This window comes from Triticum aestivum, chromosome 3D, assembly GCF_018294505.1.
Source record: "Triticum aestivum cultivar Chinese Spring chromosome 3D, IWGSC CS RefSeq v2.1, whole genome shotgun sequence".
NCBI classification, from domain to species: Eukaryota; Viridiplantae; Streptophyta; class Magnoliopsida; order Poales; family Poaceae; genus Triticum; species Triticum aestivum.
In genome coordinates, this window is record NC_057802.1 from 323,765,375 (window position 1) to 323,837,463 (window position 72,089).

Below are 72,089 nucleotides of genomic sequence, written 5' to 3' on the forward strand. Positions count from 1 at the left end.
ATGGCAGCTACTTCATCGCGAGCAGTCTTGAGATTCTTGTTGGCCAATTCCAGATCAAGGTTGAGGCTGATTTGCTGCTTGTTCATTGCTGAAAGCTAAGCCCCAAGATCACAAGATTTCTGAAGTATAAGCCATATCAGTTGACTGAGATAAAAAGTCATCACAGTGATAGCTACTCTAAGACTACCACCAAATCAAACATTTAACGGCAGTCTCGGGGACTACACCCAGTGGGTGCACTTAGCGTGCCCCCACTGGTTTGAATAAACACTCGACATGGCCTGCCCAGCGCGAGAGTAAAAAAAAGCAGTTCTCAGACCATAGTGAACTGCCCGCAGTCAACCACGGTCTCGGGGACTACACTCAGTGGGTGCACTTAGCGTGCCCCCACTGGTTCTGGTTTCATTCGACCTGGTCCATCCAGACCGAGTGACAAAATTTAGATTCTCAGACCATAGTTGACCGCATGCAGTCAACTATGGTCTCGGGGACTACACCCAGTGGGTGCACTAAGAGTGCCCCCACTAGTTCAAAGATTCAAATCAAGACGACTCAAATTGCCTCGTACAACTTCAAAACAGTCACCCAGTGGGTGGTCGGATGAGAAGTATGATCAATCAGGAATCAACTAACCTGGACATCGGCCTGCAGAGCTGCTCCGGTGTTGAAGGCCACCTGACTGCCTCATGCACCACTTTCATTTGCCCCATCACAAGGTTCAACTGAAGAAGAGCTTCTTTGGTGGCAGCCGGTGGGTCATCCGGAGTTTGATACGCAGTGAGAAGCGATGATGGCAGAGCAGTCGGTGTTGGCGCAACAGAAGTCTGAGCAGCTGATCCTGATGGGCACTCAGTCGACAGCGGGATAGCAAAAGTGACGTTGGTACGTGCCAGATCTGTCGATCGCTCGACTCCGTCTCAGGCATCTCAGTCGACTGAGGAACTTGGACCTCAGGCGCTTTCCCGACCAGTTCCTTGTCCCTCCTCCTCCTTCCCCTCAGCGGTACTTCTTCTTCATCGTCTGGGAGCACAACAACATCCTGTGGTGCTGCAACAAACAGATAAAGTCAAAGATATAGCTGACAAACAATCCAGTCATCCAAATAAATTTGAGTTGGGCGGACTTACTAGCTTTGGAGGTAGCTGCATCAGCGGTTTCCTCGTCGACTGGGGTCTTGTCGATATCCATATCAGTCGCAGCCGAAGTCGGGCTGTAAAGGTTCATCATCCACTCGGTCAGTACAAGAGAATCGCTCAGAACAAGAAAATACAGGGAGAACATTTACCCAGAAGCAACAGGAACGTCCATCTTGATTCTAGGCAAGGTCTTCCGAGCCTTCGAAGGATTGATCTTGGGCTGCTTGGTGACCTTCTCAGCCAATTCTGGAGTCAAAGACCGAGCGCGCTTTTGAGATGGAGCGCTCGAGGCCACGGCCTTGCCGCGCCTGCCCGCGGGATCATGGTGCTGCTTGGATCGACGTTCGGAACGAGGTGGTGAGTCGACTACCTCCTCGTCGTCCAACTCATCACTCTCATCTTCATCATTGTCAGTTGGTGACTCCCACTCGCCGCTCTCCTCCGCGCTGTCCTCGCCTTCATGGTCCTCCTCCAGAGCTTGCTCGCCATTGGGCATCGAGTACATCTCTGTATAAATCTACAAAACAAGGAGCAGAGTGGAAATCAGTCGGATCAACAAACAGTCAGAAAGCACATCCAAATTCAATCAAGTGTAGTAGCCAGACCTTGTCTGGCTGGTTGCTTTCGCTGAAAGGTTTGACTCTCCTGGCACCCCTGGGGTTGTCCTTGTTCCCGGTGATGCCCCTTAGCCACTCGGCCACTGTTTTTGCCTCCACCTCCTCCGGATGAACCCGAGCGGTATCACCAGCCTCGGAGTACATCCACATGGAGTGGTCGCGAGCTTGGAGTGGTTGAATGCGCCGACTGAGGAACACCCCCAGCAGATCCATACCGGTGACACCTTGGTTGATCAGTTGAACTACTCTCTCGACCAATATGCCTGTCTCCGGCTTCTCCGTGGCGGTCACTTTCAACGAATAGGGAGTTTGAACATGATCAAAAGAGAAAGGGGGAAGTCCAGTCGACTGGCCTGGGGTCGCGATATCCTGGCAATAGAACCAGGTCGACTGCCAGCCCCTGACCGACTCAGGAAGAGTCATCGAAGGGAAGGAACTCCTCTTCCTCTTCTGAATACCCAGACCCCCACACATCTGGATAACATGGGTTTTCTCGTCGTTCGAGTTCGCTTTCTTCACTGTTTGGGAGCGAATGGTGAAAATGTGTTTGAAAAGACCCTAGTGCGGTCGACAACCCAGAAAATTCTCGCACATGGACATGAATGCGGCAAGGTATGTGATGGTGTTGGGAGTGAAATGATGGAGTTGAGCCCTGAAGAAATTCAAGAAACCTCGAAAGAAGGGGTGTGGAGGAAGCGAGAAACCGCGGTCGACATGAGTGGCAAGCAGAACACACTCACCCGGTTGTGGCTGTGGCTCTGTTTCCCCCTCCGGCAGCCGCGCGGACCCATGGACGATCAGCCCTAACTCGGCCATATCATCCAAGTCTTCCTGCTGAAGCGAGGATCGGATCCAATCTCCCTGGATCCAACCCCGCGGCAGCCCCGAGCGCGATGAAGATCCCCGATTCGTCTTCTTGCCTTTCGCCGCCCCCGTGGCCTTCTTCGCCCGTTCCAGCGCCGCTGTTCTCTCCTTCCCCATGGCAGCAGAGCGGAGGCGTCGAGAGTGGAGAAGCCAGATGGGGTGAAGGAGCGAGAGGAAGAAGAAGGAGAATGGGCACCCACAGTGCGGACACCTCGGCCTCGCCACTTTTAAAGGCCCACTTCCGAGTGGCTGACGCGTGGGTCCGGGCGATCCTGTCAAATCCCGCAACAGTCGCACATGGGGTACGTGGCGAAAAAGGTGGCGCAGAAATCGAAATGTCCTATTTATCCACTCCGCTTACCACGGCACGCTCCGCCTGGCGCGCTTTCACCAAAATTTCGAATCCCGCGAAATCCGGGATCCTCTGCAACCGATCACACCAAAGATTTCGCGTCAAAGACAACACTCGGCGGGTGACATTATAAAAACCAATCGGCAATTCCTGAATCAATCAAGGCGACTGAAACGAAGCCGAAGTTCCAACACTAGCCTCCGTTCAGAGATAAATTCTTGAGAAAGACAAGAGTCAAAGCAAGATCAACTTCAACCTTCTTTTCACTCGGACCTCAATCCATTCGGGGGCTAATGATGAGGACATAGACCTGGGGTAGGGTAATAGGCCTCACCTATATGTCCTACCTAAGCTCCTTGTCCTAGAAGCAAAGAAGTTCAAGAGCAAATAGAGAGGGCTCAACAAAGGTGTCGAGTGCAATCCACTCGACCTACCATTCACTCGGAGATCCCTCCTTATTTAGGTCACTCAACCACTCAAGCACTCGACGTGCAGAAGACCTAAAGCCACTCAGTGCAGCAACGGTCAGGCGTTTACTCATAGACTTAATGATCATTTATAGCACTTTATTGTTGACGTTACCTGTAATGCTCTCACTTTATGTACATTGAATCCTGTGTAACGGAGGGGAGCTGAGGTCCTGGCGCACTCTATATAAGCCACCCCCTCCTCTGAGACAAGGGTTCGCACCCCCGGTAACACACACACGCATATAATCCAGTCGACCACCTCCGGGCTCCGAGACGTAGGGCTGTTACTTCCTCCAAGAAGGGCCTGAACTCGTAAAACTCTTGCGTACAGCTTCTCCATAGCTAGGACCTTGCCTCTACATCCTACCCCACATTCTACTGTCAGACTTAGAACCACGACACGAGCAGCAAGCATCCTCGCTGCACCCCTCGGTGCGGCGGGACGGCCGCACAGACACTCCATCGCTGACCCCGGCCGGTTCGTCATCCCACGCTCGTCGCGCTCCCGTGGATGCGCAGGCCGCGCTGTGCATGGCACGCGAGCTCCTGCGCTACCGCCCATCGACGACCTCTACGAGGACTGGCTCGACCGCATCGCCGAGCTTGTCAGCACCGCAGGGGGATCCCCTGCGCCGTCCCTCTCGCTGCCTCGCCCTCTGCCAGCCACGGACGGTGTGGCCCATGGAGCGCCTCCACCACCTCTGCCCCAAGACGGAGTCTTGGTGCCAAGGCGCGCGGCCCCACGGCGCGACCTGCCGCGTCCGGCGCCCGTGCAAGAAGAGAGAAGCTGTCAAGAAGTCCCTCGGCCACGAGAAAACGCCCCCGCGCTCCCTGCGCCACCACGGCAAGACCGTGTGCCGCCTGCGGTGGCGGTGCGCGGACCCCATCAAGGACAAGTTCCCCACCAGCGCAGAGTACCGGTGACCAGGGCAGGCGGACGTGCCTTCACCCCTGAGCTGCGTAGCGTCGCCTGGCCGGGCAAGTTCAAGCCGGATCTGCCCCCTCGCTACGACCGCACCCCCGACCCCGCGGAGTTCCTGCAGCTCTACGAGTTGAGCATCAAGGCAGCCAACGGCAACGAGAAAGTCATGGCGAACTGGTTCCCCATGGCTCTCAAGGATGGTGCCCGCTCCTGGCTCCTGAACCTGCCTCCAGGCTCGATCTCCTCCTGGAGCGAGATGCGCGACCGTTTCGTTGCCAACTTCCAGGGCACTCGCGACCGCCCATTGGCCGCGGGTGACTTACGCCGCATCAAGCAACAACCAGGAGAGACCCTCCAAAAGTACATCCAGCGCTTCAACAACGTTCGCCTCAAGATCCCCAAGGTGACAGACGAGGCCATCATCTCCGCGTTCTTTGATGGCGTCCGCGACGTCAAGATGAAGGAGGAGCTCGCCATCCACGAGGAGCTGTGCATGTCTCTAGAGCTATTCAACCTACCGACCAAGTGCGCAAGAGCTGAGGAGGGGCGCCTCTCCCTTCTCGAGCTCCCGACTGCAAACCTAGAGGAGAAGAAAGCCAAGGCCGAGAATGTGAAGCGCAAGGGAGCAGCTGTGCTCGCGGTGGAGCCAGACATCAAGCGCGGCAGAGACTAGCCCGAGTCATCCAAGAGCAGCCGACCGTTCTGCGCATTCCACAACCTGCATAGCCACAACACCAGCGACTGTCAAGAGCTTAGAGCCATTCGAGAAGGACGCTTCGGTCGACGACCCGAGCGCAACGACCGGGGCTACGGCCGAGGAGGAGGACATGGTGGCGGACGCTAGGATGACTGTGGCCCGCGCCAGGAGTGGCGCGACTGGGCTCGTGAGGACCGCTGGTAGGATCAGTCTCGCGAGGGCGCCTGGAGGGATCAGCCTCGTGAGGAGCGTCCTCAGGACAACACCGGTCTTCCTCCACTACCGCCACCACCGAGAAGGAATGACGACCACCATCAAGACGAGGGGGTTGGGGGCTTCCAGGAGCTGCGTGCTATCGCCTGCATCTTGGGCGGAGCTCAAGCCCCAGCCTCTCAGGGTATCTTCAAACAGTTTGCTCGTGAGGTGAATGCAATCCTCCCCAAGCTCGTGGCCACGCGCCCGCTTAGATGGTCCTAGTGCGCCATCACTTTCAGCTCGGCAGATCAGCTCAATTGTGCGGCTACCACTGGCGCCCTCCCGATGCTTTGTTCACCAGTCATCAGCAACGTGCAAGTCACCAAGACCCTCATCGATGGCGGCGTGGGGCTCAACGTCCTGTCCGTCGACACGTTCGACAACCTCCAAGTGCCGTATGACTAGCTTCAGCCCACCAAGCCTTTCTCAGGAGTGACCGACGGCTCCACTACCCCGATCGGGCAGGTCCGCCTTCCCGTCACCTTCGGAGAACGCAACAACTACCGCACCGAGCTCATCGACTTCGACGTTGCACACATCCGTCTGCCGTACAATGCCATCCTCGGGTATCCAGCCCTGGCCAAGTTCATGGCAGTGATCCATCACGGCTACAATGTCCTCAAGATGCTAGGAAGCGGCGGAACCATCACAGTCCCGTGCGAAGAAAGAGACGCGGTGTGCTCCCTCGAGTGTGCCTTCCAAGCTGCAGCAATTAACGACCCCGACAGCAAGGGCGAGTGCCCTCCTGAGGCCACCCCCAAGAAGAAGAAGCAGCTGCTCCGCGCAGGACCTCAGGAGGGTGCGGTCGCGAGTAGAACCTCGTCAGAATCAGCGCCCGCACCTGGGGTGCCTCCCTCCCTCGCATAGGAAGGCGTGCCCGGCGCCCTTCTCGGGCAGGGCTCGGGGGCTCTCTTCTGGAGGGCCTCAGACCTTGCCAACATCACGAGGGAGGCGCTCGGGCACCACTTGGAGGCGTGCTTCGCGGCACGTCTTCCTCAGGAGGACACAGGGCGAGGAGCACCCACCTCTCAGGAGTTCATCACCAGGACCACTCAGGAACTGCAAGACGCAAGGGCCATGCGTGGCGACCGCCGCTCACCAGGCGCAGCTCCCCATCCAGGCGAGGATGCCGAGCTGCGCGTCTGCATCGACGTCCCAGGGCTCAACAGGGCTGCATCTCAGGAGCTCTTCTGGCCTTCGCGCGTGGGACGCTGCGAGGGTCCACCACACAGCTACGTTCGCATGCCTTTTTGCCTGCCGAGCGTGGCGTCCGCCTATCAGCGCAACTTGCAGCGCGCCCTGGCGACTCAGGAGGCCAAGCACCACGCCGTCCTGAAGGAGATGGAGACGGTCCTCAAGGAACCGCCTGGTCCCCCAGAGCCTCCCGAGGCTCAAGGCCCCGGCGGCTCGTGAGGAACAACCCCTTCACTGCGTACTTCCTCGACGTACCTTCAGCTGCCCCAACATCCCTTCATCAACAGAACTAGGTGACATTTTCCAAGTTTATTTAGCTGGGAGCGCCCCCCGGGCTGCATCATTCCCAGGCCACGTGGGTCCGTCCCTGTGGCATGTATCCCTGTTTATGTCTTTAGGTTACCTTGCTAGGGGAGCCCCCTCGGGCTGCATCATCCCCAAGCTGCTCGGGCCTGACCCAGTGGCATGTATCCTTCCTGCATTTACTTAAGCCAGTTTGCTTTCCATGCTTAATCAACCTATGACTATCACCTGCTTGATTGGCACTTACCCCGGGAGTTTCTCACTCTGGCACAGCGCTTGTGCTTGGGTTCATCCCTGCAACGTCGACAAATCTGAGCGGCCGAGCTCTGGCCACACGCGCAACCTCACCGGGCCCTCAGTGCCCCCCTTCTCTGGCAAAGCGATCAGTGGCCGCCCGGCAACCATAATGGCAAACTGTGTCTCTCCTTGTGTTGGCTTGCAGGAATCCCCTGAGGACGACAGCAGACGGCACCGCGAGCTCCCTCTTCTCCCGTGCGATCCGCTTGCGCGTTAAAAGGGGGGCTCCTGAGCATCGCGACTCAGAAGCTCTTACTGACTCTCCAGCCCTCACCCTCTGGCCTTGACCACGGCACGCGACCTGGCATGCCAGTGGCGGCTAAGCTCGCTCGAGGGCCGGGACCTGAGGATGTAGAGCACAAAGGAGAGTGCAGAGAAGAGGGAGAGGCTCGTATGGGCCCGGCCTAGCTATGCTACGGACACGTATGCCCGAATCTAGTGCGTCGCGAGGAACCAACTCCGGACCGTCAAGATAAGTCTCGTGCCCGGGTTGGCTAAACCGCTAAGGACTAGGAGCCACACTAGCCGCAACCCTGCTGCAGCGATGTCACCGCCCTTTCCTACCTCTCGACGGCTGCTTGAGCGCTAAAGGGGACATCATGAGCATCGCACCTCAGGGGCTCTTACTGGACCTCGGGCCGCTCACCTCCTGGCCTTTACCACGGCACGCGACCTGGCATACCAGCAACGGCTGCAGCCTGCCTAGGGACCGGGACCTGTCAGCGTAGAGCACCCAGTCGTCGCGAGGTCGGAAAGGGGAGACCGAGCTGAAGCAGGACTCACGCTCGCACATGTTCATAACAAGGACAATATTGAAAAAAGATGTTACAAAACCTTTACACACCCCCACGGGGCACTTCTTGATTCCTCGCAGGGAACAAAAGACAAGAACTTCGGGAATCCTATCTACACGCGCCCTGTGGGTGACACCACCGTCAACAGTGGGCTGTCAGAGGCCGGAGCCAACCTCATCTAGATCAGCGGCGGCGGCGGCCCGACGCTGCAGCCCTGCTCCGGGCTCGGCGAGAGCTTGGGGGCACGTAGCTGTCGTCGCTCGTCTCCGGAGTGTCGTAGAGCTCGGGAGAATCGCAGGACTCCCAAGTGTCGCTGCGGCTTCCAGAGGAGCCGCCGTCGACACAAGCCGCAGGCCCTGCCCCTGCAGCAGCGTCAGTCTGATGACTCCACCTGGGACAACACTCCAGACGGCGGCCATCAGCGTCAAAGACCTTGAGGAACAGCGTGGAGGCACCGTCGTACGCGAAATGGATCGTGAGGGCGCCCTCCGCACGACACACTCGGGCGACCTCACCATAGCCTCAGGTCATGAAGATCTTCCCCGAGGAGACGGCCTCAACCTCTGCTCCAGTCGTCGGCGTGTCGCAGTCGGCGTACTGCAGCCAAAGCTCTAGGGGCCCCCTCGGCGGCATCTCAGCTGAGAAGAAGGAAGGGAAGCGGATCCAGGTGCTCAGGGGCATCGCCGCCCACAGCATGAGCTCGCGCGAGGAGTCCGTGGCGTGGACTCCAGGAGTGGCGATGCGCGCCACTGCTGCACCGAGACCATGGTCGCGGCGCGCGCCGACGCTCGTCGCCTCTCCCTCCTGAGCCCCTGGCTTGGGCGTACAAGGGTAACGGATACCCAGGAGGAGGCCGCTCGCACCAAGGCCTCGTCACCACCTGCATCGTCGCCGCGACGCGGCGGTGGACCGGCCTCTTCTTCGGCGGGAGCGGCACCGGCCCGTCGAGGGGGGTCTTTCCTTTCTCCGCAGCGGAAAACCTTCGGATGGGCGCCATTGGTGTCGGCGGTGGAACAAGGAGGAAGAAGCAAGCGGGATGGGAAGAGATGGGCGACGGGGGCTCCGGCCCCCCACCCATTTATAGCAGGAGAAGGCCAACCAGCGCCCCCCACGATCACAGGTAATGATGGTTTTTCCTTGCATGTCGCAGGGACTTGGCAAGTCGAGCAGTTGCCGAGGCAGCGTGGGGAAGCGGAGACGCCCATGTCCAATCAACTGCCACGCGTCGACCAAGGCCGCGGGCTATTGGAGCCCTCGGCGCTCCGCACTTGACCTTTGGCTTCGCCTCGAAGCCAAGTGATAACCCACAAGTATAGGGGATCGCAACAGTTTTCGAGGGTAGAGTATTCAACCCAAATTTATTGATTCGACACAAGGGGAGCCAAAGAATATTCTCAAGTATTAGCAGTTGAGTTGTCAATTTAACCACACCTGGATAACTTAATATCTGCAACAAAGTATTTAGTAGCAAAGTAGTATGGAAGTAACGGTAACGGTGGCAAAATAAAAAGTAGCAGTTTTGTAGTGATTGTAACAGTGGCAACGGAAAAGTAAATAAGCGAAGAGCAATATGTGAAAAGCTCGTAGGCATTGGATCGGTGATGGAGAATTATGTTGGATGCGATTATTCATGCAACAGTTATAACATAGGGTGACACAGAACTAGCTCCAATTCATCAATGTAATGTAGGCATGAATTCCGAATATAGTCATACGTGCTTATGGAAAAGAACTTGCATGACATCTTTTGTCCTACCCTCTCGTGGCAGCAGGGTCCTATCGGAAACTAAGGGATATTAAGGCCTCCTTTTAATAGAGTACCAGACCAAAGCATTAACACATAGTGAATACATGAACTCCTCAAACTACGGTCATCACCGGGAGTGGTCCCGATTATTGTCACTTCGGGGTTGCCGGATCATAACGCATAGCAGGTGACTATAGACTTGCAAGATAGGATAAAGAACTCACATATATTCATGAAAACATAATAGGTTCAGATCTGAAATCATGGCACTCGGGCCCTAGTGACAAGCATTAAGCATAGCAAAGTCATAGCAACATCAATCTCAGAACGTAGTGGATACTAGGGATCAAACCCTAACAAAACTAACTCGATTACATGATAAATCTCATCCAACCCATCACCGTCCAGCAAGCCTACGATGGAATTACTCACGCACGGCGGTGAGCATCATGAAATTGGTGATGGAGGAAGGTTGATGATGACGATGGCGACGGATTCCCCTCTCCGGAGCCCCGATCGGACTCCAGATCAGCCCTCTCGAGAGAGATTAGGGCTTGGCGGCGGCTCTGTATCGTAAAACGCGATGAATCCTTCTCTCTTATTTTTCTCCCCGAACGTGAATATATAGAGTTGGAGTTGAGGCCGGTGGAGCTCAAGGGGGCCCACGAGGCAGGGGAGCGCGCCCAGGGGGCAGACGCGCCCCCCACCCTCATGGACAGGCTGTGGGCCACATGACCTTGATTCTTTCACCAGTATTTTTTATTATTTCCAAAAATAATCTCCATGCAGTTTCAGGTCATTCCGAGAACTTTTGTTTCTGCACAAAAATAACACCATGGCAATTCTGCTGAAAAGAGCGTCAATCCGGGTTAGTTCCATTCAAATCATGCAAGTTAGAGTCCAAAACAAGGGCAAAAGTGTTTGGAAAAGTAGATACGACAGAGACGTATCAACTCCCCCAAGCTTAAACCTTTGCTTGTCCTCAAGCAATTCAGTTGATAAACTAAAAGTGATAAAGAAAAACTTTTACAAACTCTGTTTGCTCTTGTTGTTGTAAATATGTAAAGCCAGCATTCAAGTTTTCAGCAAAGATTATGACTAACCATATTCACAATAACACTTAGGTCTCATGTTTACTCATATCAATGGCATAATCAACTAGCGAGCAATAATAATAAATCTCGGATGACAACACTTTCTCAAAACAATCATAATATGATATAACAAGATGGTATCTCGCTAGCCCTTTCTGAGGCCGCAAAACATAAATGCGGAGCACCTTTAAAGATCAAGGACTAACTAAACATTGTAATTCATGGTAAAAGAGCTCCGGTCATAGTCATACCCAATATAAATTAATTGTAGTGGATGCAAATGACAGCGGTGCTCTCCAACTGGTGCTTTTTAATAAGAGGGTGATTACTCAACATAAAAGTAAATGGATAAGCCCTTCACAGACGAAGCAGGGATTTGTAGAGGTGCCAGAGCTCGATTTTGAAATAGAGATATATAATTTGAGCGGCATACTTTCATTGTCAACATAACAACCGAGAGATCTCGATATCTTCCATGCTACACACATTATAGGCGGTTCCCAAACAGAATGGTAAAGTTTATACTCCCCCTCCACCAACAAACATCAGTCCATGGCTTGTCCGAAACAACGAGTGCCTCAACTAACAACAATCCTGGGGGAGTTTTGTTTGCAATTATTATGAATTGATTTGCATAAAGCATGGGACTGGGCATCCCGGTGACCAGCCATTTTCTCGTGACTGAGGAGCGGAGTCCACTCCTCTTGAGAATAACCCGCCTGGCATGGAAGATACAAACAACCCTAGTTGATACATGAGCTATTCAAGCATACAAAACAGAATTTCATTTGAAGGTTTAGAGTTTGGCACATACAAATTTACTTGGAACGGCAGGTAGATACCGCATATAGGAAGGTATGGTGGACTCATATGGAATAACTTTGCGGTTTATGGAATTGGATGCACAAGCAGTATTCCCGCTTAGTACAAGTGAAGGCTAGGAAAAGACTGGGAAGCGACCAGCTAGAGAGCGACAACAGTCATGAACATGCATTAAAATTAATGAACATTGAGTACAAGCATGAGTAGGATATAATCCACCATGAACATAAATATCGTGGAGGCTATGTTGATTTTGTTTCAACTACATGTGTGAACATGTGCCAAGTCGAGTCACTCGAACCATTCAAAGGAGGATACCACCCTACTATACCACATCACAATCATTTTAACAGGATGTTGGCACGCAAGATAAACCATTATAAACTCCTAGCTAATTAAGCATGGCATAAGCAACTATAATCTCTAATTGTCATTGCAAATATGTTTATTCATAATAAGCTGAATCAGGACCGATGAACTAGTCATATTTACAAAAACAAGAGAGGTCGAGTTCATACCAGCTTCTCTCATCTCAATCAGTCCATCATATATCGTCATAATTGCCTTTCACTTGCACGACCGAACGATGGTAATAATAATAGTGCACGTGCATTGGACTAAGCTGGAATCTGCAGGCATTCAATACAAAGGAGAAGACAAGGCAATATGGGCTCTTGGTTAAATCAACAACAATGCATATAAGAGCCACTTCAACATTTCATTATGGTCTTCTCCTCTCGACCCCCAAAGAACAAGAAAAGAAATAAACTATTTACACGGGAAAGCTCCCAACAAACAAAAAGAAGAACAAGAAATCTTTTTGGGTTTAATTTTAATTACTACTACTACAACATGGAAAGTAAACTAGCTAAAAGCTACAACTAATTTTTTTGGTTTTCCTTAAGGTTTTTCAAACACACAAGAAGAAAGCATAAAAGGAAAATAAACTGGCATGGATATTACAGTGAAAAAGTATGAGCAGCGACAACTAGCATGACCGTGTGAATATGAATGTAATGTCGGTGAGAAATACGTACTCCCCCAAGCTTACGCTTTTGGCCTAAGTTGGTCTATTGCCACGGCTGGCTTGGCGGATGTCCAAAGTTGTAGTTGGGGTTGTACTGAGATACAGCGGCTATTGCCTGATGGGCTGCAGCTTGAAGGCGAGCTGTCTCAGTCCTCCTCTCGTACTCGTTCGCCTCCTCCCTGGTTATAACATGTCTCCCTTTTGCCTGAAAATCAAAGAAAGTAGGGGCAGGGAGAGCGACGTGGTAGGTGCGTCGTCTGTTAAAGATTAGTCGGTACTAGAGGAAATGGTTGTTCCTCTCAACAAACTGATGACGAACCATAGCCTCATAATCTAAATAAACAGGGGGCAACTCAATATCATACCCACGTACGGGTATACCAAGAAAATTAGCTAGACGGGTTGCATAGATTCCACCAAAGAAATCTCCATTAATTCTATTATTATGGAACCTACGTGCAACAATGGCTCCCAAATTATAATGTTTATCTCCTAATACAGCACTCCTGAGAACACTAAGGTCAGGGACACACATGTGACATGCTTCATCCTTACCATTGATGCACCTACCTATGAAGAGAGCAAAATAATGTATAGCAGGAAAATGAATGCTCCCTATGGTAGCTGTTGCTATATCTCTAGACTCCCCCACAGTTATACTAGCAAGAAAATCTCTGAACTCAGATTTGCGAGGCTCACTAGTGCTACCCCATTGTGGAAGTTTGCAAGCAGTATTAATATCCTCTAAGTCCATAGTATAAGAATTTTCATAAAGATCAAACATGACAGTTTGAGAATTGTGTGATGATGAAAATTCAAACCTTCTCACAAAGGAATCAGTGAGATAATGGTACTGACGGCACTTATCTGCCTCGAAGCTCTCAAGATCAGCATTACGCACATATGCGTCAAATTCCTCCTTGATTCCTGCTCGAACCATAAAGTCCTCTGACGACCATTCACATGCCCGCACTTGAGCTTCCCTCGGTGGATCATCGTCCGCATCGCCGCGCCTAGGTCCTTGCTTCCTTGAAGGACCACCTTGGTACATTTTCCTAAACATATTTCTTCCTCTGAAAAATTTCTGAAAATTTCAGTAACTCAAAGTAAAAGTGAACCCAACTCAACAAAATTGATAGCAACTACTCCTACAAGTGCCTAGAGACTATATCATGCATTAGAACTACTTGGGGCCATATAAATTTGACATGCAAGCTCAAGAACAGGGTCACCTAGTCAGCAAAAATTTGCAATGAATAAAGCACTAGAACAAAAACTAATTGGACCATTGGAGGAGTCACATACCGAAGAACAATCCCCCAAAGCAGTTTTATGAGTGGAGCTTTGAGCAAGGAGATCGAAAATCGCAGCAAAATGAGCAAGAACTCGTGCTTGAGCTGGCTGGTGATTTTTTTGGGAGGAAGAAGGAGTGTGTGGTGGCTGGAATAAGTGGAGGGGAGCCACCATGGCCCCACGAGGTAGGGGGCGCGCCCAGGGGGTGGACGCGCCCTGGACCCTCGTGGCCAGGTGCTTGCTCCCCCTGATGTGTTCTCAGTGCTAGATATTCTCAAATATTCCAGAAAAATCATATTTTAATTTCAGGGCATTTGGAGAACTTTTATTTTTGGGGTATTTTTTCTATTGCACGGATATTTCAGAAAATAGACAAAAAAATACTATTTTTACTTTATTTAATCTAAATAACAGAAAGTAGAAGGAGGGTACAGAAGGTTGTGCTTTCTAACTTCATCCATCTCATGCTCATCAAAAGGAATCCACTAACAAGGTTGATCAGGTCTTGTTAACAAACTCATTCCGAATCGCATGAAACCGAAGAATTTTCGAATAGCACTAAGTTACCTCAACGGGGATATGCACATCCCCAATAATAAGAATATCATATCTCTTTTTGACAGCAGGAAGAGGAAATTCAAAACCACCAAAAATAATCGATGGAATTTTTCCAATAGAATTGACACTATGAACTTGAGGTTGTTTCCTTGGAAAGTGTACCGTATGCTCATTGCCATTAACATGAAAAGTGACATTGCCTTTGTTGCAATCAATAATAGCCCCTGCAGTATTCAAAAAGCGTCTTCCAAGAATAATAGACATACTATCGTCCTCGGGAATATCAAGAATAACAAAGTCCGTTAAAATAGTAACGTTTGCAACCACAACAGGCACATCCTCACAAATACCGACAGGTATAGCAGTTGATTTATCAGCCATTTGCAAAGATATTTCAATGGGTGTCAACTTATTCAAATCAAGTCTACGATATAAAGAGAGAGGCATAACACTAACACCGGCTCCAAGATCACATAAGGCAGTTTTAACATGGTTTCTTTTAATGGAGCATGGTATAGTTGGTACCCCTGTATCTCCAAGTTTCTTAGGTATTCCACCCTTAAAAGTATAATTAGCAAGGATGGTGAAAATTTCAGCTTCCCTTATCTTTCTCTTATTTGTAACAATTTCTTTCATATACTTAGCATAAGGATTCATTTTGAGCATATCAGTCAAACGCATACGCAAGAAGATAGGTCTAATCATTTCAGCAAAGCGCTCAAAATCCTCATCGTCATTTTTATTGGATGGTTTAGGAGGAAAAGGCATGGTTTCTGAACCCATGGCTCTCTTTCTTTACCATGCTTCCTAGCAACAAAGTCTCTCTTATCATATCGTTGATTCTTTGATTGTGGGTTATCAAGATCAACAGCAGGTTCAATCTCTACATCATTGTCATTACTAGGTTGAGCATCAGCATGAACATCATCATTAACATTATCACTAGGTTCATGTTCATTACCAGATTGTGTTTCAGAATCAGAAATAGAAATATCATTGGTATTATCAGGTGTGTCAATAACAGGTGTCAGAGTAAATGGCCACGGGTAGCCTAACCGACTGGCCCTGGTTCTTCTGAAAAAATTATCAGGCCTTCGGGCCTCCAAGCACTCCAAGCATTGGGCCGCCTTCCCTGGCCGGCTACCTCTGAAGCCGACTCTTGGAAGGCGACCCAGCCTCAGCAACCCCTCCCCGGGACGACTACGGGATAGCCGACTCCAAGAAGCCGGCCAAGAAGAACGCCGACTCCAAGAAGCCGGCCGAGACCCCAACCACCAAAGCTACGCCCACATAACGGTGACAAGACGGGGTGTGGCCACAGTGCGGCCCACTACCCCCGAGGCCCGAGGCGGGCATGGCCATAGGAGGCCGTACGGGATGACCGTCTCCTGTTCGGCTCGGCACTGTAGCCATGCCAGCCTCAACGTCATCCACGACCGACTCCTGTACGGCCCGCAGGCGCCGGGCCCCTTCCGCCAGAGAGAGGCGCGGAGGTGGCCCGGCCTCCCCCAGTCGGCCAAGGGTGTAGCCGGCCCCCAGGAGCCGGCTACCCCCTTCCTCGAAGCAGGAGCCCCATTAAGGAGACAAGACGAGGTAAGGCTACAGTGAGAGCCCCCGAGGCGGCCCACTATAGCCATGCTTACCTCGACGAAGCCCTCGTCATCAGAGGCGAGGCTACAGTGAGCAGCCGCCGACAAGACCCTAGGCGGTGGGGCCGGCCTGTCGACCAAGAAGCCGGCAGCCGGCGGGACCCACCAGCCGGCGGAGAAGCCGGCGAGCGTAGACACTGACGGCTGGGACCAGTTCCCAGCCGGATTACCATTGTACCCCCGGGGGGTAGGCCTATATAAACCCCCCGGAGCACCCATGCAAAGGGTTAGCTTCTGAACACAGCACACACACCATAGAGATAGAGAGAAGCAAGAGCTAGCCTTGTTCTTCTTCTCCCTTGAACTCAATAGCTCTAGGAGCAATTGTAGCTACCTTTCCTTGATCTAGTGATCATGCGGAGACCCCGCAGAGCAGGACTAGGGGTGTTATCTCCTCGGAGAGCCCCGAACCTGGGTAAGATCCGCCGGCGTGCATGTCTTCGCCTCATCCCGTTTCCAGGCACCGGCGATGTCTTATTGGCACCCACAATGATAAGCCATCCGTTGGCATATGTCGCACCAACCACCCGACATTTGGCGCCCAACGTCGGGCCAGGTGCACCGTCGTCCGGAGACCTGTTCTGGACGGGAACCCTCTTCCTCCCCCGCGAGCGCAGCCAGCCTGCTGCGCCCGATGGCGTTTGCCTCGACGCGCTGCAAGGCGTCGACGACGCCTGCGCAGCGAGCTGCCTCGCCGATCTGCTCGGCGAGACTCGCATCTCCGACGAGCCTGCGTCTGACGCAGGCACCGACTACCCCGAGAACCGCCTCGTCAGCCTCCTCGACCAGCTTCACGTCTCCAGCGAGCCTACTGCAGACATGGAGTCGGTCGGCTCCACCGACCCGATGCTCATCGACTCCGACACAGCATCGCTTGACGCCTACCCCTCCGACGTGGTGGTCTTCGACGACCCCCTCCCTCGAGCTGACAGCGGCAGCAACGCTGTCACCGAAGTGCTGGTCATCAGCCACGTCGCCAACTCGGGCGAGAATGCCCACGACGCCTTGCAAGCAGCAATGCACGACCTCTCCGTCCCCATCCCGGCCGACGCCGACGCCGAGACCCTGGAGGCACGCCGCCTTGCCCTCATCACGGAGGGCCAGAAGATAGCCTCCATGAGACGCCTCACCGAGGCCCACCAGCGCGAAGTCGATCGCGCCGCCTTCGGCACGCCGATGCCTAGCGGCTCGAGCCGAGCCGGCTTCATCCAGAAGCGCGGCGCGGCCGTCGCCAGCATGCTGGGGGAAGATCGCCCCGTCTACGCCACCCCGCTCGAGAATCTGCGAGCCGCTCAGGCAGCTGCAGAAGAGCTCAATGGGCTGGGAGCTGATGAGCTCCCCTACATGGCAAGACGGATCCAGCAGCTGATCGACGCGGCTGCAGAACGGCACGAAGCCAGCGCCCGTGCTGATAGTCATCCCCCGCGCCGGGAGCACGCCGCGACGTCCCGCTCGTCGACTGCGAGCGGCGCGCGCCAGAAGCAAGACAAGGAGCCGGCTGCCAGCCGCAGCCGGACTCGCATTACCATCGAGCGCGACGCGGAAGGCCGCCCTCGAGCGGTTGAACACCAAGGAAATCTGCCTCCTCCCCCGCCTCGAAGAGAAAGACGCCTCACTCCGCCGCCTATCACACACCCGACTCTTGGCGACCGACTCGGCCGCCGAGAAGGAGTCGGCGAGAACGACGCCCGCCACAGGATCGACCGCCTTGCTCGATCCTTGGCGTTAGAAGAAGAAGACGATGTCGGCCCGCCATGCTTTGGCCCCCGACGAGCCCTTCCCCAAAGGGTTCTCGCTCCCCAGAGACACGCCCAAGTACAACGGCTCGGTGAAGCCGGAAGATTGGCTCATCGACTACTCCACGGCCGTCAGCATAGCCAACGGCAATCGGCGCGTCGCCGTGAAGTATGTCCCCCTCATGCTGCAAGGCACGGCGCGCACATGGCTCAACAGCCTCAAGCCCTATAGCATCAACAGTTGGCTGGACTTCACCGAAGTCTTCGTCCGCAACTTCACCAGCACCTACAAGCAGCCTCCCAAGCCTCGCCAGCTCTCCCTCTGCGTCCAAGGGCCCAACGAGTCGACCCGCGACTACCTCACGCGATGGGCCGAGCTCCGCAACTCCTGCGAGGGGGTGCACGAGGTCCAGGCCATCGAGTACTTCACCGCCGGGTGCCGAGAGGGCACCCTCCTCAAGCACCGACTCCTCTGCGACGAGCCGGCTACCCTCGATGAGTTGCTGGTCATCGCGGACAAGTACGCCACAGCTGACTCCTCAATGAAAATGGAGCTCCGAGTGGACGCCTCGGGGAAAGTGATTGCTCCGGCTCCTAAGACGCCGGCTGGCGACCCTAATCGGCGCCCCTACCAGAACGACCACAAGCGCAAGGCCCCCATGCCGACTTCCTCCAGTCGGCAGGTGGCCACAGTTGAAGACGAGCAGCCCGAAGAACGGCCCGCTCCCAAGAAGAAGGGTGGAAGGCCGGCTTGGCAGCCGTCTTTCTCCTACGAACAAGCTCTCGACGCCCCCTGCAAGTTCCACAGCGGCGCGAAGCCGTCCAACCACACAACCCGGAGATGCCACTGGCTCACCCGCATCACAAAGGGCGAGGGGATGTTGCCGCCTCCGCCTCCCGGCCCGCCGCCTCCAGCCCCCCAGCAGCCGGCGGCTCGGCCGGCAGTCGGCGCCATCCAAGACGAATTCCCCGAAGAGCACGCCGCTTACGTCGTCTTCACTAGTCAAGCCGACGACAAGCACAGCCGACGCCGACAGCACCAAGAAGTGAATGCAGTCGCCACTAGCGCCCCTGAGTTCATGCACTGGTCAGAAAAGCCAATCAGCTGGAGCCAGGCCGACCACCCAGAGGTGATGCCTTCGCCTGGTTCCTATGCAATGGTCTTGGACGTCACCCTCGCAACGGAGAGGCGAGCTGCCAGATTTTCCCGCGTCCTGATAGACGGCGGAAGCACTATCAACATACTGTACCGCGATACCATGGAGAAGCTGAACATCAAGGCCAAGCAGCTCATGCCGACCCGCACCGTCTTCCATGGTATCGTCCCCGGCCTGTCTTGCTCCCCGATCGGCAAGATCAAAATGGATGTTCTCTTCGGAGACAAAGACCATTTCCGCCGAGAAGCAATATGGTTCGAGGTAGTGGATTTGGAGAGCCCCTATCATGCACTGCTTGGCCGACCTGCTCTGGCCAAGTTCATGGCTGTGCCCCACTACGCCTACCTGAAGATGAAGATGCCGAGCTCGAAGGGGATCATCACGGTAGCCGGCGACTACAAGAAGTCCATCGAGTGCGCCATGGCCAGTAGCCGGCTGGCCGAGTCCCTCGTGGTGGCAGAAGAGAAGAAGATGTTGGAACGGGTTGTGGCCATGGCCGGCAAGCAGCCGGCCTTGTCCCCCAACCCCAAGGACTGTGATGCGCAGGGCTCCTTCCAGCCTGCCAAAGAGACGAAGAAGATACCTCTGGACCCGGAGAACCCGGAGAGGTTCACAGTCATTGGAGCGAACTTGGACAGTAAATAGGAAGGCGAGCTCGTCGACTTCCTCCGTGAGAATCGAGACATCTTTGCATGGTCCCCAAAGGACATGCCGGGTGTCCCGAAGGATTTCGCCGAGCACAAATTACATGTCCGAGCTGATGCGAAGCCGGTCAAGCAGCCCCTCCGCCGACTGTCAGAAGAGAAGCGAAGAATTGTGGGAGAAGAGATAGCCCGACTCCTTGCCGTTGGTTTTATCATGGAAGTGTTCTTTCCAGAGTGGCTTGCCAACCCAGTTCTGGTTCTGAAGAAGAATAACAAGTGGCGTATGTGTATAGACTACACCAGTCTGAACAAGGCCTGCCCAAAGGATCCGTTCGCTCTGCCACGGATTGACCAAGTGATAGACTCCACAGCCGGATGCGAGCTGTTAAGTTTTTTGGATGCGTACTCAGGGTACCATCAGATCAAGTTGGACCCAGCTGACCGCCTGAAGACTGCCTTCATCACACCCTTTGGAGCTTTCTGCTACCTGACTATGACATTCGGCTTGAGGAATGCCGGTGCCACTTTTCAGCGTTGCATGCAGAAATGCCTCTTGAAAAACTCGGCAGAAATGCCCACGTCTATGTAGACGACATTGTGGTGAAGACAGAGAAGCGCGGTACCTTGCTGGAAGACCTGAAAGAAACATTCGCCAACTTGCGCCGATTCCAAATCAAGCTCAACCTCGAGAAGTGCGTGTTCGGAGTGCCAGCCAGCCAGCTGCTGGGCTTCCTGGTCTCCGAACGCGGCATCGAATGCAACCCTGTCAAGATCAAGGCCATCGAGAGGATGGAGATTCCCACCAAACTGCGAGATGTGCAGAAATTCACTGGCTGCTTAGCCTCCCTGAATCGTTTTATCAGCCGACTAGGAGAGAAGGCTCTCCCCCAGTACCGACTCATGAAGAAGTCCACTCACTTCGAGTGGAACGACCAAGCCGACCAAGCCTTCCATGAGTTAAAGAAAATACTGACCACTCCGCCTGTCCTGGCGGCGCCGACTGAGAAGGAGCCCATGCTCCTCTACATCGCCGCGACTAGCCGAGTCGTCAGCACTGTTGTTGTGGTCCAGCGCCCGGAGGAAGGCCGAGCCCAGCTAGTCCAGAGGCCGGTGTACTATCTCAGCGAAGTGCTATCCATCTCAAAGCAAAACTACCCGCACTACCAGAAGATGTGCTATGGGGTGTACTTCGTTGCCAAGAAACTGAAGCCCTACTTCCAAGAGCACCCCATCACGGTCGTATGCACTGCCCCGCTCGCCGAGATCATACGCAGCCGGGATGCATCCGGCCGGGTGGCAAAATGGGCCATTGCATTGGCGCCCTACACAATCTTCTACCAACCTCGCACCGCCATCAAGTCGCAAGCATTGGCCGACTTCCTCGTCGACTAGGCCGAGACCCAGTACCTACCGCCGGCTCCCGACTCTACCCATTGGCGGATGCACTTTGACGGGTCCAAGATGCGCACCGGCTTGGGAGCCGGCATCGTCCTCACCTCTCCCAAAGGCGACAAGCTCAAGTACACGCTGCAGATCCACTTCGCCGCCTCCAACAACGTGGCCGAGTACGAGGCGCTCGTACACGGGCTCCGGCTAGCCAAAGAGCTTGGCATACGCCGGATCCTGTGCTACGGCGACTCAGACTTGGTGGTCCAGCAATCGTCTGGTGACTGGGACGCCAAGGACGCGAACATGGCAAGTTATCGATTCCTCGTCCAGCAGATCAGCGGATACTTCGAGGGGTGCGAGTTCCTCCACGTGCCAAGGGCCGACAACGACCAAGCAGATGCCCTAGCACGGATCGGCTCCACCCGACAAGCCATACCGACTGGCGTCTCCCTCCAGCGCCTCCTCAAGCCGTCCATCAAGCCGTCTCCAGAGTCGGATTCCATCTTCGTACCACCTGCGCCAGATACAGCCGGATCCGACTGGAGAAACCCCCCAGGCGGCACGGGGACTTCGACAACTGGCCCGGGGACTGCCGTAGTCGCACTCGGCCCGGGGACTTCAGAACCCGGCCCGGGGACTGCAGCAGTCGGCCCGGGGACTACAACGACACAAGAAGCAGTGGCCGACTCACCCAACCCACCCACCCGAGTCATGGTGGCTACATTAACAGAAGAAGAAGTCACAGCTCCCTCATGGGCCCAGCCCATCCTCATGTTCCTAGTCAGCAGAGAGCTGCCGGCTGATGAGATCTCAGCAAGACTAGTGCAACGACGAGCCGCAGCATATACAATAATCAACAGAGAGCTTGTGAAGCGCAGCGTCACTGGAGTCTTCCAGCGTTGTGTCGAGCCAGAAAAAGGAGTGGCAATCCTCAAAGACATCCACCAAGGCGAATGCGGCCACCACGCAGCCTCAAGATCATTCGTGGCCAAGGCTTTCCGCCATGGTTTGTTCTGGCCGACTGCCTTGGAGGATGCTAAAGAAATAGTCAAGAGCTGTAGAGAATGCCAAGTTTTTAGTTCCAAGCAACACCTGCCGGCTTCTGCACTCAAGACCATTCCCCTCACCTGGCCTTTTGCCGTCTGGGGACTGGACATGGTGGGCCCTTTCAAGACAGCCCGCGACGGCTTGACGCATCTACTTGTCGCTGTGGACAAGTTCACAAAGTGGATCGAAGCAAAGCCGATTAAGAAGCTGAACGGGCCGACTGCCGTGACATTCATCACCGACATCACTACGCGGTACGGCGTGCCGCATAGCATCATCACCGACAACGGCACGAACTTCGCCAAAGGAGCACTGGCACGTTTCTGCGCGACGCAGGGCATCCGACTGGACATAGCCTCCGTTGCCCACCCGCAGTCAAACGGCCAGGTCGAGCGAGCAAATGGACTCATCCTCTCCGGCATCAAGCCCCGACTGGTTGTACCACTGGAGCGATCGGCCGGCTGCTGGCTCGATGAGCTGACGGCTGTCCTCTAGAGCCTGCGCACTACACCCAACAAGTCAACCGGCTTCACTCCATTTTTCCTCGTGTACGGTGCCGAGGCTGTCATCCCAACAGACATCGAGTTCGACTCGCCTCGGATCACCATGTACACGGAGGAGGAGGCCAAAGAAGCAAGAGAAGACGGCATGGACCTACTGGAAGAAGGCCGGCTGCTAGCACTCAGCCGGTCCACCATCTACCAGCAAGGGCTGTGCCGCTACTACAACCGCAAGGTCAAGCCAAGATCCTTCCAAGAGGGCGACCTTGTGCTCCGGCTGATCCAGCGAACAGCCGGCCAGCACAAGCTCTCGGCCCCTTGGGAAGGCCCCTTCGTCATCAGCAAGGCACTCGGCAACGACTCCTACTACTTGATCGACGCACAAAAACCAAGAGCACGCAAGAGAGACGACTTCGGCAAGGAGTCGGAGCGACCATGGAACGCAAACCTCCTGAGATGATTTTACGGCTGAAAGCAGTATGTATCATGCTACCCTTTTTTGTATTAAGTACAAACCAACAGGCCCCCCGAGCAGTACTCGGGGACTGCCCTTGTTTATCTATGAATGACAAGTGTCATATCCATGAATGTATTATTACATTTTGAATTCTTGTCTGGCACCGGGTTCGACTAGTCGGCCCGGGGACTGGCCGCCTTGAGCTATATTGAAAGTTCTACCTGAAGTCAGAAAAGTAGTGTGCCGGCTCCTGAGTCCCCTCTTGTTGAAAGTCGCAGCTCGAAGAACCGACTGTCCGACTAGCAAGAGGCAAGGCGGAAAGGACGCCCACACGAAAAATGGCTGAGGAACAACGAACCTATATAGCAAAGAGACGGCCTCCAAACATGCCTGTCGGCTGCCAGAACAGCCAGCTGGCCGGCTTCCTAAACACTTAGCTTTAGTCCAGCAAAGCTAAAGTACTCCTCCCCCCCCAATTGGCCAAGCACTCCTCCAGATACAGATTGCAGAGCAACTGTTGGACTGGGGAGGCGGCAACCAAGGAGGGCGGCAAAGGAAACAGCAGAAGGACAAAAAGCAAAAGTACAAGGAAAGGCCAAATGCATTAGTTATATATACACATAAAGCCCCCAACAGGCTGGCAACAGACATAAGTTCGAATACACCAGTGGGTGGAATTGTGCAGACTTAACCAAACATTGTTCCAAAAGTAACAAGACAGGAAAACAAAAGATGGCAGACTAGGGCGCGGCGCGGAGGCCGAGCTGGTCGGTGGAGACGGCCCCACCGGCTGAAGGAGTGGCCGCCTAGCGGGTCTCGGCTTGACCACCACCAGCGGCAGGCAACGCACTCGCTCGGGATGTAGTGCTGGAGGTACGGTCAGGCTGAGGTTGGCCGGCTGCCCCACCAGCCGGCTCGGCGTCTTCACCCTCCTCCTCCTCCTCTTCGCCCTCATCGCTGGAGTCGATCTCCTCCGCCGAGTCCTCACCGTCCGCCGGGTTCAGCCCGAACCACTCCTCCGGCTGGGCGACACCGTTGTCATCTACCTCGGGGGCGAAGACGCTGGTGTCGGTGTAATCGGCGATCTCCGAAGCCCGTCGGATGATAGCCGGCCGCGCCGGCTCCAGCTCTGTGTCGGCTTGCTGCCGCCAGGTAGCCAGCTGGTCCAGGCTCAGGCCGGGATACCAGGCCTTGACGAACTCCAGCGCCCGCCTGGCGCCGGAGCGAGCCGCCGAGGCCTTCCAAGCCTCGAAGCGGCCGACTGCCACCTCCAGCCAGTCGGCAGTCCGACTGGGGGTGCGAGGAACCACTTGGTCGGGCCAGAGGGTGGCCAAGACTTGCGCCCCGGCACGCTGAAGCCGACGGAGCAGTCGGTGAGCCGGCTGGATGCGGGCCTGGATCGCCAGGAGCTGCTCCTCCAACGAGCGGCCGGCGGTTGGCGAGATCTCAAAGCCAGCCTGCCTTCGCGCTTGGCAACGGGCCTCGATGGTCTGGTTGGCGACAGTAGAATAGCCAGGGAAATATTCTGCGCAAGAAAGAAGAAGAAAAGGAGAAAAGAGCACCAAATCAGAAAAAGAGCCAAAGTGGCAGATGGCAAGAAAGGACGAAGAGGTAGGCGGCTTACCGTCAACCAGATCTTCGATCTGGCCATAGCCAGAGACCAGAGTCTGCCTGGCCTCAGCCCGGCCAGCCGCCTCCGTCTCGTACTCGGCCTGGAGGGCGGCATCGCGGTCCTGCACCACCTTCAGGGCCGCCTTGTGGCCTTCCTCCTGGTCGGCCAGCTTCTTGACCAGGCGGTCGCGCTCCTGCACCAAGGCGGCGAGCTCGGCATCCTTGGCACGAAGGGCAGTCTGAGACTCTCCCAGCTGTGCCCTCAGACTGGCGTTGGCCGCTGCAGGGACGGCAGAAAAAGAAAGAACAGTAAGAAGAAGTCGTCAAGGAAGATCCGACCCGACTGCTCAGCAGTCGGCCCGAATCTCGGGGACTACACCCAGTGGGTGCGCTGACGCGCCCCCACATGAGATAAAGAACAAAGCACGTACCTCGGCTCTCAGTAAGGTCGGCGGTCTTCTGAGTCAGCTCCCGAGCCTGGGAGTTGAAGGCGGCCGCTCGAAGGTTGTGGTAGTCCTGCAAGATGGACAGAAGACCGAAGTAAGAACAAAAATAGCAAAGGCAAATCCACCAAGAAGTTCCAAGCCGCCAGCTCAGCAGCCGACTCGGAACTCGGGGACTACACCCAGTGGGTGCGCCGACGCGCCCCCACGGAAGAAATCAAGATCAAGAAGAAATCAAGATCAAGAAGAAGCCAGATGGGAATACTAACCCGGATGGCCGCCCGCGTCGCGAGGAACTCATCGGTGAACTGCCTCAGCGCCGCAGCTTGGCCCTGGAGCCGGGTCCGGACGTCCTGTGCAGCCACGTTCACCATGGCCGTCCCTCCGCCTGGCGTCCACCCCGAGGTAGCGCTGGCCGCCTCCGCATCCCGGGCCGACGAGCTGGAGCCCACGGCCGGCTACGGCTCCGACGCGGCCTTCTGTGGCTCCGACGCGGCCTTCCCCGCGCGCCGGCTCGACGGAATCCGGACCGCCATCTCAGCCCTCGCGGCCGGCTCGCCCCCGCCGACTATGCAGGCGGCGGATCAGGCCGGCCGCCTTGAGCCGCCCCAGTTGGCGGGGTCGGCACCGGCGCCCTCTCCAGGATGATGACGTCGTCGCTTCCCCCCAGCCCTGGCTGGTCGCCGCTGGTTCCCACTGGCGAGGGCTCCATGTCCCCAGGCGCCATGACGCGCAGCGGGGTGACCATCAAAACCTCCCCCGCCGCCGCCGCGGCCGCAGCCTCTGCTTGGGCCCTGGTTGCGGCATCGGCGAGTGCCTTCGCCGCCTCCTCCTCCCGTGCCGCCTGGGCAGCGGCCGCCCTCCGTGCCTCCGCCTCCCGCGCCTCTCGCTCCGCCCGTGCCTCCCGCGCGTTCCTTTCTGTCGCCTCCTGAAGGTCGGCACGGGGGTCCACGCGGCGGGTGGTGCTCCCAGAGCCCCTCGACGACTCAACGACGGAGGCGGCAGCCGCCCGCTCAAGCGACAGCGGAGCTCTGATCGTTGAAGAAAAAGACAAGGGTTCAGGAACCACCAGAGAAAAGAAAGAAAAAATAGTATACGAAAGAAAGTGAACTTATGCCGACACGGTCTGCGGTTGCTTCACCGTCTTGCAGAAGCGAGCCGCCTTCGCGGCCGCCTCCTCCCGCCTGGTGGCTGCCGCCCCGCCTCTGGGCTTCTTCGTTCGGCTGCCGAACAAACCCTGGGCGGCGCGACGCTTTTGACCTCCACCCCGAGCAGGCAGCGCGGCGGAGGAACCCGCGCCGCGTCCAGATGCCGGCTGGCGGCGCGGGACGACTTCGGCCTCATCGTCGTCCGGCCAGTCGTCAAAGGTAACTCCGAACCCGGAGCCGCCTGCTTCGCCGCCGGCTTGGCCACCACCCGGCTCGACGTCGTCGTCCATACCGGCCGCCCCCAGGTCGGGGTCCTCCAGATCGTGTTCGGTCCGGTCGGGGACGAATCGGCGCTCCGAGTCTGACCCGCCGGCCGGCCGAAGAAGAGGGCTCTGTCAAAAAGCAAACCGACTAAGTTAGAATCGGCTAAGAGGAACTCGGCAACAAAGCGAAGAGAGAGAGAAAGAGACAAGGAGAGCATACCGTAGGCGGCGGATTGGCTCGGCTATACGGTTCCTTGCTGAACTGCCACTCTTCGGTGAGTTTGCAGTTAGCAAGGTAATTCACCATATAGGCGACCTCCTCGCGGGGCATCTCCTTGGTACACATTCGGCTCGGATCGAGCTGGCCGCTCATCTGACAGATCAGATGAGGCCGGCTCTGGAGCGGAAGAACCCGGCGCGTGACAAACGCGGCCAGAAGGTCGGGCCCCGTCAAGCCCTCTGCCTGGGTCAGCTCCCGCACTCGGGCGACGGCGGCGGACCCGGCCGGCGTCAGAGTCACGGCCCGGAAGGACCACTGGGGCTGCCTGCCCTCTGGTGGGCCAGCTACGTAAGCCGGCAGGTTGATGTAGTCGCCCCGCGGGGCGATGTTCCGCACATAGAAATACGATTTTTGCCACTTCTTCACCGATTGGATCAGCGTGATGACGGGGAAGGGGTTGTCGGCGACCGATCTCCGCGACGCGATGAAGGCGCATGTCTGAGCCGGCACGCCCCGCATGCGCGTGCCCAGCTTCGACTGGAAGAACTCCCCCCAGAGCTCAAGGGTGGGGAGGACGCCGAGGTAGCCCTCGCACAGGGTGACAAAGGCGGACAGCAGCACCACCGCGTTTGGGGTGAGATGGTGCGGCTGGAGCTGATAGAAGTCGAGCCAGGAGCGGAAGAAGGCCCTCGCTGGCAGGCCGATGCCATGCAAGAAGTGCGAGTGGAAGACCACCCGCTCGCCCTCCCGCAGCTCCGGCGTAATTTCCCTCGCCGGCGCAAGGCGGACCTCCACCTTGTCCGCGGCCGGCAGCCACCGAGTATTGCGGAGGAACTCGACGTGGTCTTCGTGCACGTTGGATCCGTCCCAATCCCCGCCATACTGCTCCGTGGCGGGAGGCATGGCAAAAACTAGCGCGGCGGCGGAGGAACGTGCGGTGGAAGAGCGCGGCGGCGAGGCGCTGTTGCAAGAAACGGCGAGCGAAGAAGATGGTGGAAGTAGGAGGAGCGTGCGAGGGCCTGCCGCCCTCCACCTCCCCCTACTTATAGCTTCGCGAGGCGAGGCCGAAGAGGCCGGACGTGGGGGGGAGACGTGGGATTAACTGCACCCATTCCCCCCACGCCCCGCGATTATTGCGCCCTAAAGGCGAGCCGAAACTGCTGCAAGGAGACGTGCGGGCGGTTTCGGGATACAGAGAATCCGCGCCTGGGCCCGGGCGCGGACGTGGCGGGCCCCCGCCCTGCGGCGACGTCCCGTCACGCGCGTGGGCTGGCAGGCTTTCTGGCCGAGGGAGGCCACGTGGTTCGCAGACGGCAAGTGGCCGGCCCACGGCCCGGAGCACACGCTAGCGAGCTCCCGCCCTCCGACTCCGGAGTTTTCGACCAAGGCGGCACGCCTAACCAAAGCCGGCTCCCAGCTGCCGACTCATCAAGATAGGAAGCTGATCGAGCTTCTCAACCCCTACTCCACCTCGAAGCCCAATCAGCTTCGGGGACTACTGTCGGAGTAAATGGCCACGGGTAGCCTAACCGACTGCCCCTGGTTCTTCTGAAAAAATTATCAGGCCTTCGGGCCTCCAAGCACTCCAAGCATTGGGCCGCCTTCCCTGGCCGGCTACCTCTGAAGCCGACTCCCGGAAGGCGACCCAGCCTCAGCAACCCCTCCCCGGGACGACTACGGGGTAGCCGACTCCAAGAAGCCGGCCAAGAAGAACGCCGACTCCAAGAAGCCGGCCGAGACCCCAACCACCAAAGCTACGCCCACATAACGGTGACAAGACGGGGTGTGGCCACAGTGCGGCCCACTACCCCCGAGGCCTGAGGCGGGCATGGCCACAGGAGGCCGTACGGGATGACCGTCTCCTGTTCGGCTCGGCACTGTAGCCATGCCAGCCTCAACGTCATCCACGACCGACTCTTGTATGGCCCGCAGGCGCCGGGCCCCTTCCGCCAGAGAGAGGCGCGGAGGTGGCCCGGCCTCCCCCAGTCGGCCAAGGGTGTAGCCGGCCCCCAGGAGCCGGCTACCCCCTTCCTCGAAGCAGGAGCCCCATTAAGGAGACAAGACGAGGTAAGGCTACAGTGAGAGCCCCCGAGGCGGCCCACTGTAGCCATGCTTACCTCGACGAAGCCCTCGTCATCAGAGGTGAGGCTACAGTGAGCAGCTGCCGACAAGACCCTAGGCGGTGGGGCAGGCCTGTCGACCAAGAAGCCGGCAGCCGGCGGGACCCACCAGCCGGCGGGACCCAACAGCCGGCGGAGAAGCCGGCGAGCGTAGACACTGACGGCTGGGACCAGTGCCCAGCCGGATTACCATTGTACCCCCGGGGGGTAGGCCTATATAAACCCCCCGGAGCACCCATGCAAAGGGTTAGCTTCTAAACACAGCACACACACCATAGAGATAGAGAGAAGCAAGAGCTAGCCTTGTTCTTCTTCTCCCTTGAACTCAACAGCTCTAGGAGCAATTGTAGCTACCTTTCCTTGATCTAGTGATCATGCGGAGATCCCGCAGAGCAGGACTAGGGGTGTTATCTCCTCAGAGAGCCCCGAACCTGGGTAAGATCCGCCGGCGTGCATGTCTTCGCCTCATCCCGTTTCCAGGCACCGGCGATGTCTTATTGGCACCCACAATGATAAGCCATCCGTTGGCATATGTCGCACCAACCACCCGACAACAGGTTCACTAGAAGCATGCAAAGTCCTATCATTTTTCTTTTTCTTCCTTTTAGAAGGACTAGGTGCATCTACATTAGTTCTCTGAGAATCTTGCTCAATTCTCTTAGGGTGGCCCTCGGGATACAAAGGTTCCTGAGTCATTCTACCCCCTCTAGTCACAACTCTAACAACATTATCATTCTTCTTATTATTTAATTCATTGAGCAAGTCATTTTGAGCCTTAAGCACTTGTTCTACTTGAGTGGTAACCATAGAAGCATGTTTACTAATGAGTTTAAGTTCACCTTTAACTCTAGACATATAATCACTCAAGTGTTCAATCATACAAGCATTGCATTTTAATTGTCTACCAAAATAAGCATTGAAGTCTTCTTGCTTAACCATAAAATTATCAAACTCATCTAAGCATTGGCTAACAAACTTAGTAGGAGGGATTTCAGCTTTATCATATCTATAGAGAGAATTTACCTTTACTACCTGTGTCGGGTTATCAGGACCATGTGTTTCTTCAACAGGCGGTAAATTAAGACCATGTATTTCTTCAACAGGCGGAAAATTCTTAACAGCTTAAGCTTTAATACCTTTTTCCTTCACAGATTTCTTTGCCTCTTGCATATCTTCAGGACTGAGAAATAGAATACCCCTCTTCTTCGGAGTTGGCTTAGGAGTTGGTTCAGGAAGTGTCCAATTATTTTCATTGGTCAACATATTATTCAATAGAATTTCAGCTTGATCAACAGTTCTTTCCCTGAAAACACAACCAGCACAACTATCCAGGTGGTCTCTCGAAGCATCGGTTAGTCCATTATAAAAGATATCAAGTATTTCATTTTTCTTGAGAGGATGATCAGGCAAAGCATTAAGTAATTGGAGAAGCCTCCCCAAAGCTTGTGGGAGACTCTATTCTTCAATTTGCACAAAATTATATATTTCCCTTAAAGCAGCTTGTTTCTTATGAGCAGGGAAATATTTAGCAGAGAAGTAATAAATCATATCCTGGGGACTACACACACAATCAGGATCAAGAGAATTAAACCATATCTTAGCATCACCCTTTAATGAGAACGGAAATAATTCAAGGATACAATAGTAGTGAGTTTTCTCATCATTAGTGAACAGGGTGGCTATATCATTTAATTTAGTAAGATGTGCCACAGCAGTTTCAGATTCATAGCCATAAAAAGGATCAGATTCAACCAGAGTAATTATCTCAAGATCGACAGAGAAATCATAATCCTTATCAGTAACAAAGATAGGTGAAGTAGCATAAGCAGGGTCATATTTCATTCTAGCATTCAGAAATTTTTCTTTAAGCTTAGCTAATAATTTCTTAAGATCATTCCTATCATTGCAAACAAGAAAGTCTCTACCAGTTTCTTCATCCATAACATAACCCTCAGGCACAACAGGTAATTCATATCTAGGGGGAGAATCTTCGTCATCACTTTCATCCATATTATCAGTTTCAATAATTTCATTCTCTCTAGCCCTAGCAAGTTGTTCATCAAGAAATTCACCAAGTGGCACAGTAGTATCAAGCATAGAAGTAGTTTCATCATAAGTATCATGCATAGCAGAAGTGGCATCATCAATAACATGCGACATATCAGAATTAAAAGCAGAAGCAGGTTTAGGTGTCGCAAGCTTACTCAAAACAGAAGGTGAATCAAGTGCAGAGCTCGATGGCAGTTCCTTACCTCCCCTCGTAGTTGAGGGATAAATCTTGGTTTTCTCGTCTTTCAAGTACCTCATAGTGACCAGCAGATATAAATCCCAAGTGACTCAAAGAATAGAGCTATGCTACCCGGCAACGGCGCCAGAAAATAGTCTTGATAACCCACAAGTATAGGGGATCGCAACAGTTTTCGAGGGTAGAGTATTCAACCCAAATTTATTGATTCGACACAAGGGGAGCCAAAGAATATTCTCAAGTATTAGCAGTTGAGTTGTCAATTCAACCACATCTGGATAACTTAATATCTGCAACAAAGTATTTAAGTAGCAAAGTAGTATGGAAGTAACAGTAACGGTGGCAAAAGTAACGGTAGCAGTTTTGTAGTGATTGTAACAGTGGCAACGGAAAAGTAAATAAGCGAAGAGCAATATGTGAAAAGCTCGTAGGCATTGGATTGGTGATGGAGAATTATGTTGGATGCGATTATTCATGCAACAGTTATAACATAGGGTGACATAGAACTAGCTCCAATTCATCAATGTCATGTAGGCATGTATTCCGAATATAGTCATACGTGCTTATGGAAAAGAACTTGCATGACATCTTTTGTCCTACCCTCCCATGGCAGCGGGTTCCTATCAGAAACTAAGGGATATTAAGGCCTCCTTTTAATAGAGTACCGGACCAAAGCATTAACACATAGTGAATACATGAACTCCTCAAACTACGGTCATCACCGGGAGTGGTCCCGATTATTGTCGCTTCGGGGTTGCCGGATCATAACACATAGTAGGTGACTATAGACTTGCAAGATAGGATCAAGAACTCACATATATTCATGAAAACATAATAGGTTCAGATCTGAAATCATGGCACTCGGGCCCTAGTGACAAGCATTAAGCATAGCAAAGTCATAGCAAAATCAATCTCAGAACATAGTGGATACTAGGGATCAAACCCTAACAAAACTAACTCGATTACATGATAAATCTCATCCAACCCATCACCGTCCAGCAAGCCTATGATGGAATTACTCACACACGGCGGTGAGCATCATGAAATTGGTGATGGAGGAAGGTTGATGATGACGATGGCGACGGATTCCCCTCTCCGGAGCCCCGATCGGACTCCAGATCAGCCCTCCCGAGCGAGATAAGGGCTTGGCGGCGGCTCTGTATCGTAAAACGCGATGAATCCTTCTCTCTTATTTTTTCTCCCCGAACGTGAATATATAGAGTTGGAGTTGAGGTTGGAGGAGCTCCAGGGGGCCCACAAGGCAGGGGGCGCCCAGGGGGCAGGCGCGCCACCCACCCTCGTGGACAGGGTTTGGGCCTCTGGCCTTGATTCTTTCGCCAGTATTTTTTATTATTTCCAAAAATAATCTCCGTGAAGTTTCAAGTCATTCTGAGAACTTTTGTTTCTGCACAAAAATAACACCATGGCAATTCTGCTAAAAACAGTGTCAATCCGGGTTAGTTCCATTCAAATGATGCAAGTTAGAGTCCAAAACAAGGGCAAAAGTGTTTGGAAAAGTAGATACGACAGAGACGTATCACCAAGCCCAAGCGCGCCTTGGGCCCGGGGCTACTGTCGGCGTTTTGGGAACGGGGGTCCCCAGACTTGCCTGCCTGCGACCCACGGCGTGGCTCTGCAAGTGGGCCCGTACGGCCCATCTTCACCAACAAGCACTCAAGACCCTCACGAGGGGCCAAGCCTCGCGAGGCGGACGACATAAGACCTCCTCGGGAGCGGCATCACCAGGTTGGCTCGCGAGGGGCAGAGAGATCAAGGCAAGGCAAACCTCGCGAGGCTTTCATGACGTGAGCCATGACGATCAAGGCCAGGCGGGCGCCAGCACGCGCAGTGTCCTTGTTTCCTCTTTGGTACTAAGGAAGCAAGCACAGGCGAGGAGTACCGAGGCGTCAAGCAAAGGTTATCAGTGCAACGAGACCAAGACCAGCAGGACAGCAAGACAGAGGTCACCATGGAGCCCAAGGCGGCGTCACCAAGAGAACCTTTTGCATGCGAAGACTGCTTTTGATAGGATAAGTTGTACTAGCTGTCCCCTTTCAAATTGGCCGTTGTTGGCTCCCTTCCCACTCAATATTTGGGGAGAGGACCAGGGCCTTTATAAATAGGACTAGCCATCACAGTAGAGGGCAACTCGAAGAGAAATCAACTGAACTCAAGAAATCAGCTCGATCTGATCTTTAGCCTATCCCTAGCCACACACCAAGCACAAGAACACCTCAACCTTAGCAGGATGTTCTTCCCCTTGTAACTGTTCATCCTTAGCCCAAGAGGCAATCCACCACCACCACACTGGAGTAGGGTATTACACCACAACGGTGGCCTAAACCAGTATAAATCTTGTGTCCCTTGTGTTGCGAGTTCGTCGAGTTAGCCCTTGAGATCTTAGCGAAGCTGGGACGTGGATCGGTAGGGGGAGATCTTCATGCGCACCCCAGTGTTCGAACCTTGAGGGTTTTGCCGGAACCCGTGATCCGAAAAACTCCCTCCAGAAGACGACGACCCCAGAATATTGACGGTCTTTGAGACATTCGCTTCAAACAATAAGCACAAAAGGGCACTCCGAGGACTCGCCGAAGTCTGTCGAATAGTAGCAATAAATCCTTGGAACGACATGGCTATAACTTTTAACGCCGGTGATGAACCAAAATACAGGACAATCCGAGCACCAGCTGCCTTGGTCCTCAGTCCAATCGTGGACGGCTTTCGGCTCACCAAGGTCCTCATGGACGGCGGTAGCGGACTAAACCTCATCTATGAAGATACACTCCACAAAATGGAAATAGACAGGAGCCGCATCAAGCAAAGCAGCACGACCTTCCGAGGAATCATTCCCAGCCGGGAGGCGCGGTGCATGGGAAAAATAACACTCGCGTGGTATTCGGCATGCTGGAGAATTATCGGTCCGAAGAAATAACTTTCCAAGTGGCCCCTTTCAACAACGGATATCACGCCCTCTTGGGGCGAGAGGCATTTACACGCTTCCAAGTTGTACCTCATGCCGGGTACATGAAGCTTAAGATGCCCGGGCCCAACGGCATAATCACTCTCGCCAGTGATCCGGACATAGCACTCCGTGCCGAAAATAAAACCGCATCCCTGGCCCTTGAGGCATTATCTAAAGCCCTCGCGGCCGAAGAGTTAACCGCACTGCGCCCCACGGTGGACAGGGACGATGTGATCATAGACAAACGCCCCAAATCCACCTCCTTCAAGCCAGCGGAAGAAATAGTCAAATTCGAGGTCCATCCAACGGACCCCAAGATGATAGCATCTATTGGGGCACAACTAGACCCAACGGTCGACACCGCGCTACGGGATTTTCTTCGCGAAAACTGGGATATATTCGCCTGGCACCCTTCTGACATGACAGGAATCCCACGCAAGCTGGCCGAACACATCATCAACATATTAAAGGGATATAAACCAGTCAAACAAACATTGCGGCGCTTTTCCGAGCCCAAATGCCAAGCCATGGGAGAGGAGCTAGCCAAGCTAATCGAGGCCGGATTCATTAGAGAAATAAAACATCCGGACTGGCTGGCAAACCTGGTGATGGTACCAAAGAAGGATAAATCCTGGCGCCTGTGCGTCGATTTCAAAGACCTCAATAAGGCTTGCCCTAAGGATCCCTTCCCGCTCCCCGCATTGACCAAATCATTGACGCTACCGCAGGACACGGCTCGCTGTGTTTTCTCGACGCATATTCCGGATACCATCAAATCAAAATGAAGGAGTCCGATCAAGCTGCAAGAGCATTCATTACCCCATATGGGCCATTCTGCTTCAACACCATGCCCTTCGGGCTCAAGAACGCCGGCGCCACATACCAACGCATGATTCAAACATGCCTGGAGAAACGGATCGGCAAGACAGTTGAAGCTTATGTGGACGACGTCGTCATCAAAACTAGGCATGTGGAAACACTAATAGATGATTTACGTCTCACATTTGACAACCTCCGCGCGTATGACATTAAGCTCAATCCGGAAAAGTGTGTTTTCGGCGTCCCCGCTGGAAAACTGTTGGGCTTCATAGTTTCCAATAGAGGAATTGAAGCATCCGGCCAAAATCCGAGCTCTGTCACAATTGGCCACGCCAACAGACCTTAAACAAGTCCAAAAACTCGCGCGTTGCGTGGCAGCTCTAAGCTACTTTATCTCCAGATTGGGAGAAAAGGCACTGCCACTCTATCGCCTTCTACGGCGAACCGATCACTTCGAGTGGACGGACGCGGCAACAGCCGGACTAGAAGAAATAAAAACCCTTCTAGCGAGCAACCCAATCCTGGCCGCGCCAAACGTCGGCGAACCCATGTTACTATACATATTGGCAATACATCAGGTGGTGAGCGCTGTACTCGTCGTTGAACGAGAACAGGACGGACACAAATTCCCACTTCAGAAGCCAGTATACTACGTATCCACTGTCCTTACACCATGAAAATCCCGATAACCCCATTACCAAAATATAGCATACGCGGTCTTCATGGCATCCCGAAAGCTACGACACTACTTCCAGGAGTGCTCGATCACGGTGGCTTCCGAAGTACCACTCAACGACATAATAAACAACCGCGATGCCACGGGCCGGACTGCCAAATGGGCCATTGAGCTCCTTCCATTTGATATTACATACAAACCACGTCGAGCTATTAAATCCCAAGTACTGGCTGACTTCGTCGCCGAATGGACAGAGGCTGAACTCCCTACAAAGTACGGCACATATTCCAATTGGGTTATGTATTTCGATGGCTCCAAAATGCTGGCAGGGCTAGGAGCGGGCGTTGTTTTAACGTCCCCCACTGGAGACGTCGTTCAGTACGTACTCCAAATACTATACACAGACTCCAATAATGCAGCCGAATACGAGGCCTTATTGCATGGTCCCCGGATGGCTGTCTCCATGGGCATACAGCGCTTGGAAGTGCGCGGGGACTCAAACCTCGCAATATCTCAAATAAATGGAGACTTTGATGCCAAAGATCCGAAGATGGCAGCTTATCGTAATGCCGTCCTAAAAATGTCGGCTCGGTTCGAGGGGCTCGAGTTCCATCACATGGCCCGAGAAAGTAATCAAGCGGCGGACGTTCTTGCTCGTATCGGCGCCAAGCGTGACCCCGTCCCACCTAATATCTTTCTGGAAAGGCTTTTTAAGCCATCCGTGGTGTGGCAGGGGGAAAGCAGCAACACTAGTCCAGATCCGAACACAACCCCGGATTCTGAACACACCGATCATCGGAGGCTCAGCCACCGAAATAACACCATCGACACATCTCATTATGGCAGTCATTGCCCCATGGACCGAACCCTTCTTGGCCTACCTTAATAGGAAGGAACTTCCTGAGGATCGGAATGAGGCCCGCCGCATTGTCCGGTGTTCGAAGGCCTACAAGGTTCACGACGGAGAACTCTATAAGAAAAGCGCTACCGGAGTCCTTCAAAGATGTATCTCCGAGGAGGAGGGGCGGCAGCTCCTGGATGAGATTCATGCCGGTCTCGGCGGACACCACGCCGCAGCTCGGGCCCTTGTTAGCAAGGCCTTCCGTACAGGATTTTACTGGCCGACGGCCCGAGCAGATGCACATGACCTTGTCCAACGTTGCGTCGGATGCCAACTCTTCACCAACAAAAGCCATATGCCCCCCACTGCCCTACAAACAATCCCCATCACTTGGCCTTGTGCGGTCTGGGGACTGGATATGGTTGGACCCCTTAAAGGAGGAAGCCATAAGAAAAAAATATCTGCTGGTCATGGTGGATAAATTCACTAAGTGGATAGAGGCCAAACCAGTTAAAATGGCCGAGTCCGGGCCGGTGATAGAATTCATATCCGGTGCCATCCACCGTTATGGTGTTCCGCACAGTATCATCACTGATAACGGCTCCAACTTCACAGCCGACGAAGTGAAAACCTGGTGCGCTAATCTGGGCATCAAGCTCGATTACGCCTCTGTTTATCATCCATAGACAAACGGTCAAGTCAAAAGAGCCAATGGTCTTATTATGAGCGGCATTAAGCCTAGACTAGTGCGGTCTTTGAAAGAATCAGACAAGCACTAGGTTGAGGAGCTTGACTCCGTACTCTGGGGGCTGCGGACCACGCCCAATCGCACTACCGGATACACACCTTTCTTCATGTTGTACGGCGCAGAGGCAGTGCTACCCTGCGACATCATTCATGACTCACCTCGAGTGCACATGTATGAAGAGAGAGAGGCCGAGCTCGATCGGCAGGACAGCTTAGATGCCCTGGAGGAGGAGCGCGACGTCGCAAAAGCCCGTTCCGCACTTTATCAACAGCAGGCTCGCAGGTATCAAAGCAGAGAAGTGCGGGCCAAAACTTATAACGTCGGCGAACTTGTTCTACGCCTGCCGGAGAAGAAAAAGGACAAACTCAAGCCCAAGTGGGAGGGTCCCTTCATCATCGACGAACTTCTCACCGGAGGGGCCTACCGCTTGCGTGATGCATCAGACAATCGACTAGAGCCGAACCCTTGGAACGCGGCCAGACTCCAAAGATTCTATGCCTAGCGCCGGACTCTTTGTTCGTCTCCTTCCCCCTATTTTTTCCATCATTTTTCTCTCTTTTCGTTTTTTCTCTTTAGCCTTAAAAGCTTTCGCGCAGTTAGACCGTACACCCCCAACGCATACATCTTCAAATATGTACGTCTATTATACCTGGGGGCTTCTTGGACAGAAGCTTGCTATTATTATTTTCCGAGCATCAAGCTCATCACATATGCGTTTTCTCCCATATGTACCTTTTCTTCGCCATTATATGCATCGATATGACTTAAGTTTTGGCCAAGCTGGGTTGCCTGGCTCCTGTGCTTATGCCCTATGTTCCCGTTAGTTTGGCTAGGGCATAAAGGGAGCACCTCTGCGATTGTTACTGCCGGGTCATCCGGATGTGTACCTCAGACTGGGTGAAGCCGAAAGCTAGCGTTCCTAAGGGAATATTCGGTCGGTGAACTAAAGGTGTTTTTGCATTCGTTCCATCATGAACCCCTAGAAGCTATACACATTGTGATTTCTTCATCACAGTCCGGACATGCACATTGATGCATGCACACCCAGGGAAAGGAACCCTTAACGGAACTATTCTCTCTGGAAGATGTTTCTTACAATTTTAATGTAATATAACAAAACTAGCCGGATACAACTTGTCTGTTCGAGCAACTATGACCCCTACGCCTGGTTTTCCCGCATACCCCGGTTTATTTTGCCGCTTAGGTATTCGCAAAACACTCCGCACCTTCGGATCGAGAGGTCGAAGCGAAAATGTCGGCCCTGACAATTGTTTTACAATCGAGCTATAAGGAAAGTACATAGTCATTTAGGACTCAAAAACTTCCTCCTCTATACCGTCCAACAAGCGGTCTAACTTATAATCCTGTTGGGAATATCTAGCGGCCACCTCTACTTGATCATATACTAAACTAACAGGAATTTCTTCCCCATTTGACCCTCGCGGTCCGACCCGGGCCATGTGATTTGGATCCAGCTTGGTATATCGCGTTTTCACCATGGCCCAGGCCTCTCGCGCACCCTCTCGGCAGGCCGATATCTTCCATAGTCGAATACGCCGCCGTGCTCCCTTGAACAGCTCTACAAGCTCCTCCATACTCCCAGGAGGGGACGCGGATGGCCATAAGGCCTTTGACCATGCTCCGCATTGCGTGCCGAGCTTGCTCATGCAATTGCGACAGCCTTTGCAGATCACTTGATGATCCGGACACCTCCTCTTCGGGACGGCCCATCAACATACCTGCAAGCATAGCTATATCAGCTACTTTAACCTCCAAACTGTTATAAGGTAAATTCGGCCACGTACTGAATATGCCGCCTCGTAGCTTTTTATTCTCCTTCACGGAGTCGGCTAGCTGGGCTCGCACATCTTTTAGTTCTTCGCCCAGTTTGGTGTTTGAATCCTGGAGTTTGTTTTTCTCCTCCCTGACTCGGGTCAGAACACGCTCGCGTGCGGCATTTAGTCTTTTTGCCTCTTTCTCTCCCGCTTGAATGATTTTCAACTTATCTTCCAGTTGATCTGGCGATCCTATGATGAGATAAGCAACAGTATTAGCACAACTGGTACATAATTGTTATTCCTTGATGGAGGGGAACATTACCAGAGGATGCCTTCTTGGACTTTTCCAGTTTGGCGGTAGCAACATTTAGCTGTGTCCGACACTGCTCCAGCTCTTGAGCTAGCAGGTTGTTCTTCTCCGTAAGAACCTGGTCATACAACGATCCTTAAATCACTTGTGCCAACCTCTTTCAGTCTTGGGGGCTACTAGCATGTGGTTATCCTATTCGGACAAAAGAAACCTTACCTGCACATCCGTTAAATGCTGCTTTGTGGCTCTGCCCAGCCCATCTCGAGCAGTTCGGATGTACGCGTCAGCCGAGCTGAAGGCATCAAACGCATCTTTTGAGAAGCCAAGGTCCCGTAAAACGGCCCTCCGGCGCCGATGATTCATGGCGCTCTCCACTTCCGAGTTGGTGACATATCTTCCGAGCCCTCGGCCGAAGGACAGTCCGGTGTCATTCCCGTATCAGCCCCCATCTCTCCGGCAGGGTCTGCACCCCGGCTGTTGGGAGTACGACTGGCCGAATTCCTGGACATAGTCTGGCGAACCTTTTTCCTGATACAGGACAAACATAACAGTCACAGATGGATGTGACTACTGGAGCATACTTTCAAATCATACCTCTTCAACGAAGGTCGGACCGTGTCTTCACCGGTCTTCCTTTTAGAGGCCTTGCTCGGCGCAGGAGCCGCTCTCTTTGGAGTCGCCCCCGGGGTAGCATGACGTGGCAAACGCCTCCCCTTTAGAGCATGAGACAGTGCGGTGGGTAAGGCAGTGTGAGGAAACTCTTTCAGGGGGATTTCTCCTGATGACTTACGTGGGAAGGAGGAAGAAGACCAGGATAATCGGCGATAATGGCCACTTCTGTGCCATCGTAGCTCGCCTGGTAAAACACCCCTTCCGCAAGTACCACGAATATATCCGGGTCCTCTTCAAACCCAGGATCAAGCTCCCAGTTGTGGTTCTCTGGTTGTGGGGCGGGGCTGTGAAGCCCTTTGGTGATTTTTCACCAGTGCTGTTATAAATAGACGGATTAAGAATTCATTAAAGATGACTCGGAAAGCAGAATGAGTAAAAGCAGAGGTGTCAGGACTTACCCAGCTGGGAGGGTCATACATAGAGTATCCATCTATGCACTTGATGCAAAGGAATTCCTCCTCCTCCCCTTTAAACATCCCGGCCAGTATCTTGGCCAGAGCGGCGGGGGTGTCCGGACCTTTCCGACCACAGCGGGAGGCGTCGTCCTCCCCATTATAGTGCCACATTGGGAGCCCTCTGTATTGAAGTGGCTGAATCCCTCGCACTATTGAGGTCGCCATTACCTCAACCATTGTCAGTCCGGACTGAGCGAGCGTCTTTATCTTGCTCATGAGCTGACCAACTTCCGCAATATCATCCTCTTCAAGACTCCGGGGATGCCAACTGTGGCGTTTCTTTAACGGAACGGTTGCAAAATTAGGAAGACCCATCCGAACTGGGTCGGGAAGTGCGACGTCCTCAATGTAGAACCATTCAGAAGGCCATTCTTCAGACGCCTTCCTTGGTGTGCCGGACAGGTATCCGGTATCAGCGATGCGCCATATTTTGGCTCCGCCCACTTCAAGTATTGACCCCTCGTGGTTGCGCGGGACAAGACAGCACAACTTTCTCCATAGTTCAAAATGGTTCGCATAAAGCAACATAACCCGCAATGTGCAGGATAGAGGCAGGAGTAAAGTTGTGCAGTTGGAGGCCATAATATTCCAGAAGCCCTCGGAGGAACGGATGAATTGGAAATCCGACGCCTCTTAGCAGATAAGGGACGAAACACACTCGCTCCCCCCTAGATGGATTGGGGAAGTCCTCCGCCTGGGTCTCGCCATTAAAGGAGGCCAACCCTGCTCGAACAAGGACCAGATCTGCAGGGGGAAGAAATCCCTACGTTTGCAACTTCGCCAAGTGACTATGGGGCACAGAACGCCTCTCCCACCCGCCTTTCTCTGGGTCGGAACGGGAGGAGGAGCTGGGAATGCTAGCCATGTTGGAATGGTCTTTCCTAGCAATATCTGAGGATTTTCTCCGCGTGGTGCCGAGTGAATCTGAGATCCAATCTCTTTAAATAGACGCTCTTTCTTGCATGGCCGGGGTGTTATTTGCAAACAATACCCTGACCTTCCGCATTTGTTAGAACATGGAAGCTGAAGTCATCGATGCACAGAAGCCGAGGGGTGCGACATTGAATTAAAGGCCGAATACATTACTTGGAAGTCATCGGAGGAACCCGCCTTGCAATGCCGAAGACAATCCGCGCGCCGAACACCTCGTCATTGAAGCCTGGTTCGGGGGCTACTGAGGGAGTCCTGGACTAAGGGGTCCTCGGGCATCCGGCCTGTTAGCCGTGGGCCAGACTGATCGGTTGTGAAGATACGAAGACCGAAGACTGCACCCGTGTCCGGATGGGACTCTTCTTGGCGTGGAAGGCAAGCTTGGCGACCAAACATGTAGATTCCTCTCTTTGTAACCGACCTTGTGTAACCCTAGATCCTCCTGGTGTCTATATAAGCCGGAGGACTTAGTCCGGAGGGAGATATATTCATTACTATAGTCATACAGGCTAGACTTCTAGGGTTTAGCCATTACGATCTCGTGGTAGATCCACTCTTGTAATACTCATATTCATCAAGATCAATCAAGTAGGAAGTAGGGTATTACCTCCATAGAGAGGGCCCGAACCTGGGTAAACATCATGTCCCCTGTCTCCCGTTACCATCGACCTTAGACGCACAGTTCGGGACACCCTACCCGAGATCCGCCGGTTTTGACACCGACAGCCGTACCACAGAAAAATCCCACTCCACCAAAAAGTACAACAAGTCCACCGGCCGAAGACCTATCCCAACTGCAGAGACGGCCAATTCCTGCAGACTGGAACACCATTCCAGTTATTCTCAGTTTGAAAGACAATGCTTTCAATGTTGTTAGGGACTACATGCATATATTCCCATCATGGGAAGATTGTAGTGACGACAAACACCATTTTCATATCTTCCTGTCCCACTTACGTGTAAGTGCTATTATTCATGGTGATTATTTTCCTGTTTTCTGCTGATTGAACACATCAATGATTTACATTACATTGTTGTAAGTAGGCGAGGATCAATCTGGATAGTCATGACAAGCAAAGCTTGCTTGCGCTTTTCAAGGAAGCATTGCAGCAGTATCGGTGTTACCTGAGGAAATCACACTTTGATGGCAAGTCTATAAATGAATTTCCGATGAAGTCTCCTGTGCTAAATTTAGAAGACGTTGAATGGAAAAACCTTGTTATGCACTGGTCTCGTTCCCTGGATGAGGTGTTGTCTATGATATCACATGACAATTTGAACTTCTACTTTTCCGCATGTGCCTTACAGATCTCTTTTGCAGGAAATCTGCTCGAAGAAGAATTCCGGTTTGAAAAGGACGACAGGATATCGCAAATATGCTGCCCACTTCTTTGCTCTTGTTAGTACTTGTTGTCCTGTATCACTGTACTTGCATTCAAACCTGGTTCAGTATGCATGATAGCTTGCTTATTAATTGTTCACTCCAAATTATCTGATCTGTATGAATGGTTACATTAGTGTAGAATATATCCAATGCCAATGAAAAAGTTTAGCTCTGCATTGTTCTTGTAAGTACCTGTTGTCCTTTATCAGTATACTTATATTGACAACTAGTTGTTCATGTACCATCACTCTGCAGGTTATTTTCCTTTGCCCTCCATTTTCTACACATCAGATCTATATTTACTCTCACCATAAGGATGGATAACACCAATGGTACTGAAGAAGTTTAGCTCTGCATTGCTCTTGGATGTACCTTCTGCTTGTATCGCTGTACTTACATTTATAGATACTTGGTTATGTAGCATCACTCTCATCTTATCTTAAATATTCTCCATTTTTTCTTATATTATACTTCTATATTTACTCTTAACAAAATGTAGAATAAAGGCAATGCTTATGAAGAAGATTCTGTGGTAAACTTCTTGAATTGCCCCCCATCGGCATGGACAAGGGCTTTATAGAGCCGGTCTTCACCACTAACGTAAGTTTGTCCTTCTAAAGCCTTCAAACTTTGTTGTGTATATTTGGTTAGGCATGATTGCAACAGTTGTTTATTTTTGGTGTTTGCATCAAATTGCATGTTTAAAGTTTATTATGTAGTTCATAAACAAAAGTGTGTCCTTCTCAATTTAAGTTTTTCAGTTGTACAACCAAGTTCCTTCTTCATACCATGTAAATTAAACTATACAGAGCAAGTGATCTTCTTTTGCACTGCATGTATGCTTTTGTTCTTGATCCGTAATCCAGTGGTGTGGTGAACCTACCCACTACAGCACAATGTCATATTCTGCAATGTCTTAACTATGAACAATGTCATATCATTCTACTATTATTTAAACCATCTCTTATTTGCCAATCTGAAATGGGATAAATTGACAGCACACTAACCATTGATACTTATGAGTTCTTGATATGTGATCCAGTGGTGTTGTGAAGCTGCCAACTCCTTCACAATGTCATTTCCTGCCATGTCTTAACCTGAACAATACCATATTGTGTTAATGCTATTTTAAACTGTGTCACTTTATTCGTCAATAAGAAATGTGATGAATTGTCAACACTGATACTTATATGTGCAAAACCTGTCATTTTTCTGCTTGTTTCTCTTTCAGAGTGAGGAGGATATAAGCGTCAAACAAGCGCAGTCTCATCAGCTTGCTCAGCTGCTTGCGCTGCAGCTCCCGAGCAGGGCTAACCTTTCTTGAACTCCATTGAAGTGATGTCGGTTTTGAATATTATTGTGTCGGCGTGTTTATTTGCACCGGTGGCGATCTTTGATGCCCAGTGTATGTAATCTGTTGTCTGCTTGTGCTTCATTATCATAGTGGCAAACTTTGATGCCCAGTGAATGTAATATGCCATAATTTCTTTATTGTATAGTCTAGGATTTTTCTTATTCACGATGCTGCAGTTATCTTACCGTATATATATCCTGTCTTTGCTCCATGAAAAGTAAACCGGCCAAACCGTAAAATTACGGTACATAATCGGGTCGTCATGCAAATCACTATGTATGGGACGCATCATGGGCCAGTCATCTTGGTCCGTTAACAGGCCTAAATGTAAACTGGCCCACTAGTAATTTCGGGCCTTTAATATGCCGAGTAAACCGCCGACCCTATTTTCACAAGAAAATTTGATGGGCTTTTAGTAGGCTGAAAGGTAGGTTGGGCCTGAAACATGCCGAACAGCTCACGGGCCGACAGCAGGCCGAAATAGACCCCGGCCCATGATTGTGCCAATCACATCATGGGCCGTCAACAGGCCAAAATTGTCTCGGAACTTGTTTGGCCCAATCAGATTATCATCTGTGAGCAGGCTGGGTGCAAAGCGGGCCATAGTTAGGCCCAACTATATGACGGGCTTTTAACAGGCCAAAATAAATATAGGGCCGAAATGTTAAACGGGCCTTTAGCAGGCCAAAACTAATATCAGGCCGTATTACTAAAGGGGCCTTTAGCAAACAGAAATCCTAACCGGGCCTCAAGTCAGCCCAAAAGCACAGCGTCCAGTTGACGAGCCAAATCTGATATGGGCCACAATTTGGCCCAAAGGCTCTTAAAGGGACGGATCTGATATGGGCCGTAATATGGCCCAGAACATGGTAGGCTATTAACAGGCCGAATCTCATATGGGCCTTTATTAGGCCCAGAACGTGGCATGCTGTTAATGGACCGAATAAAATATGGGCCGGTATTTGGCCCAAAACATGGCAGCCTGTTAACGGGTCGACCCACTAGTGTCTTCAAAATCTTGTGGGCCTTTATCTGGGCCGGCCCATTATGGTCTGCAAAATCTTGTGGGACTTTAGCTGGGCCGGCCCATTATGGTCTGCAAAATCTTGTGGGCCTTTAGTTGGGCCAGCCCATTTAATCTTTATGGGCCACTTTTGGGCCGGTCCATGTGTCAACATATCATAGGCGCATCTCTCCCATTGGATGAGTGACATCTGTGCCAGCGCGGAGCTGACACGTGGTTCCGTCGGCCAATGAGAATTTTACACGTGGAAAATCGCCATTGGTTGTGGCTGTTAGCGGGTTATCGGATCCAAAACCAGACTCCATAGCTTAACGGCGACCCGTTACAGTGGATGCCACGTGTCGGTCACCCTTGACGAAAGCACTTCCATGGCGCGCCATTTATCGTCATGGAAGTGGACACTTCCGTGATGATAATTTTGGTAATGTCATGGAACACTTCTACGACAGCACAGGTATGACTATCTTTATTCTGTCATAAAATCGTCATGGATGTACATGCATGACAGAAAACGTGACCTACTGTGACAAACACGTATCATCACAGAAGTGTATTTTTTTTTAGTGTAGACAAGTCGGAGGACGCAGCAGACACGGTTCACTCACACTAAGCACGGCCGCGCCGGTGCCCCTGTCATAGTACATTGGGCTCTACGAGGCTTCCCCTCTCAAAAATATCTACCCGCCTACAGGGTTCTTCTATTTGATAACACATGGTTATTATGTTCCGACCGTGTGTGATGTTTGTTGTTCCCGCATGCATCCCTCGAAAGTATCTTCCTGGCTCGAGGGTTTTTCTGTTTCATAACACACGGTTGTTATTTCGGGACCGTGTGCGATGTATCATCCAAATTTTCAATAGCCCTGGCATTTTACTCCCGCATAGTAAAAAATTCAGTAGCCGCGTCATTTCCTCAAACACCCCCACTCCACACACACCCCAAAAACTCCTCACGCGCGCACACACACACACAGCCCCACCACAACCCCTCATTCGCGCGAAACCCTAGCAAGGTCGTCGCCGCCGCCACAAGGCCTCCATTGTCAACATCTGCCGGTTTGCACGTGCGGATTACCCATCGATCTCCATACCATAGCCGCCCTGAGTTTCTTAGATGACACCTGCCAAACGCCCTCTTTCCCATAGATCCCCATCCCCCACTCCAGAGCGTCGCAGCCTAAGCCCGGCTATGCCGCCCATGGAGCTCGAGGAGCGACTGGCCCAAAAGAGGTGTATCGTGGCCTCTTCGTCCGACGTCGTCGAGGTGGCCACCGAGGAAGCTGGCGACCATTACTGGCCGCAGGCTCTCAATCAGTGTGTTAGAGTATGCGGGTATGTTGCGAACGCCGGCTATGACATCGAGGTCGTCGATAGCGACAGCCTGACACGGGCTATGTCATAGGTTAAGTGGCCCACCCCCAACCCCCCGGGATCAACCGCCGTCGATCTCATCCATGGCCCCGCCGCTGATCTCCTCTGGCTTGCTGTCAAGAATTTGCCATCCTACATCGCCATCGAGCCCCATTTGTCATTCCTGAAGGACACGTTCTGCGATGCTGGCCTGGGATCCACAGCTGCTAAGTCACACCTCATCGACGACGACCACGATGAGGGCACCCTCTCCGGCTCTTCCAAGGGGAAAGACCCATCTGCGACATTAGGGAGGGCACCCTACAGCTGTGCTCTTCCAAGGGGAACGAGCCCATCTGCTACAACATGGAGCGCACCCAGGGTCCATGCTCTTCCCACGGGAACGATCCCATCTGTGACAAGTGAGGAAACCCATGATTTGTTTTGCCGTGCCTCTTCACAGGGGGGAACCCATGATTTGTTTTATTGAGTCCCGTTTGTAGTGTAGTGAGAATATGTCCAGTTTTAATTGCTATATTTGGTTGTTTGCAGTATGCCTTGTTTATTTCAGTTGTTCACAATGTGATGCTCTATATGCCAACTATTTACTATGCGGTACATTTTCATCAATACCAGTTTTAAACATACCGATAGGAACGCATATATTTGTTCCATGTTAAGCCTGTTATAGCTAGCATATGCGTCTTTTAAAGTTTTTTGGTTGTTCGGTTGTTTGTAGTTAGCATATGTCCAGTTTCAAATGCTATATTTGGTTGTTCGTAGTATGCCTTGTCTATTCCAATTATTCACAACGTGATGTTCTATATGTGCAAGTATGAACTATGCAGTTGAATTTCATCAATACTAGTTTCAACAATACCACTATGAATGACTACATTTGGTTGTTGTTAAGCATGTTGTAGTTAACAAGCATTTCCATTTTTATTTAACAATAACCAGTGTACTTAGACCGGCACAATACCAGTTTGAATGACTATATTTGCTTGTTGTTAAATGTTAGGCCTGTTGAAGTTAACACACCTTTCCACTTATTGTTTTGCTTAACTAGCGTGCTCAAACCTGCACACTGAAGCTATCGTTTGGAGATTATTTTGTCTGCCACGGATATATTTGGGTGATGTTTAACCTGTTGTGCTTAACATGCCTCTCGATGTACTTACACATGAAAATTTTGGGAACGACTGCTATTTTCCATCGAGGTTAGTTTGATCCAATGGCTTATATATACTCACTGTTCAGGATATTGGTAGCTGGTACCATATAGGCCGGGGGCTAATAAGGGACTAATCGGTGAATCGGACTTTTAACTCAATATATCTGTAACCCATTTTTCGGTAGATTAACTAGGGCCATATCAAATATATCTGAGGCTACATAGGAACATGCACTGTACTGAATGTCTAAATATGCAATCCTAGGCTACATAGCAATAAGGAAGAGTGTTACCTTAATGTTCTGATGATGTCTAGATATATGTACAAGAGCAGCAGCAACAACAACAACAACAACAACAACAACACAATAGCAGTTAATCCGCCGATAATTTGTAAAAATGCAATAAACTCCCTCCAGCCCATAATATAAGATGTTAATTCATCCAATATGTGAGTATATTAGATGTTATAAGATACTCCCTCTGTCCCAAAATAAGTGTCTTAACTTTTTACTAACTTTAGTAAAAAGTTATACTAGAGTTGAGACACTTATTTTGGGACAGAGGGAGTATTATGTAATGGGACGGAGGGAGTGTTGTACTACATCATTGTACAATTGTTGTTTAGCCTCTAATATGAACTTGGTGCTTTTAGGTACATATGTCATTGGTAAAGATCCGCGCTTCGACCCTTTCTGTGTATGGGACAATGAGATATTGATGAACCAGCATCAAGTGAGGAAGCTCATAAGATTGTTAGTAAAATGGGTGAAAAGATGGCAATTAAACTATTTGTTTACACTTTATCAAGACAACAGCGAACTATGGGATGGTAAGTAAGAACTCTGCAGCCTTCTTTTTACTGCCCATAATGAGTTGTGTTAGATGATAATGTCTGAATCTTTTTCCTTTGCAGTGGTTCCCAAAGAAGTTTACTCGAGATTACCTCTCAAACTACATGATTAGTGGGCATGCAAAGGTTAAAGTATTTCTACCAGAACACGATGACTATCTAGATGTGTCCATAAAGACAGTGAAGGATGGGCGGTCGGCCATCACAAGGGGTTGGACTAGAGTCGTGTGCCTTCTGCATGGAGTAGGGCAAAATTTGGGCATTCCGCTTCACCTTGTTCAGCAACCAAGATGTATTTCGCCTCTCTCTTTAACGTCTTTAATAATACGAGTATACAACTGTGCTTCATCATTCCTTATTAAGTGCTTATGCAATTCTTGAACATATGTACCTCTGAATCGAATAATGCATTGGTTGTTTGAACCTGATGGATATGAATAAAGCTATAGCATACTTTCAAATTCAAATTAGGTACAATTTTAAATAGCAGCAATTAAATTAGGGTGAAATTACGCTTTACAGGTTGTTACGGCGCACACAGTCGGTAAAACACAAACGTGTGTGATATACACCTTAATCCGACACGGTTCACAAAGAGGAAACGTGTGCGAGCAAGCACAAAGTTACTGTTTGCAAAGCGTGTGTGATGTCAAACAATATCATAAACGGTTCGAGCAAACTAAATGTTTGTGATAGTTGCCTTATCGTACATGATTTAAAATCATGATCTGTTTCTAATGTGCTACGCATCGTAACGTTGCACCACAGAATAGCGTGTGCGATAGTTATCCTGTACGACACTGTTATGACGGTCTGACGTTTTGTAATTCTATCCGACACTCGTACGATAATTAGCTAATCTTCTTAATTAGTTATTGTATACGGTTCAGTAAAAGTGATTGTGTATGACTGTCTGCTTATCATACACGTTCTATAATTGTAAACTGTTTGTGATGGGCCACACATTGTAAATGTAGCACCACAGAATACCGACTGCGATGGTAATGCCAGCACACATGAGTAGCAAGGATGGAGCGTTTGGGATATTCGATATATCACAAACACTTGTGTGAAGAATCGCGTTTGGGATAGATGCCCGCATCGCGTACGCTTAGTTATGCAAAACTTATGCATTCCTACTACCTATCCCCGACGGTTTCTGGGTCGTGTGGGAAGGACCCCCCCTATTGCCCACACTCACTTGGCAACGGTTTAAAATGCCATCACGGAAATGGGTTAAAAATCGTTTGTATAGCAGCTCGATGTACTTGTGCATCAAGATTGTGCCAAATCAAGAACACGAGAGAGAGAGAGATCAAACACATAGCTACTAGTACAAAATCAGCCCCGAGGGTGGACTACTCCCTCCTCATCATGGTGGCCGCCGGGATGATGAAGATGGTCTCCGGTGATGATTTTCCCCTCCGGCAGGGTGCCGGAACAAGGTCTAGATTTGTTTCTCGGGGCTACAGAGGCTTGCAGCGGCAGAACTTCTGATCTAGAGTTATTTCTTGGGGTTTCTGTATCTATAGAATTTTTGGCGTCGGTCTCACGCTGAGATGGGCCTCAAGGGGCCCACTACCCACCAGGGCTTAAAAAGGCTCAGACCAAACCTAAGCAGCAACAGATGCAGTTGAAAAGGGTAGTGTTGAGCTTGCTGAGGAGCGGGAGGCTCGGAAAAAGGACTAGACTCGGATAACGTAGGTGGAGGAAGACCTAAAGGGTGTGTAGGCAGAGCGTGACACCCTTTAGGATGCCAAGACAAAGGACGCAACCGAGCTCAAGAGGCTTGAACTGGCATATCGGCGGCTATTTGGGACACTTGCAGTAAATATGGCATATCGGACCGAGAAGAGCTTCGGCAAGTGTCCCAAATAACCGCCGATATGCCATATTTACTGCAGTGCGTCTTTGGTGATGTCAACTTTGCCAAGCTGATTCAAATCTAGCGTTTATCGGGTGCCTTCAGGGAACTGCCGAGGAGTGTGTTGGATGCGTGTCAATACTACAACGCGCGTGAAGATGCCATTGAGCAGAAGGCATTTTGGGCACAGTTTCAGGTGCTGCCGCATCCACCACTCCTCAATGATCAAATCAAACAACTGATCGAGCTGCACCGAGTTGCGAAAACTGGCAATGGAAGACCTCTGCATCGCCCTGTGGCCTAACGGGCCGTTGCCGAGCAGCTATTTCAGTTTAGTCCAACGGCTCCAAAGTGCGACCCTTTAGTTTCAACTCTGGAAGCATTCCGCCTGCTTGGAAGGTGCTCGACAAGCGTACGCGTTTGTGAAGACGCATTATCTAGGGATCAAGGCGGAGGACATGGCTAAGGGCGGCCCCGAAGTAAAGAAACGTGTGCCCGAACAATATTCCACAGATGTAATGTCGGGTGCACGTATATTAGAGTCTAAGGGTAGCAAGGAGACCATCCTTGAAAACTTTGAATAGACCTCCCTCAGTATGCCGAGGTGTATGATGTGAAAGAAAACAAGTCTTATTTTAATGCGCATGAGCCCTTTATGTCCAATGTGTTATTTTGACTTCTTTGTGACTATTTAAAACTCAAAGTGCCCAGCCGTCAGCTTTTACCCCTTTGTAGATGCTACGTAGGGTGTTTCTGATACAACCCTTAGCCGATGTCTCGGTTCCCGGAAGCGGTTGTGTTAATAGAAACTAGGCAATCAGACTATGAGGCTTTAAAACTTTCACTTACTCATTGGAGCTTTAAGTTTGGGGGTAATTTACTAGCCCTCGATGTATATTAGGTGTCCGAAGCCATCCGAGGTCAAACCATTAACACTTCAGCCTGTTTTTTAAAACAAGGCCCATCATTTAATACAGAATGACCTCTATCTAATTTTAGTTTGACACAGTCATTGGATCGATTTACGCTTATTGTGACAGTCAGCTTTCGGCTCTCTCCACTGAGGTACTTGACCAGTAAAACCGGAAGTAGCAATCGTAGTGGTGTCATACGGCTCCAACGTATCTATAATTCATGAAGTATTCATGCCATGTTTACAACAATTTTATATGGTTGTGGTATGATTTGAATGGAACTAACCCAGACTAACGTTGTTTTTAGCAAAACTACCGTGGTGTTGTTTTTTGTGCAAAAATAAAAGTTCTTGGAATGGGCCGAAAATTTACGGTGATATTTTGTGGACCAAAGAGACACCGAAGCTTCGAGGAAGGACCAGAAGCCTCACGAGGAAGCGACAAGCCTGGGAGGCATGGCCACCCCCAGGGCGTGCGGGGCAGGCTTGTCGCTCCCTGGTGGCCCCCCTTAACGTGAAACCAAAGCCATCAATTCCTATAAATACCAAAAACCCTAGAAAGAAACCTAGAACTTCCACTCCACAACCGCAAGCCTCTGTACCGAAGCGATCTCATATGTAGCCCTGTTCCGGCACCCTACCAGAGGGGGAATCATCACCGGAGGCCATCTTCATCATCTCGGCGGCCACCATGACGAGGAGGGGGTAGTTCACCCTCGTGGCTGAGGGTATGTACAAGTAGCTATGTGTTTGATCTCTCTCTCTCTCTCTCTCTTGTGTTCTTGATTTGGCACGATCTTGATGTACCGCGAGCTTTTTAAATATAGTTGGATCATATGGTGTTTCTCATTCTCTATCTTTTTGTGATGAATTGAGTTTTTACCTTTGGTGTTTCACTATTATTGGATTGAGTACTTTTTGGATTTGAGAACACTTGATGTATGTCTTGCATATGGATACCCATGGTGACAATGGGGTGTTCTATTGATTCACTTGATATATGTTTTGGCAATCAACTTAAGCATTCCCGCGGTAACATTGGGGTAATCTAGGCATAGAGGTTGATGCATGTTTTTGTCCTACTTTCTCCGGTAGAAACCTTGGGGCACTCTTTGAAGTTCTTTGTGCTGGATTGAATATTATGAATCTGAAGTTGTTTGATGCATATCGAATAATCAACTCACGGATACTTGTGGTGACATTGGAGTATCTAGGTGACATTAGAGTAGGTTGATGTGTATCATATGGTGTTATTTTAGTACGAATTCTAGGGCTGTTTGTGACAATTGTAGGGATGGCTCAATAGATTGATCTAAAAAGATAACTTTGAGGTGGTTTTGTACCCTACAAAAATTTCATCTTGTGTTCTCCGCTAGATAAGAACTCTGGAGTGAAACTTTGTCACACGTTGAGGGATTGTTATATGATTCAACTATGTTAGCACTCTTGAGATATTGCACTAGTGAAAGTATGAACCCTAGGCCTTGTGTTTCAAGCATTGCAATACCATTTGTGCTCACTTTTGTTACTTGCTACCTTGCTATTTTTATATTTTCATATTACAAAAACCTATATCTACTATCCATACTACACTTGTATCACCATCTCTTCGCCGAACTAGTGCACCTATACAATTTGCCATTGTATTGCGTGTGTTGGGGGCACAAGATATTTCTTGTATTTCATTGCAGGGTTGTTTAAGAGAGACCATCTTCATCCTACATGTCCCACAGATTGATAAACCTTAGGTCATCCACATGAGGGAAAATTGCTACTGTCCTACAAAACTTTGCGCTTGGAGGCCCAACATGAGTCTACAGGAATAAGTTGTGTAGTAGACATCATGGTGCTCCCTTTTACGCCCTTAGTCGAACAATGTGGAAACATAAGGGGTAAGCACAGGAGCTGGGCAAACCAACCGTGAAGAACAAATTTGTACTAGTTGAAGTTCGTAGTTTTACATCTCCAATTTGCATCGTCTATTGGAGTTGCACTTTTACATCACCAATATACATCATCTGTTGGAGTTGCATTTTTTTAGATGTAAAAAGAACTTTTTGGAGATGTAAATTTTTATATGTCCAAATTTGCATCTTCCATTGGAGATGCTCTTAATTCATTGATTTGCTCCATGTTTCAACTTGTTGCTCACGTCAATTTATAACTCGGATGTGTGTGCATGTTATACAAATGACATAGGGCAAACCATTCACATTGATGCATGTTGGATGAAGCTCAGTAGGCACATCAACTGAATCAACAACATGTGCCCATGAAGAAGTTCAAGCTCGATGAGAGGAAGCTTGAGCTAACGACCATTTTTAAGGAGTATTATTGAATTTTGGTTTTGATGAATTCAAAAAACTTATTGAACATTCTGCGCTTTCAGATTTAAAGGTATGGTAGAATTGTTATTGGTCCATGATTCAATGTGAGGCCACATCAAAATGAACATTTGGTTTAACATTATTTTATTTAAGAAAAAGGGTCAAACATTTGGTATGCAAATTGGATGGTTGGATCCTCTATCAATGTCCACGAACCATATCAAAACATCTGGTATCATCCGTCCATTTGATGAACCGCTTTGGATTTGCCCAAGCTAAGAGCATCTACAGCCTGACTTGGCAAATCCGGTCCCTCAAACGCCCGCAGACACGACCAGGCGCGTCCGTGGACAGTGACCGATCACACCTCAAATTTGCTACTCTGCATCCGAATCTCTCATATTTCAACCCCTAGATCCATACAAAGCATGCAAAAGAAATCCTACGTACTATCATATCTAATCTTCGTCGTCGGAGATGTCCACGACGTCGGTGCCCGATGCCAGGTGGACGGGCGCGTAGGAGGGCTCCGGCTCCACGACCTCATCCATGTAGACGAGCATCTCCTCCTCCTCTATGGCATGCTCCGCCTCCATCTCTTGCTGACGACAGCGTCTGGCCTATGCATCTGACTCCGAGCGAATGGAATCGAGGATGACATGCTACTCCGCCTATAGATCTACGTCCCCGGCATCCCCCACATCCTCCTCCTCCTCCAAATCCGCTGCATTCGGAGGTAGCCCATGGCGATCCTGGATTCGCGCCTTGCCTGAATCTGCTCAAGGAGTTGTAGCCGGTGCTCCGGCAATAGAAATGCCTCAGCCAGCGGTGTGGGGCATGGCTACTAGTGGTGGCGGATGCATAGTAGAAAGTGGCGGCGGCGGTGGACGGGAGGAGGAAAATCTGAAGGGGTAGGGTTTCGGTGCCGGTCGTCAGCTTAAATAGCCAGACTAGGCAGTATGCAGCCCGTTGGAGCGACGGGCCGGAGCCAGGATTTGAACATAGGGGGGACCGAGTCACGGCAAAAATAAAATAACGTGACAAATATATTGAATGTTTCTGATCAATTATATGGTCAGTGGAGCAATTTTTTTATATATTTGTACTAGTTTACTAAATTTGGCTTCTTGACTGCCAACAAGAGCAAATGAGTGTATAATTGGTTCAAACAAATGTATAATTTTCCTCTTCATAACTACACAAATACAAACACAATTGACAAAAATATGTAGATGATATAATCAATGCATCATCCCTAATTTGCAGTACAGATCTGACTAATTCATCTAAATCAAGGAACTTTTGCATCCTAATCCTGATTTTTGGGTCTGTAACAGAGTACAAATCAATGGCGATACGATTTTCTTGCGCGTCGGTAGTCGTGGTCGACAGTCGCCACATGACAGCTTCACCCGTCGCCGCTGGTCCAGAGCAGTTGTGCAGTGCCGCCGGCGGCAACACTTCGCCCAACTATCCCTAGATGCACGCACACAGCGACTCATGCGGCGGCGCCGAACCCATTAATAAAACATTTCATAGTCTGTTTCCACTCAACTGGCAGTGTTAATCTCCAATATATTAGGCTGGCCGACTAGTAATGGGCTATAGTTTGTTTTTGAATGCGTAACGGGTTGTATATACTACATAAATTCGACGTAGTCTGCTGAGCATTTGGGCTTGCAAGCCTTGAGCGCATCATTGGAGTAGTCTGCTTTTTTTTCCACAAAAACCTAAAAAACCCTGGTGGCGGCTATTAGGGTTTCGGTGGACTCCTACGTAGCTTGCCAGATCTCTCTGGCGGGGCGTCCACTGTTTTCGGCAGGAGATGGCATCATCAGCTGGAGGCAAGAAGACCGAACCAAAACCTAGTTCTCCATGGTTGGCTCGGGCGCATCTGGAATACAGACGAGGAAGCGACTGATACGTCTTCAACGTATCTATAATTTTTGATTGTTCCATGCTATTATATATTCTGTTTTGGATGTTTAATGGGCTTTATTATACACTTCTATATTATTTTTGGGACTAACCTACTAACCCAAGGCCTAGTGCAAATTGTTGTTTTTTGCCTATTTCAGTGTTTCGCAGAAAAGGAATATCAAACGGAGTCCAAACAGATTGAAACCTTCGGGAGCATGATTTTTGGAACAAACGTGATCCAGAGGACTTGGAGTGGACGTCAAGGAACGAACGAGGAGGCCACGAGGCAGGGGGCGCTCCCTCCACCCTCGTGGGCCTCTCGTGGATCCACCGACCTACTTCTTCCTCCTATATATACCTACGTACCCCGAAACCATCGAGGAGCACCACGAAACCCTATTTCCATCGCCGCAACCTTCTGTACCCGTGAGATCCCATCTTGGGGCCTTTTCCGGTGCTCCGCCGGAGGGAGAATCGATCACGGAGGGCTTCTACATCAACACCATAGCCTCTCCGATGATGTGTGAGTAGTTTACCATAGACCTTCAGGTCCATAGTTATTAGCTAGATGGCTTCTTCTATCTCTTTGGATCTCAATACAAAGTTCTCCACGATTCTCATGGAGATCTATTCAATGTAATCTTCTTTTGCGGTGTGTTTGTTGAGACCGATGAATTGTGGGTTTATGATCAAGTTTATCTATGAACAATATTTGAATCTTCTCTGAATTCTTTTATGTATGATTGGTTATCTTTGCAAGTCTCTTCGAATTATCAGTTTGGTTTGGCCTACTAGATTGATCTACTAGATTGATCTTTCTTGCGATGGAAGAAGTGCTTAGCTTTGGGTTCAATCTTGCGTTGCTCGATCCCAGTGACAGTAGGGGAAACGACACGTATTGTATTGTTGCCATCGAGGATAAAAAGATGGAGTTTATATCATATTGCTTGAGTTTATCCCTCTACACCATGTCATCTTACCTAATGCGTTACTCTGTTCTTATGAACTTAATACTCTAGATGCATGCTGGATAGCGGTCGATGTGTGGAGTAATAGTAGTAGATGCAGGCAGGAGTCGGTCTACTTGTCACGGACGTGATGCCTATATACATGATCATACCTAGATATTCTCATAATTATGCACTTTTCTATCAATTGCTTGTCAGTAATTTGTTCACCCACCGTAATACTTATGCTATCTTGAGAGAAGCCACTAATGAAACCTATGGCCCCCGGGTCTATTTTCCATCATATTAATCTCTCGTCAACTAGCTATTTCCGCCGCCGTTTATATTGCAATCTTTACTTTTAATCTTTATCATAAAAATACCAAAAATATTATCTTATCATCTCTATCAGATCTCACTTTTGCAAGTGATCGTGAAGGGATTGACAACCCCTTTATCGCGTTGGTTGCTAGGTTCTTATTTGTTTGTGTAGGTACAAGGGACTTGCGTGTGGCCTCCTACTAGACTGATACCTTGGTTCTCAAAAACTGAGGGAAATACTTACGCTACTTTGCTGCATCACCCTTTCCTCTTCAAGGGAAAACCAATGCATGCTCAAGAGGTAGCAATGACCCCTCTGGTTACTGATTATACAGATGAAGGAGAAGCGAAGAAGTGGCTACTGGCGTGTAGGGTTTTGCACAGGAACCTTTTCCACATCCAAACCATTACTAGTGTACTCCGGCCAGCTTGGAGAAACCCTAGAGGACTGAAATTCAGATCGATGGGCGGGAACACGTTCATGGCAGAATTTGAGGAATAGCGGGATCGCGATCATATCTGGCTCGACTCCCCATGGCATGTTAGCAAGAACACTATTTTTCTTGCAGAATTCAAAGATTATATGCAACCTGATGAGGTCAAATTTGACCAGCTCCATCTATGGGCCAGGGTCCTGAATCTCCCGTATAACCTTCAAGATGTTTCCTAGGGTAAGCTAATAGCACAAAAGATTGACAAGGAAGCTACTTCGGTTCAGTTTGATCATGTGAGAGGATTTCTGAGATCTAGAATCTCACATGATGTGAGTAAACCTTTGAGGAGATGGATCTTGATTGATTCTGTGAAGAGGAATAAGAGAGACAGGTATGACATATGGTATGAGCAAGTTCCTCACTTCTGCTTCTCTTGCAGCAGACTTGGCCATTCCAATTTGTTCTACACAACTCTAGGACCTCGTGATGAGAAAGGTGAACTTCCCTTCGGGCCTAAGTTTAGAGCACCAGAGGAAAAGAAGAAGACTACATCAGGCAATAATAGTTCGAATAAAGAGCAATTCTCAGGCCCGGGCAGTCAGAGGGAGTCCAAGAACTCTAGCAATGGTGGTAAAGAAGGAGTTGAGCTGAACTCCCCTGTCAAGAATAGAACACAGAGGAACAAAAGGAAAGAGGCACCTAAACAAGTGTATCGACGAGTTGATCCCGCAACATTGCTCCTGATGGATGGAAATACTACAAATGGATCAGCTCAGGTTGATCCCCAGGAGACAGCTTCAGATTTAGTCAGAAAAGGGGATGAGCAAGTTGGGAAGAGAGTACCAAAGAAGAAGAAACCAACGCCTGACAACTCGGCAGCATTGATACGTCTCCAACGTATCTATAATTTATGAAGTATTCATGCTATTATATTATCCATCTTGGATGTTTAATGGGCTTTACTATGCACTTTTATATTATTTTTGGGACTAACCTATTAACCCAGAACCTGATACGTCTCCGTCGTATCTATAATTTTTGATTGTTCCATGCCAATATTCTACAACTTTCATATACTTTTGGCAACTTTTTATACTATTTTTGGGGACTAACATATTGATCCAGTGCCCAGTGTCAGTTCCTGTTTGTTGCATGTTTTTGTTTCGCAGAATATCCATATCAAACGGAGTCCAAACGAGATGAAAACGGACGGAGATTATTTTTGGAATATTCGGAGAATATGGGAAGAAAAATCCACGCGAGACGCTGCCCGAGGGAGCACGAGGCAGGGGGGCGCGCCCCACCCCGTGGGCGCGCCCCTGGCCCTCGTGGGCCCCCCGTAAGGCGGTTGATGCCCTTCTTCGGCCGCAAAAAGCTAATTTTTAGGAAAGAATCACGACGAATATTTCAGTCCAATCGGAGTTACGGATCTCCATATATATACGAAACGGTGAAAGGGCAGCAGAGGAGAACGCAGAAACAGAGAGAGACAGAGAGACAGATCCAATCTCGGAGGGGCTCTCGCCCCTCCCATGCCATGGAGACCAAGGACCAGAGGGGAAACCCTTCTCCCATATAGGGAGGAGGTCAAGGAAGAAGAAGGAGGGGGGCTCTCTCTCCCTCGCTTCCGGTGGTGCCGGAGTGCCACCGGGGGCCATCATCATCACCGCAATCTTCACCAACATCTTCACCGCCATCATCACCAACTCTTCCCCCCTCTATGCAGCGGTGTAACCCCTCTTTTACCCACTGTAATATCTACTTAAACATGGTGCTCAACGCTATATATTATTTCCCAATGATGTATGGCTATCCTATGATGTTTGAGTAGATCCGTTTTGTCCTATGGGTTATTTGATGATCAACATTGGTTTGAGTTGCATGTTTTATTATTGGTGCTGTCCTATGGTGCTCTCCGTGTCGCGCAAGCGTGACGGATCCCCGCTGCAGGGTGTTGCAATACGTTCATGATTCGCTTATAGTGGGTTGCGTGAGTGACTGAAACACAAACCCGAGTAAGGGGGTTGTTGCGTATGGGATAAAGAGGACTTGATGCTTTAATTCTATGGTTGGGTTTTACCTTAATGATCTTTAGTAGTTGTGGATGCTTGCTAGAGTTCCAATCATAAGTGCATATGATCCAAGTAGAGAAAGTATGTTAGCTTATGCCTCTCCCTCAAATAAAATTGCAATAATGATTACCGGTCTAGTTATCGATTGCCTAGGGACAAATAACTTGCTCGTGACAAAAAGCTCTCTACTAAAACTAACTTAGTTGTGTCTACATCTAAACAGCCCCTACTTTTTATTTACGTGCTCTTTATATTCTTGCAAACCTATCCAAAAACACCTACAAAGTATTTCTAGTTTCATACTTGTTCTAGGTAAAGCGAACGTCAAGCGTGCGTAGAGTTGTATCGGTGGTCGATAGAACTTGAGGGAATATTTGTTCTACCTTTAGCTCCTTGTTGGGTTCGACACTCTTACTTATCGAAAGAGGCTACAATTGATCCCCTATACTTGTGGGTTATCAAGACCTTTTTCTGGCGCCGTTGCCCGGGAGTTATAGCGTGGGGTGAATATTCTCGTGTGTGCTTGTTTGCTTTATCACTAAGTAATTTTTATTTGTTGTTCTTAGTTGTTCTTTATCTTTAGTTATGGATATGGAACACGAAATACCAAAAAAATTATGTGTACTTGCTACTCATGGAGATGGGGAACCTCCTAAAACCCTCGATGCTGGTTATGTGAAAGATATTATGTACTACTTTGATAATCCTGAGAAAACCCCATTCAATTATGTTATGGGAGACACATTGGATCAACGTGAATACTTTAGGGATTATCGCTTGACCCAAAAAGGGAAAATATTATGGGATCAAATTCATATGTTGCATTGGTATGATCGGCAACTTTGCTTGAGATATGATTACACTTGTTGCTCTAGGATGAAGGCTCCACACCTTACCTTTTCATGCAAATTTAATGACGATAAACTTTGGCTTCTTATGCTAATGGTATATATGATTACTATGATGTGGAACAAATAGAATAATTTGTTGCTTTTAAGGGTGCTTATGAAATTGAATCTTTGTTTGAAAAGTATGAAGCTTTTGATGATGATGTTTATAGACCTGAAAATTTTTCTATATTGAAATATTGCTATGATAATTATGAATATAATTCCTATATTGATGCGCTTATTGAGAAAGTCTCCGCTGTCCAAGAAGAGACTAATATTTTGCAGGAATCTATGGAAGAAGAAATTGATGAAACTGTGAGCTCATTGGATGAAAAAGATGAGGAGGAGAGCGAAGAACAAAAGGAGGAAGAGCGGATTAGCTACCCGTGCCCACCTTCTAATGAGAGTAACTCTTCAACTCATACATTGTTTAATTTCCCTTCGTGCTTACCGAAGGATGATTGCTATGATGATTGTTATGATCCCGTTGATTCTCTTGAAATATCCCTTTTTGATGATGCTTACTATGCTTGTGGCCATGATGCCAATATGAATGATGCTTATGGAGATGAACTTGCTATAGGTCCTTATGTTAAACATGAAATTGTTGCTATTGCACCCACGCATGATAGTCCTATTATTTTTTTGAGTTCTCCCGATCATACTATATCGGAGAAGTTTGCTCTTATTAAGGATTATATTGATGGGTTGCCTTTTACTATTACACATGATGATTTTGATAGATATAATATGCATGTGCTTGCTGCTCCTACTTGCAATTATTATGAGAGAGGAACTATATCTCCACCTCTCTATGTTTCCTACAATGACAAAATTGCAAGAAACTATTTATACTATGCATTGGCCTTTACTAGGTGTGCATGAATTGTTCTTTTATGACATGCCAATGCATAGGAATATGTTGCTTTGTGCTCACTACTAAATGCCAAATCATTGCTAATTAAAATTGGCTTTGATATACCTTGGAATCCGGGTGGATTCACGACTTGAGCACTATATGCCTAGCTTAATGGCTTTAAAGAAAGCGCTGCCAGGGAGACAACCCGGAAGTTTTAGAGAGTCATTTATTTATGTTGAGTGCTTTTATATAGTTTTAAAACAAAAAAATAAAGAGGGGAACCTAAAACTTTTTCAAAAAGAAAAGCGAAAGTGAGAAAGACGAGCATTGTTGAAGTGGGAGCTAGCCTTGAACTTTGTTCATGCTCACGGAAACTTTGTGAATCTTGATTACAGAAACTTTTCAACAAAAATAATTATCCCCTTGTACAATTCAATTGTATGATAAAATTAATGTGCCAAGGTTTGCCTTTAGGATGTTTACAATGCTTGTTGGTTTGTACGGTGCAGGACAGAAACTTTGGCTGTAGTGCTCGATTTTACTTTTTTTCTGGAACGTCAAATGGTTCTGATTCTTTTTGCAATGTCTTTATATAAAAATTGTTTATTTTTTCCTAATTTTGGAAGAATTTTTAAAGTATCAGAAGTATGGTGAATGTTCAGATTATTACAGACTGTTCTGTTTTAGACAGATTCTGTTTTTGATGCATAGTTTGCTTGTTTTGATGAAACTATCGATTTATATCAGTGGATTAAGCCATGAAAAAGTTATATTACAGTAGACACAATTCCAAAACAAAATATGAATTGGTTTGCAACAGTACTTAGAGTAGTGATTTGCTTTATTATACTAACGGATCTTACCGAGTTTTCTGTTGAAGTTTTGTGTGGATGAAGTGTTCGATGATCGAGAAGGTCTCGATGTGAGAAGAAGGAAGAGAGGGAAGAGCTCAAGATTGGGGATGCCCGAGGCACCCCAAGTAAATATTCAAGGAGACTCAAGCGTCTAAGCTTGGGGATGCCACGGAAGGCATCCCATCTTTCTTCAACAAGTATCGGTATGTTTTCGGATTCGTTTCATTCATGCGATATGTGCAATCTTGGAGCGTCTTTTGCATTTAGTTTTCATTTTTATTTTACGCACCATGCTGGTATGAGGTAGTCCTTGGTTGATTTATAGAATGCTCATTGCACTTCACTTATATTCTTTGAGTATGGCTTTATAGAATGCTTCATGTGCTTCACTTATATCATTTGAAGTTTGGATTGCCTGTTTCTCTTTACTTAGACAACCGCCATTTGTAGAATGCTCTTTTACTTCACTTATATTTGTTAGAGCGTGGGCATATCTTTTGTAGAAAGAATTAAACTCTCTTGCTTCACTTATATCTAGTTAGAGAGATGACAGGAATTGGTCATTCACATGGTTAGTCATAAAATCCTACATAAACTTGTAGATCACTGAATATGATATGTTTGATTCCTTGCAATAGTTTTGCGATATAAAGATGGTGATATTAGAGTCATGCTAGTGGGTAGTTGTGGATTAGTAGAAATACTTGTGTTGAGGTTTGTGATTCCCGTAGCATGCACGTATAGTGAACCGTTATGTAACGAAGTCGGAGCATGAGGTATTTATTGATTGTCTTCCTTATGAGTGGCGGTCGGGAACGAGGCGATGGTCTTTTCCTACCAATCTATCCCCCTAGGGGCATGCATAGTAGTACTATGCTTCGTGGGCTAATAAACTTTTGCAATAAGTATATGAGTTCTTTATGACTAATGCTAAGTCCATGGATTATACGCATTCTCACCCTTCCGTCATTGCTAGCCTCTTCGGTACCGTGCGTTGCCCTTTCTCACCTCGAGAGTTGGTGCAAACTTCGCCGGTGCATCCAAACCCCGTGATACCATACGCTCTGTCACACATAAGCCTCATTATATCTTCCTCAAAACAGCCACCATACCTACCTATCATGGCATTTCCATAGCCATTCCGAGATATATTGCCATGCAACTTCCATCATCATCATATACATGACTTGAGCATTTATTGTCATATTGCTTTGCATGATCGTAAGATAGCTAGCATGATGTTTTCATGGCTTGTCCGTTTTTTGATGTCATTTCTACGCTAGGTCATTGCACATCCCGGTACACCTCCGGAGGCATTCATATAGAGTCATATATTTGTTCTAGTATCGAGTTGTAATATTGAGTTGTAAGTAAATAAAAGTGTGATGACCATCATTATTAGAGCAGTGCCCCCCCCCCCCAAAAAAAAGAGGCCAAAGAAGCCTAAATAAAAAAATGGGGCCAAAGAAGCCCGCAAAAAAAGGGGGCAATGTTACTATCCTTTTACCACACTTGTGCTTCAGAGTAGCACCATGTTCTTCATATAGAGAGTCTCTTGAGTTATCACTTTCATATACTAGTGGGAATTTTCATTATAGAACTTGGCTTGTATATTCCGATGATGGGCTTCCTCAAATGCCCGAGGTCTTCATGAGCAAGCAAGTTGGATGCACACCCACTTAGTTTCCAGTTTGAGCTTTCATACACTTATAGCTCTTAGTGCATCCGTTGCATGGCAATCCCTACTCCTCACATTGACATCAATTGATGGGCATCTCCATAGCACGTTGATTAGCCGCATCGATGTGAGACTTTCTCTTTTTTTGTCTTCTCCACATAACCCCCATCATCATATTCTATTCCACCTATAGTGCTATATCCATGGCTTGCGCTCATGTATTGCGTGAGGGTTGAAAAAGCTGAAGCGCGTTAATAAGTATGAACCAATTGCTCGGCTTGTCATCGGGGTTGTGCATCATGTGAATATTTTGTGTGGTGAAGATGGAGCATAGCCAGACTATATGATTTTGTAGGGATAACTTTCTTTGGCCATGTTATTTTGAAAAGACATGATTGCTTTATTAGTAGGCTTTAAGTTTATTGTCTTAATGTCAAAAGATAGACTATTGCTTTGAATCACTCGTGTCCTAATATTCATGCCATGATTAGATACATGATCAAGATTATACTAGGTAGCATTCCACATCAAAAATTATATTTTTTATCATTTACCTACTCGAGGACGAGCAGGAATTAAGCTTGGGGATGCTGATACGTCTCCGTCATATCTATAATTTTTTATTGTTCCATGCCAATATTCTACAACTTTCATATACTTTTGGCAACTTTTTATACTATTTTTGGGGACTAACATATTGATCCAGTGCCCAGTGCCAATTCCCGTTTGTTGCATGTTTTTGTTTCGCAGAATATCCATATCAAACGGAGTCCAAACAAGATGAAAACGGACGGAGATTATTTTTGGAATATTCGGAGAATATGGGAAGAAAAATCCATGCGAGACGGTGCCCGAGGGAGGCACGAGGCGGGGGGGCGCGCCCCACCCCCTAGGCGCGTCCCTGACCCTCGTGTGCCCCCCGTAAGGCGGTTGATGCCCTTCTTCGGCCGCAAGAAAGCTAATTTTTAGGAAAAAATCATGGCGAAGATTTCAGTCGAATCGGAGTTACGGATCTCCATATATATACGAAACGGTGAAAGGGCAGCAGAGGAGAACGGAGAAACAGAGAGAGACAGAGAGACAGATCCAATCTCGGAGGGGCTCTCGCCCCTTCCATGCCATGGAGACCAAGGAACAGAGGGGAAACCCTTCTCCCATCTAGGGAGGAGGTCAAGGAAGAAGAAGAAGGAGGGGGGCTCTCTCTCCCTCGCTTGCGGTGGCGCCGGAGTGCCACCGGGGGCCATCATCATCACCGCAATCTTCACCAACAACTTCACCGCCATCATCACCAACTCTTCCCCCATCTATGCAGCGGTGTAACCCCTATTTTACCCGATGTAATCTCTACTTAAACATGGTGCTCAACGCTATATATTATTTCCCAATGATGTATGGCTATCCTATGATGTTTGAGTAGATCCGTTTTGTCCTATGGGTTATTTGAGGATCAAGATTGGTTTGAGTTGCATGTTTTATTATTGGTGCTGTCCTGTGGTGCTCTCCGTGTCGCGCAAGCGTGAGGGATCCCCGCTGCAGGGTGTTGCAATACGTTCATGATTCGCTTATAGTGGGTTGCGTGAGTGACTGAAACACAAACCCGAGTAAGGGGGTCGTTGCGTATGGAAAGAGGACTTGATGCTTTAATGCTATGGTTGGGTTTTACCTTAATGATCTTTAGCAGTTGCGGATTCTTGATAGAGTTCCAATCATAAGTGCATATGATCCAAGTAGAGAAAGTATGTTAGCTTATGCCTCTCCCTCAAATAAAATTGCAATAATGATTACCAGTCTAGTTATCGATTGCCTAGGGACAAATAACTTTCTCGTGACAAAAAGCTCTCTACTAAAACTAACTTAGTTGTGTCTTCATCTAAACAGCCCCTATTTTTTATTTACGTGCTCTTTATATTCTTGCAAACTATCCAAAAACACCTACAAAGTATTTCTAGTTTCATACTTGTTCTAGGTAAAGTGAACGTCAAGTGTGCGTAGAGTTGTATCGGTGGTCGATAGAACTTGAGGGAATATTTGTTCTACCTTTAGCTCCTCGTTGGGTTCGACACTCTTACTTATCGAAAGAGGCTACAATTGATCCCCTATACTTGTGGGTTATCAAGAGAGCCCAGTGCCAGTTTCTACTTTTTCCTTGTTTCAGTGTTTCGCAGAAAAGGAATATCACACAGAGTCCAAACGGAATGAAACCTTCGGGAGCGTGATATTTGGAACGAACGTGATCCACGAGACTTGGAGTTGAAGTCAGGGAAGCTTCGAGGTGGCCACGAGGCAGGGAGGCGCGCCTGCCCCCTGGGCACGCCCCCCACCCTCATGGGCCCCTCGTGGCTCCCCTTACCGACTTCTTTCGCCTATATATATCCATATACCCTAAAAACATCGGGGAACAGAATAGATCGGGAGTTCTGCCGCCGCAAGCCTCTATAGCCACACAAAACCAATCGGGACCCTGTTCCGGCAACCTGCCGGAGTGGGGAACCCTCACCGGTGGCCATCTTCATCATCCCGGCGCTCTCCATGACGAGGAGGGAGTAGTTGAAGGAAATATTCCCTAGAGGCAATAATAAAGTATTATTTATTTCCTTATATCATGATAAATGTTTATTATTCATGCTAGAATTGTATTAACCGGAAACATAATACATGTGTGAATATATAGACAAACAGAGTGTCACTAGTATGCCTCTACTTGACTAGCTCGTTAATCAAAGATGGTTATGTTTCCTAGCCATAGACATGAGTTGTCATTTGGTTAACGGGATCACCTCATTAGGAGAATGACGTGATTGACTTGACCCATTCCGTTAGCTTAGCACTCGATCGTTTAGTATGTTGTTATTGCTTTCTTCATGACTTATACATGTTCCTATGACTATGAGATTATGCAACTCCCGTTTACCGGAGGAACACTTTGTGTGCTACCAAACGTCACAACGTAACTGGGTGATTATAAAGGTGCTCTACAGGTGTCTCCAAAGGTACTTGTTGGGTTAGCATATTTCGAGATTAGGATTTGTCACTCCGATTGTCGGAGAGGTATCTCTGGGCCCACTCGGTAATGCACATCACTATAAGCCTTGCAAGCATTGTGACTAATGAGTTAGTTGCGGGATGATGTATTACGGAACGAGTAAAGAGACTTGCTGGTAACGAGATTGAACTAGGTATCGAGATACCGACGATCGAATCTCGGGCAAGTAACATACCGATGACAAAGGGAACAACGTATGTTGTTATGTGGTCTGACCGATAAAGATCTTTGTAGAATATGTAGGAACCAATATGAGCATCCAGGTTCCGCTATTGGTTATTGACCGGAGAGGTGTCTCGGTCATGTCTACATAGTTCTCGAACCCGTAGGGTCCGCACGCTTAAAGTTACGATGATAGTTATATTATGAGTTTATATGTTTTGATGTACCGAAGGTTGTTCGGAGTCCCGGATGTGATCACGGACATGACGCCGAGTCTCGAAATGGTCGAGACATAAAGATTGATATATTGGACGACTATATTCGGACACCGGAAGTGTTCCGGAGAAGTTTCGGATAAAACCGGAGTGCCGGAGGGGTTACCGGAACCCCCCGGGGAAGTATTGGGCCTTAGTGGGCTTGAGGGGAGAGAGAGGGAAGCAGCCCAGGAGGTGGCGCGCCCCCTCCCACGAGGAGTCCGAATTGGACTAGGGGAGCGGGGGCGCAGCCCCTCTTTCCCTCTCCCTCTCCCTCTCTTTCCTTCCCCCTTCTCTCTTCCTAGTTGGACTAGGAAAGGGGAGTCCTACTCCTACTAGGAGGAGGACTCCCCCCCTCTTTGGCGCGCCACAAGGGCCAGCCAGCCTCCCCCTTGCTCCTTTATATACGGGGGCAGGGGGCACCTCTGAACACACAATTGATCTACGATCTTTTAGCCGTGTGTGGTGCCCCCCTCCACCATATTACACCTCGATAATATCGTTGCGGAGCTTAGGCGAAGCCCTGCGTCGGTAGAACATCATCATCGTCACCACGTCGGCGTGCTGACGAAACTCTCCCTCAACACTCGGCTGGATCGGAGTTCGAGGGACGTCATCGAGCTGAACGTGTGCTGAACTCAGAGGTGCTGTGTGTTCGGTACTTGATCGGTCGGATCGTGAAGACGTACGACTACATCAACCGTGTTGTGATAACGCTTCCGCTTTCGGTCTACGAGGGTACGTGGACAACACTCTCCCCTCTCGTTGCTATGCATCACCATGATCTTGCGTGTGCGTAGGAAATTTTTTGAAATTACTACGTTTCCCAACAGTGTTCACCCTCGGGGCTGAGGATATGTACCAGTAGCTATGTGTTTGATCTCACGATCTTGATGTATCACGAGATTTGCTATTATAGTTGGATCTTATGTTATTTCTCCCCCTCTACTCTCTTGTAATGGATTGAGTTTTCCCTTCGAAGTTATCTTATCGGATTGAGTCTTTAAGGATTTGAGAACACTTGATGTATGTCTTGCGTGGGATACCCGTGGTGACAATGGGGTATTCTATTGAGTCACTTGATGTATGTTCTGGTGATCAACTTGCGGGTTCCGTGACCTCGTGAACTGATGCATAGGGGTTGGCACACGTTTTCGCCGTGACTCTCTGGTAGAAACTTTGGGGCACTCTTTGAAGTACTTTGTGTTGGTTTGAATAGATGAATCTGAGATTGTGTGATGCATATCGTATAATCATACCCATGGATACTTGAGGTGACATTGGAGTATCTAGGTGACATTAGGATTTTGGTTGATTTGTGTCTTAAGGTGTTATTCTAGTACGAACTCTTGAATAGAGATAGTTATATGATCCAATTATGTTATTATTGTTGAGAGAACTTGCACTAGTGAAAGTATGAACCCTAGGCCTTTTTTCAACGCATTGCAATATCGTTTGTACTCACTTTTACCACTTGTTACCTTGCTGTTTTTATATTTTCAAATTACAAAAACCTATATCTACCATCCTATTGCACTTGTATCACCATCTCTTTGTCGAACTAGTGCACCTATACAATTTACCATTGTATTGGGTGTGTTGGGGACACAAGAAACTCTTTGTTATTTGGTTGCAGAGTTGCTTGAGAGAGACTATCTTCATCCTACGCCTCCCACGGATTGATAAACCTTAGGTCATCCACTTGAGGGAAATTTGCTACTGTCCTACAAACCTCTGCACTTGGAGGCCCAACAACGTCTACAATAAGAAGGTTGCGTAGTAGACATCAAGCTCTTTTCTGGCACCGTTGCCGGGGAGGTGAGTGCTTGAAGGTATATCTTTAGATCTTGCAATCGAATCTTTTTGTTTCTTGTTTTATCACTAGTTTAGTCTATAAAAGAAAATTACAAAAAAATGGAATTGAGTTTGCCTCATACGCTTCATCTTTTTAATATCTTTCGTGAGAATGATGGAAAGGAAAATTGTGCTCAAGTGCTAGAAGAAGAAGTCTATAAAATGTTTGGCACTAAATCTTTGAATGATGAGCATGATTGCAATGTTGTTAGTATGAACTCTTTGAATATCCATGGTACTAATGATGATTGCACTAGTCATGATGAAAATGTTTCCAATAAGCATGTCGACTTTTGTGGAGTGCATAGAGTTTGCAAGTACATACCAAATAGGGAAAATAGATTTTGCAAGAGGAATAAGTATTTGGAAACTAAATGGTTGCAGGAAAGGCTAAATGTTAGTGCTGAAAATTTAAAATATCTTCGCCATACTTGTGAACTTTGCAATGAACATGGTCATTTAAATATCAAATGCAAATTGTTTCATGATCGAATCGTGTCCAAAAATTGTGATGACTTGATTTCCCTTGCACATCATAATGAACTTAGTTTGCTTTTGGGTTATGAAGAAATGAAACGTCAAACTAAGCATATTCCAGAATATAACCTTGAGAAATTCCTCGATATTGATCTAGAAGAAATTTATATGTATTGTGCGGTGAATTGCATTGAAAATCCTTATATTGCCAATTACATAAAAAAGAGGAAACAAATAGAAGATGAAGAGAATACTAACGAAAGGGAAGAGACTTCCCAATATCCTCCTATTATTTCTTATGATGAATCAGGTAACGAGGAGGAGCCTTCTATTCAACCAATCTCATTAATAAGGAGCTCCAAAAAGAGGATTGAACCCACACATGATGTGAAGAAGAAAAAGAAAAGACGGAGAAGCAAAGGTAGAAAGGTATCCCTCCCAAATGATGTTGCTCTTATTACTCATTGCGATGATGATAATTGCTATACTATTAGTGCTATCCATACTATTAATGATGAGAGTGATTATGCTTATGATATGAAAAGGCCCAAGCTTGGGGATGCTATGTTTGATGAGAATGACATGTTTGAGAATATATTTGCTGCAATTAATGTTTGTCACAAGCTTGGGGATGATATGTTTAATGAAGATGATATTTTTAGCCTCCCAAGTTTTGAGGAGCAAATTTGTTATGATGATAGCATGCCTCCTACTTATGATGATTATATTGATGAAAGTGGGTTTGGAAGAGTGTCAACTTTAGGAAGTAATGATCCCACTATTTTGGAGGGTGTTGAATCTTATTGTGATAATTATGAAAGTGGATTTGGAGAGGTCATGACTTTATTTAGTAATGATTCCACTATCTTGGAAGAGGTTTCAATCGATTATGATGAGAACAAAGTTCCTACTTATGATGATTATTGTGATGACACTTATGCTATAAAAAGTAGTGATGATTATATTTATAAAACTTGTCATGATTATGATTACCCTTTTCTGAACATTACTCTTTTAATGTGAAAACAATTTATAGTATTTGAGTCTCTTATGATACTCCCACTATTCCGAATGAGAAGAATTTTGCTTATGTGGAGAGTAATAAAAATTCTATGCTAGTAGATCATGAAAAGAATGCTTGATGTGCTGGTTATATGGTTGAATTCATTCATGATGCTACTGAAAATTATTATGAGAGAGGATCATATGCTTCTACATATTGCAATAATATCAAGTTTCCTCTCTATGTGCTTAAAGTTTTGAAGTTATGCCTGTTTTGCCTTCCTATGCTAGTTGATTATTGTTCCCATAAGTTGTTTGCTCACAAAATCCCTATGCATAGGAAGTGGGTTAGACCTAAATGTGCTAGTCATATTCTTCATGATTCTCTTTTTATGTTTCAATTCTTATCGTTTATGCGAGCATCATTGAAATCATCATGCCTAGCTAGGGGCGTTAAACGTTAGCGCTTGTTGGGAGGCAACCCAATTTTTATTTTTGTTCTTTATTTTTGGTTCTATTTAGTAATAAATATTTGATCTAGCCTCTGGTTAGATGTGGTTTTATGTTTAAATTAGTGTTTGTGCCAAGTAAGACCTATAGGATCTTCTTGGATGATAGTTATTTGATCTTGCTGAAAATTCCAGAAACTTTCTGTTCACGAAAACAATTTTTTAAAATCACCAGAACGTGATAAAATACTGATTCCAATTGCAGTAGATCAATAATAAAATTATCTAGGTCTTCCTATTTTGGCAGATTTTTCTGAGTTCCAGAAGTTTGCGTTTGAAACATATTACTACAGACTGTTCTGTTTTTGACAGATTCTGTTTTCTATGTGTTGCTTGCTTATTTTGATGAATCTATGAGTAGTATCAGAGGGTATGAACCATAGAGAAGTTGGAATACAGTAGATATTACACCAATATGAATTTATAATGAGTTCACAACAGTCCCTAAGTGATGATTTATTTTCTTCTTCTAACGGAGCTTACGAGTTTTCTGTTGAGTTTTGTGTTGTGAAGTTTTCAAGTTTCGGGTAAAGATTTGATGGACTATGGAATAAGGAGTGGAAAGAGCCTAAGCTTGGGGATGCCCAAGGCACCCCAAGGCAATATTCAAGGACAACCAAGAGCCTAAGCTTGGGGATGCCCCGGAAGGCATCCCCTCTTTCGTCTTCGTTCATCGGTAACTTTACTTGGAGCTATACTTTTATTCACCACATGATATGTGTTTTGCTTGGAGCGTCATTTTATTTTCTTTTGTTTTGCTTGCTGTTTGAATAATATCGCAAGATCTGAAATTCTTAAATGAGAGAGAGAGTCTTCACATAGCTTCATAATTATTTAACTACTCATTGATCTTCACTTATATCTTTTTGGAGTAGTTTGTTATTTACTCGTGTGCTTCACTTATATCCTATGAGTAAATGGTTGAATGATTTGAATGTCATAAATCTGAAATTATATATGTTTCATATGCCTTTCCCATGGGGAGTAATGCCTTCACATATAAGAAGTAGAGGTGGTAAATTTATTGAAGGTTAGCAAACATTGTATTGGTCACTTGAACAATTCATGAAAGAATATTGAAGGAAGAGAGATTTCACATATAAATATACTATCTTGGACATCTTCTATGATTGTGAGGCGCATTAATTATTTTCACACCTGAGCAAATTAGTTGAAGTTGGACAAGGAAGACAACATAATGAGTTATGCTTGGGTATATTTGTATAGAAGTTATATTATTATGGATCCTCTAACATGTGGTGCTTGCTATTTAGAATCCTTTGCTAGCCAAAATATCTGTACTAAGGG